Source organism: Oncorhynchus nerka, linkage group LG7, assembly GCF_034236695.1.
Source record: "Oncorhynchus nerka isolate Pitt River linkage group LG7, Oner_Uvic_2.0, whole genome shotgun sequence".
In the NCBI taxonomy this organism is placed as follows: Eukaryota; Metazoa; Chordata; class Actinopteri; order Salmoniformes; family Salmonidae; genus Oncorhynchus; species Oncorhynchus nerka.
In genome coordinates this window covers 50822057-50894145 of record NC_088402.1, presented here as the reverse complement: position 1 = coordinate 50894145, position 72089 = coordinate 50822057, and the positions used below count along the sequence as shown (strand labels likewise).

At 42.5% G+C, this 72089-nt stretch overlaps 1 protein-coding gene across 1 annotated transcript; it reads left to right on the top strand.

Annotated features, from left to right (window-relative positions):
* The first annotated feature begins 20977 nt into the window (after positions 1 to 20977).
* Positions 20978 to 67500, top strand: LOC115131874 (fibulin-2-like). The gene is given in 17 exon segments (XM_029663936.2): positions 20978 to 21083; positions 23806 to 25326; positions 51170 to 51284; positions 51979 to 52108; positions 54236 to 54455; positions 54807 to 55031; positions 56114 to 56218; positions 56929 to 57030; positions 59106 to 59240; positions 62074 to 62211; positions 63412 to 63555; positions 63666 to 63794; positions 64604 to 64729; positions 64980 to 65225; positions 65309 to 65432; positions 66012 to 66139; positions 66142 to 67500. Coding segments are annotated over 16 exon segments (3690 nt in total). The 5' UTR covers positions 20978 to 21083; positions 23806 to 23930; the 3' UTR covers positions 66369 to 67500.
* The last annotated feature ends 4589 nt before the right edge of the window (positions 67501 to 72089 follow it).

Here is a 72089-nt window from a genome sequence, read left to right as displayed (position 1 = left end):
TCGAATATAAGACATTGGAGGAGATGGTGGTACAGTTATATGCAAGGCAGGACATGCTAGATAAACTAGTAATATCATCAACCATGTGTAGTTAACTAGTGATTATGTTAAGATTGATTGTTTTTTACAAGATACGTTTAATGCTAGCTAGCACCTTACCTTGGCTCCTTGCTACACTCGCATAGCAGGTAGTCAGCCTGCCACGCAGGCTCCTCGTGGAGTGCAATGTAATCGGCCATGAATGGTGTCCAAAAATGCTGATTACCGATTGTTATGAAAACTTGAAATCGGCCCTAATTAATCGGCCATTCCAATTAATCGGTCGACCTCTAATCTCAACCCTATTTGAGCTGTTGTGGGAGCAGCTTGACCCAAGCTTGACGTAAGAATTGCCCATCGAGCCAATCCAACTTGTGGGATGTGCTTCAGGAAGCATGGGGTGAAATCAGCTTCTATCTCAAGGCCATCAGACTGTTAAACAGCCATCACGAACACAGAGAGGCTGCTGCCTACATACACAAATCAACCCTCAAGCATGGCAGAGAAGATGAAAACAGGACAGAGCTGGTTTAGAAAAATGACATGTTAGGAAATGTCTTGAATTAGGGAATAAACAATAACCAGATAGATCGACAAGTGATTTATCCTTCAGCTTTTTGTGTATGTGAAATGATTTGTTGGCATTGCAGCTTATGAGCTCATGCAGGTTCATGAGTTAACACTCATGGACTGATTTCCAATTTGAATTCCCACAGTCTGAATTCATCTCTCTATGTCTTCTCTGATTCCAAAGCGTATCCCCTTTCCCTTTGATCCTGTTTCCACCACGTTCAGCCTAGATTGTGTTGCTGGTTTCCTGGACACTGGGAGATGCACAGCGTGATTCACAGAAACATTTGTTTTTAATGTGTTTTAGATCATGTCTTGCCATATTAGTCAGAGCATTACCAGTGAGATCTGCATTCAGAATGGTTGGTGAGATGGTAATCTCTAAGTTCAAAACATGCTTAAGTGTTAAGTCTATAAGGGGAGAACTGTACCGATCAAGCACAGCTGGGGTACGGTACCCTCTGGAACTTGACCAGACTTGAGTTCTAAATCTTTGTTCAACTGAAGAAAAAAATACTGGTCTTGGTATGGCTTGGAATGGTCTCCAGACAGTATAGCAAGAGTTGATAGAGGTATGGTGACACCTGAGAATGGTAAAACATATTTCTTTGTTTGCACTTAGAATCTTTCGGGGTATGTGTCGGCAGTGTAGGTACAGAAGTCTGGTACAGTGCAGCTGATGTAATGGCGTAGCAAGAGGAAAACAATACCTAAAAGTCATGCATGCAGTATGTCTGTAAGCAAGGGACTGCTTCTCACATCTAGACAACAAAAGGGCTGAGTACCAGAATGACCTCATGCAAAAAGGCCTGTAATGTGGGGCTGGTTCTTTGCCTTGGAGAGATCAGCCTATGATCTCCTCAGTCCCAGTCTGGTTGGCAGTGGTCACAACTAAACTGCCATGAACTATATTGAACAAAAATATAAATGCAAAATGTAAAGTGTTGGTCCCATTTTTTCATGAGCTGAAATAAAATATCCCAGAAATGTTCCATACACACAAAAGGTCTATTTATCTCAAATGTTGTGCACAAATTTGTTCGCATCCCTGTTAGTGAGCATGTATCCTTTGCAAAGATAATCCATCCTCCTGGACAGGTGTGGCATATCAAGAAGCTGATTAAACAGCATGATCATTACACAGGCGCAACACTCTAAAATGTGCAGTTTTTTCACAACACAATGCCGCAGTTTTGAGGGAGAGTACAATTGAAATGCTGACTGCAGGAAAGTCCAACAGAGCTGTTGCCAGAGAATTGAATGTTGTTTTTTTTCTACCATAAGCCGCCTTCTACCATAAGGGGGAGGTCTCAAATGTTTAAAAAAAAAACACTAAAACCTTTTTAGCACTGAGTTCCCTGTTTTGTGAAATGTTTTCTGTGAAATTTTTATTTTACCTTTTTATGTAACCAGGCAAGTCAGTTAAGAACAAATTCTTATTTTCAATGACAGCCTAGGAACAGTGGGTTAACTGCCTGTTCAGGGGCAGAACGACAGATTTGTACCTTGTCAGCTCGGGGGTTTGAACTTGCAGCCTTCCGGTTTCTAGTCCAACGCTCTAACCACTAGGCTACCCTGCCGCCCCAGGCTGGTCTTGTACACTCTGAGAGGTTGTCTCTCACAGAGGCAAAGGAGAGTGGGTTGGGAGCACTGTGATTATATATTTTATATTTTATTTGTTTAAATAACATGCACCGTAGAAATTCTCAAATACAGCCTCAGGGCCACCCACCCTGATATTAGACATATTGATGCTGTAAGTATATAGATTATTTTGCTCTTTCTGGTATTTGTAGCTGGAGGGCCTATAGGACTTTGGCAGCCCATGAGAGAAAACACCAACAGGGCACTGTGGAGAGTCTTAATCAAATCCAATTGTTTCCCATATCCCACTATCACAACAGCTGCCCTGCACTTCTGTGTCATTAAATCCTCAGGAATGGAAAAGGCTATGAGGATACTTCTGATTTGCAAACCGATGTTTAATTAGCCGAATTGATTCAAATTAGGTTTAGGTTAGGGTTAAGGTAAAGCCAGTTTCAGATTAGTAATTTTGCAGGTCAGCATTGTCCTTAGTCACTCCCCTCTGGAATGCCTAACTGGCCACTTCATGGTGTTAACAGGGAAATGTCATTGCTTGTCTTGCTTTGTTTACTTTGAGAAGGCATTCCCAAGACAGGAGGTTATAAGAGAGGAAAAACTGACACTTAAGGGTCGTACACAATGATAGTTTGAGATTCAACTGGAGGGCCGAGGGACATTCCTTAGTGGGTCAAAGGAAAATGGTAAAGGCTTTAGATGGGTCGCAAAACCAAATTGTTTTGGAGTGTCCTCTAGCTGTGAGACGCAGTAAAGAGTGTGCTGTAGGTAGACATCATAAAAGGTGTCCTTTGAAAGCAGGCCTTGCCTCAGAGGCATTCTGTGTGTTCCAGGAAAAACTAAAAGAGGGGAAAGGGGTGACTACAGTAGCAGGGGTTATCACCAACAAACCAATGGAAGAGTTCCAAAATATGCCAGAAGTTTGGTCAGTATTTTTTTTCCATCACATCCTTCAAACCGCTAGTAGTAAGAAAAATGCAGAACCATATATTTCTCTGTTTACATCTTGATTGGCTCAAAACCCCTGAACATGCTGTTATGTGGAGCTGGATTCTGGGTCAAATCAAATCAAATTGTTTTGGTCACAGACACATGGTTAGCAGATGTCATTGCGAGTGTAGTGAAATGCTTGTGCTTCTAGTTCCGACAGTGCAGCAATATCTAACAATTCAACAACTAGCAAACACACACAAATCTAAGTAAAGGAATATATATAGATGAGCAATGACGGAGAGGCATAGGCAAGATGCAATAGATGGTATAAATACAGTATATACATATGAGATGAGTAATGCAAGACATGTAAACATTATTAAAGTGGCATTATTAAAGTGACAAGTGACCCATTTATTAAAGTGCCCATTTTAAAATTCTGTATGTAGGCAGCAGCCTCTGTGTGTTCGTGATGGCTGTTTAACAGTCTGATGGCCTTCGGATAGAAGCTGTTTTTCAGTCTCTCGGTCCCAGCTTTGATGTACCTGTACTGACCTCGCCTTCTGGATAGTAGCGGGGTGAACAGTTAGTGGCTCGGGTCCTTGATTATCTTTTTGGCCTTCCTGTGACATCGGGTGCTGTAGGTGTCCTGGAGGGCAGGTAGTTTGCCCCCGGTGATGTGTTCTGCAGACCTCATCACCCTCTGGAGAGCCTTGCAGTTGCCGTACCAGGCAGTAAGACAGCCCGACAGGATGCTCTCAATTGTGCATCTGTAAAGGTTTGAGGGTTTTAGGTGAAAATACATTTCTTCAGCCTCCTGAGGTTGAAGAGGCGCTTTGCAGAAAGGTGGCTTTAGAGACCTGCATTCAAGGTGTTAACTAGGCTTTGGAGACCTGGATTCAAGGTGTTAAATAGATTTTGAGAGCTGCATGCAAGGTGTTAAAACCCTTTACATGTACTTAGTTCCATGCTTTAAATTCCCCTCGCTATTTCCAGGAATTAAGTGGAAAGAGCTGAAAAGCTTTGCGTTTTGCAGCTCCATGCACTCCTAATCATGGACAATGGCAGATAATCTCACTAAAACATTTCCATGTGTTCCCAGTCTAATGCATGACTTTTGTTCATTTAACATATTTAAAACCCAGGAGATGCATTTCTTCATCTGCATCAATAAGTAGTTCACATATGGGTATCAGATGTAAACACTTGACTGAAAAAGTATTGTGATTCATATTATATTCAATGTAGAATACAGGCCTACATTTACATGTCTCTATGTATTTTACCCTTGTCACGTTCGTCATAACGAGGAGACCAAGGCGCCACGTGACTGGAATACATTCTTCTTTTAATAAACGAAGACCACGTAAACAAACTATCACCAACTAGTGCTGACATGCAACTACACATCAACAATAACCCACAAAACCAAAATGGAAAATGGCAACCAAATAGGATCCCCAATCAGAGACAATGTTAAACAGCTGTCTCTGATTGGGAACCAATTCAGGCCACCATAGACCTACATTTACCTAGACAATACCAAAACCCCATAGATATACAAAAAAAACCTAGACAAGACAAAAACACACATACCACCCTCGTTACACCCTGACCTAACCAAAATAATAAAGAAATCAAAGATAACTAAGGTCAGGGCGTGACAACCCTATATGTTTTCATTCTGTTCATGACATACAGTCACATATATTCATTGTTACTTTTATGACTGGATGAAATACCACACTTTATATTTCCTTCACTTTCGAAAGAAATAGACTGACTAATAAGGACTAAGTTCAAAGATTTTAACTTTGGTAAAACCAGTGGTGTAACGTACTTAGGTAAAAATACTTTAAAGTACTACTTAAGTAGTTTTTTGGGGTATCTGTATTTTTACTTTACTATTTATATTTTTGACAACTTTTACTTTTACTTCACTACATTCCTAAAGAAAATAATGTACTTTGTACTCCATACATTTTCCCTGACACCCAAAAGTACTCTTTACATGATAAATGTCCTTAGCAGGATAGGAAAATGGTCCAATTCATGCACTTATCAAGAGAACACGTGGTCATCCCTACTGCTTCTGATCTAGCAGACTCACTAAATACATTGTTTGTATGTCTGAGTGTTGGAGTGTACCCCTGGCTATCCATACCTTTTAAAACAAGACAATGGTGCCGTCTGCTTTGCTTAATATATGGATTTTGAAATGATTTATACTTTTACTTTTAATACTTACATTTCAGCAAATACATTTACTTTTGATACTTGACTTTTACTCAACTAGTATTTTACTGGGTGACTCACTTTTACTTGAGTAACTTTCTATTACTCAAGTATGACAATTGGGTACTTTTTTCACCACTGGTTAAAACTATAACACCCCGTAGGGCCTGGAAACTCTTTACAAGACGCAGGTGTGCTCTCACTTTCATTATATTCACCCTTAATTCCCATTGTGTACCCCCCTGCAGTGCCACAATGCTCTGTCTTTACTGGGCTGTATTAAAGACTTCCTTCCCTCACTTCATCATTGACCTCTCTTTGATAGGAAACACATTGGGCTGCAGCCAGGGAGGAGGGCTGGCTTTTAGAACAGAGGGACTCAAACTTTTTATTGACCAATAGCCTACAGCTAAAGCCACATGTTGTGGCAGGTGGCCTAGCGGTTAGAGCATTAGGCCATTAACTGAAAGGTTGCCAGTTTGAATCCCTGAGCTGATAAGGTGAAAAATCTGTTGTTCTGCCCTTAAGCAACATCTCCCCAGGTGCTCAATATGATAGCCCTCTGTACCTCTCTGATTCAGGTGGGTTGGGATAAAAGTGGAAGTGATGTTTCAGTTGGACCTTGAATGGGATTATACACACCAAACATTAGGAACACCTCCTAATATTGAGTTGCCCTCAGAACAGCCTCAATTCGTTGGAGCATGAGCTGGGTATGCTGGCTCATGTTGACTCCAATGCTTCCCAGTTGTGGTAAGTTAGCAGGATGCCCTTTGGGTGGTGGACCATTCTTGATACACACGTGAAACTGTTGCATGGGAAACACCCAGCAGTGTTGCAGTTCTTGACACAAACCGGTGTGCTTGGCACCTACTACCATACCCCGTTCAAAAGGATCTTTTGTCTTGCCCAGTCACCCTCTGAATGGCACACACACACAAGGCTTACAAATACTTTAACTTGTCTCCTCCCCTTCATCTACACTGATTTGAAGTGGCTTTAACAAGTGACATCAATAAGGGATCATAGCTTTCACCTGGATTCACCTGGTCAGACGATGTTATGGAAAGAGCAGGTGCTCTTAATGTTTCGTACACTCAGTGTAAGTTGCCCATCAGTATTATGATTTATGCTTCTATATCATTTACTTCTGTTAATGTTCATGATTTGTAATGTTTCATGGATGCTTTTCCAAAATAGCACAATGTAAACCGTTTCTATGCATTTCTGCACACTCAATAGTGCCTACCCAGTAAGCAAATGACATTGAAAAGACGAAGTTAGGTTCATTATAGGTACTGAATGGGAGGTGAAAATACATATTTTCCGGACGTTGAAAATACATATTTTCCAGACTTTGAGAATATGTATTTTCTTGACATTGAAATCAGGTTCATTTTCTGTTCTGAATTAAAGTTAAAAATACATAACTCAAAGAAAATGTGTATTTTTGGTCATTGTTATTATTATTTAATCCATTTAATATAGGAAAGAGGAGCCAACGGACGATTGCAACGGAATATTAGTTATTGTTCGCGTCTGTCACATGCACTTATGTTAGCTTTTTCAAAAGCTTTAAAACTGTCAGCAGTGATGTTCAAAGTAGTCTAACGTACAGAGTAAACCAACAGAACAGTTAAAACTACAACAACATTCTCAATAACGGTTACAGAAATAACAATCTTGCTATGACTGTGAAACTGTTGATGTTTATCTACTTTAGTTGAATGCGCTGACTGTAAAATTGCTCTGGACTAGAACGTCTGCTGAATGACCAAAATGTAAATGTAAAACAAACACTTGCAAGGATTACTGGTATTATTCTAATGAACTTCGCCCCCAAACAAGTACAAATTTGGTCAGTCCGGACCAGACCAAATCTGAATGAATCATGGACGTCTGGGCTATGTTTCACAAGTTTCAACAGCACAATACAGTACAGCACAGTGCAGTACAGTAGTGCAAGGTTGAGCACGGTAGAGTGCAGTTCAGTATGGCACAGTACATTTACATCATTTACATTTAAGTAATTTAGCAGACGCTCTTATCCAGAGCGACTTACAAATTGGTGCATTCACCTTATGACATCCAGGAGAGTAGAGTTTTATTCAGTAGAGTACAGTAGAGTTTATTTCAGTAGAGTACAGTAGAGTAGAATACCTGTCCTATACTCTACTGTGCTGTACTGTACTTTACTGTACTGAACTATACTTTCATTTTCCGGACCGGACCAAATATGAACCAATCGTAGACGCCTATGTTCATGCCAAATCAAGGCTGGTCCAAACTGGATCAAAAATCGGACCAATAATCAACGTCAGTGGATTTTGAAATCAAGGCCGGTCCCGACCAAAAAAAAAGAAAATGAAAAGACTACCGGTCAAAAAGTACAAAAGACGTCGATGTCGGTTCAGGCCCTGGTGGTAGTGGCAATCGACACACAATGAGGTAATAATGGACAACACTAAGGATGAGGCAATAGATGACATCTTACAACCCTACACTATGTGACTATTGTAGACTTGCAGCTTGGGAATCTCTCCCCACCTGTTCAAACAGATGGGAGGTCAGCACACTGTGTCACGCAACAGGAAGATAACATTAATAAACACCTGCTGCACTCAAGGGGTCCCTAGTAGTACTAGACAATGATGTCTACTTCAATGAGAAGAATGTGGATGTACAGATATCTACAACCCGGCTCTGCCCTGTACGCGGTGAGAATGAACCAACTCTGGTCAGAAGAAAGAGATGTTATAAACTGGTAATAAACCACTTACAAGGTTCTTTGAGAAATGTGTAATGGTGGAAAGTGCTGGAGAGTTTCTGGAGGGACCCCTCAGTAAGTGGGCCCCATTAGGTGGATTATTAAGAGGCAGGACTGCGGGCGGTAGGGTGGGTGAATTAGTATTGGCAGAAGTCACCATTCAGACATGCATGACTGGGAAATAACAACAGAGTGGGGTGCAATTACCTTTCCCGGATCAGCTCTGAGTCATATCAGGTTACCTTGCGCTGAGAGGCATTACCACAGTCAGGTCACCCACTAGGAGCCTCAGACAAGCACTCACAGGCCAACTAATTTGGAGCAGCCTGCCTCTCTGGCCACTGCCTGTTACACGATGACGTCTTTCACAAGTCATGTAGGCACTAAGACAGAGCTCAACGAGCTGCATAGGGCCATAAGCAAATAGGAAAATGCTCATCCAGAGGAGCTGTTCCTAGTGGCCGGGGACTTTAATGCAGGGAAACTTAAATACGTTTTGCCTCATTTCTACCAGCATGTTAAATGTGCAACCAGAAGAAAATAAACACTTGACTCTACTCCACACACAGAGATGCGTACACAGCTCTCCCTCGCCGTCCATTTGGCAAATCTGACCATAACTCTATCCTCCTGATTCCTGCTTACAAGCAAAAATTAAAGCAGAAGTAACAGTGACTCGCTCAATAAGGAAGTGGTCAGAGGACTCAGATGCTAAACTACAGAACTGTTTTGCTAGCACAGATTGGAAAATGTTCTGGGATTCTTCCGATGGCATTGAGGAGTACACCACATCAGTCACTGGCTTCATCAATAAGTGCATCGATGACATCATCCCCACAGTGACCGTACATACGTACCCAACCAGAAGCCATGGATTACAGGCAACATCCGCACTGAGCTAAAGGGCAGAGTTTCCGCTTTCAAAGAGTGGGACTCTAACCTGGACGCTTAAGAAATCACGCTATGCCCTCCGGCGAACCATCAAACAAGCAAAGCGTCAGTAAAGAACTAAGATTGAATTGTACTACACCGGCTCCGATGCTCGTCGGATGTGGCAGGGCTTTCAAACTATAACGGACCACAAAGGGAAGCTCAGCCGAGAGCTGCCCAGTGACACAGCCTACCAGAAGAGCTAAATAACTTCCATACTCGCTTCGAGGAAAGCAACACTGAAGCATACATGAGAGCATTAGCTGTTCCGGACAACTGTGTGATCACGCTCTCCATAGCCGATGTGAGTAAAACTGGCAAGTGTCTTCACTGACATTTTCAACCTGTCCCTGATGTTTCAAGCAGACCACCATAGTCCCTGTGCCCAAGAACGTCTGTAGCCATGAAGTGCTTTGAAAGGCAGGTCATGGCTCACATCAACACCATTATCCCAGAAACCCTAGACCCACTCCAATTTGCATACCGCACCAACAGATCCACAGATTATCTCTATTGCACTCCACACTGCCCTTTCCCACCTGGACAAAAGGAACACCTATGTGAGAATGTTATTCATTGACTACAACTAAGCGTTCAACACCATAGTGTCCTCAAAGCTCATCACTAAGCTAAGGACCCTGGGACTAAACAGCTCCCTCTGCAACTGGATCCTGGACTTCCTGACGGGCCGCCCCCAGGTGGTAAGGGTAGGTAAGAACACATCCGCCACGCTGATCCTCAACACATGGGCCCCTCAGGGGTGCGTGCTAGGGATGGGCATTCTGGCTCTTTTGGCTCCCAAACGATTCTTTAAAAACAATATGTTTGCGATAGCAATTCAAATTAAATTATGAAATGAAATCATACTCTACCTTAACCACAATGTATTTAAAAATGCATTGGTTTGTTATGAAAAAGAATGCTATTAAACATTTGGATTTAAAGTAAAGTAACTTTTTAATGTATATAAACAAAGTGCATATAAATCTAACCATTCAAAACAAATACAATCTGAAGAGCATAATAGAATATTGCACCATATCTGTCACGCCCTGACCTTAGTTTTATGTTTTATTTTGGTCAGGTCAGGTTGTGACGAGGGAGGGTATGTGTGTTTATCACTGTCAAGGGTTTTTGTATATCTATGTTTAATTTGTATGTCTAGGTAATGTAGGTCTATAGTGGCCTGAATTGGTTCCCAATCAGAGGCAGCTGTTTATCGTTGTCTCTGATTGGGGATCCTATTTAGGTTGCCATTTTTCCATTTTGGTTTTGTGGGTTATTGTTTATGTGTAGTTGCATGTCAGTACTCGGTCTATATAGCGTCACGGTTGTTTTGTTAATTTGTTTAGTGTTCTTTCTTTATTAAAGAATAATGTATTCATATCACGCTGCGCCTTAGTCTCCTCTATACGATGAACGTGACAGAATAATCCACCATAAAAGGACTAAGCAGCTTGTTAAGGAGGAATGGACCTGGGAGGAAATTTTGGACGGAGCAGGACCCTGGACGCAGGCTGAGGAGTCGCCTAGGAGCAAGAGAGGACAGCAATGATGTCGGAGGTAGGCCACAGAAATCCCAAGATGATTTGGGGGGGGGATTTGAGGGGTGAGTCTCTGAGATTGTCGAGGAGTTATTGGACACATTGGAGGGGAGATTATGAGACCTTTGAGGAGTTGTTGATTAAATTGGAGGTGAGTGAAGAGAGAGCTGTTGGTTTGGTGTAGTTTGGTGTAGTATGCACGGCATTCGCCCTGTCCGATGCCACCTGTGTCAGTTCCTCATACTCATCCTGAAACGTGTTAAAGTTTCGGGAACAATTGATGCCGGCTATACACACCAGGTCTCCAGTGTACTTTCACAACCCGGTATGTCCTGTTTCTACCCCTCGCAGGGCCATCAAGTGCGCCTCCAGAGTCCAGTACGTCCTGTTTCTCATCCCCGCACTGGCCCTGAGGTGCGTGTCTCTAGCCCGGTACTACCAGTGCCGGCACCACGCACCAGGCCTACAGTGCGCCTCGGCAGTCCAGTATGCTCTGTTCCTGGTCCTCGCACTCACCCTGAGGTGCGTGTCCCCAGCCCGGTACCACCAGTGCTGGAACCACGCACCAGGCCTATAGTGCGCCTCGGCAGTCCAGAGCGTCCGGCGACAGTACCCAGTCCGGAACCTCCAACGGCGGGTCCCAAGTCCGGAACCTCCAGCGATGGTCCCCAGTCCAGAACATCCAGCGAGGATCCACAGTCCAGAGCCTCCGGCGATGAGCCACGGTTCAACTCAACGAAGGCGGAGAGACAAGTGTTAAGATGGGGGGTCCAGAACCAGAGCCGCCACCGAGGTTAGATGCCCACCTGGCCCCTCCCCTACAAGTTCAGGTTTGTGGTCGAGAGTCCGCACCTCTGGGTGGTACTGTCACGCCCTGACCTTAGTTATCTATGTTTTATGTATTATTTTGGCCAGGGTGTGACGAGGGTGGGTATGTGTGTTTTTGTGCTGTCTAGGGATTTTGTATATCTATGGGTTTTTTGTATGTCTAGGTAATGTAGGTCTATGGTGGCCTGCATTGGTTCTCATTCAGAGGCAGCTGTTTATCGTTGTCTCTGATTGGGGATCCTATTTAGGTTGCCATTTTTCAATTTGGTTTTGTGGAGTTGCATGTCAGCTTCACGTTAGTTTTGTTTCTTTGTTAGTTTGTTTAGTGTTTCCTTCATTAAAAGAATGTATGCTTACCACGCTGCGCCTTGGTCTCATCAATATGACGAATTTGACAATATCAAAGAAATAACTATTTGCAAAACTGCAGCATCCCACAAATTGAAATGAATGTGAAAAAAGGATGCTATTAAACATGTGCATTTAAAGTAAAACATTTAATGTTTATAAACAAAGTGCAAAGAAATGTAACAATTCAAAATGAATACAAACTCAACAACATAATAGAATATTGCACCATATTAAATAAATAAATAACTGTGCAAAATGCAGCATCCCACTTAACATTAAACTGGTCCCTCGTTTCTCTTTCTTTATTGCCATGTTATAAACAGCAGCACATAGCAATGCTGACCATATTTTGCTTTTATGAGATTTGCATTCAGAAATGCAAGCTGCCTCACCTTTTTAGGGGCTGATGCGGATTCTTCTCTCAATTATTTGTTCTGCTTTTGAGAATACCTGCCACTATGCAGAGTCTCCCCGTCATGACTTTAGTAAGCCGTGGGGAGACAGAGGCATTTTCTTCCACCAGTTCAGAGGATCTGCAGGTCTGTATTTGGAAGGGCTTCTCCAAATAAGATCGGACCTCCATTATGGCATCTGCTGAGAGATTCCTTCGTGCTGCATCCCCAGTTGCTCTCTCGTCAAACAGCATCCAAACCCCAGACATTTGTGGCACTACTGCTGGTGCTTCTGCTCCATCTGATCACTCTTCTTCCTGGTGCCTGAGCCAGCTGACTGCTGGGGCTGTTCTTTCCTGCTGCTGAGGTTATTCTTTGAAGAGCCTCATCAATCGCTCTGGCATCATTGAAGGTTAACTTCTAAAACCTGGGGTCAAGTGCAGCGGTTTCTGATAGCACGTGATTATATTCCATTCTGTGGAACTTTCTGTCCATTGATTAACATGGGGTGTCCATCAACTCGGTCACATGTCCTGTGGTTACATTTGCTTCTCTCTGGTGGCTGGCTGTGATTCCCTATAGACCCTTACACAGGAGTATCATTTTTGAGGCTGTCACATAGCTGAAAAGAGAGAACAGTAACTTATTAGTTCAGGTTCATGTTTTGTCTGATACTACATTCTCATCTACTGCTCATATAATATAATACTGGATTAAATGATGTAGTAATAATTGCTTACTGTACCGATCTCCACAGTGACCTGCTCAAAGGATTCTAGGGACTCTGCACACCTCCACCACCATTCCTCTTGGGTCAGCGCATGAACAGGTGCATTGACAATGGCCAGGGTAGAGTTGATGACATCCTTTGACTCAAGAAACCGCTTCAACATATAAAATGTTGAATTCCACCTTGTAATGCAGTCTTGTTTAGGCCTCAGCTCAGGCATCCCCATCTGTCGTTGTGTAGACTAGGTTTTCAGCGCTCCTGTGGAAGTATTCCACAGCTGCTTTCACTTTGTCCACAGTGGGCTTCATCACCTTCAGAGCGTCTCTTACAATCAGGTTGATTGTGTGGGCAAGACATGGATGATAGGTCCATTTAAAAAGGTTCATGGTAAAAATATTTGGGTTGTGTTAGCTGCATTGTCGCTAACACAACAGACCACTTTTCCATCTACTTGCTATTCTCAACAGTTCCTCTGCCAAGTTCTCTGAGGTGTGTCTGTTGCTGAACTCAAAGCAGTCCAGAAGACAGCCAGACATCGAAGAATCTTCAATGAAGTGACATGTAACCAACATGTAAGAAGTGGTTACCCTTGATGTCCAGCAGTCAGTGGTAAGGCCAACTGCAGTAGCTTTGTGAACTCTTTCCCGCACTGAAGCCTGTGTGCTCTCGTACAGTTGTAGAATATGTGATTTTGAAAGGGTTTTCCTGCTTGGAATTGTGTACATTGGATTTGGGCTATTGCTATAATTTCTAAAACCTCTGTCCTCCATGATCGAAAATGTCTGGAAATCTGTGGCAATACTTTTAGCCAATGAAATATCAATTTGGCCTTGTTTTGCTACAGACATAGACTTTGGCATAAACTGTTCCATAGAAGACTGCATTGCTGTGGGTTGCGGAGTAGGCCTACTTGACTGAGTGGATACATCTCCACGTGTGGAGGTGCTGGCTCCACCACTGTCACTAGCAGGCCCGCTAGTTTCTCAAAGCTCTGCTACAGCTAGCTTCACATTTGGGTGAACAGTTCCCATATGCCGGTGTAGGTTGTGCCTATAACTGGCTTTATATGAGATTTTGATTTGGCAAATTCTACACTGTACTCTAACATTGTCTACATTATTAAAATGCATCCAAATGCTACTTTGTTTCCGACTCATTTTCCAGCTGTTTTCATAGCTGTCCTTCCTCTCTCTCCTCGGCTGCTAAGTGTGTGACTGTAAGAGAGTTGGCTCGGCCCTCCCTCACGCATCTTTGGTTCATTGGTTGACACTGCGTGTCTGATTGACAGGAACAACAGGTGAGGCTGTTAGTCTGAGCAGAAAGTCAGAACGAATGTGTTTGCAGACAACACAATAGTGGTAGGCCTAATCACTGACAACGATGAGACAGCCTATAGGGAGGAGGTCAGATACCTGGTAGTGTGGTGCCGGGATAACAACCTCTTCTTCAATGTGTTAAAGACAAGGAGATGATTGTGGACTACAGAAGAATATGTACTGAGCATGCCCCAATTCTCATCAACAGGTCTGTAGTGGAGCAGGTTGAGAGCTTCAAGTTCCTTGGTGTCCACATCACCAAAAAACTATCATGGTCCAAATACACCAAGACAGTCGTGAAGAGGACACGACAACACTTATTCCCCCTCAGGATACTGAAAAGATTTGGCACCAATCCTTCTACAGCTGCACCATCGAGAGCATCACCGTCTGGTATGGCAACTACTCGGCCTCCGACCGCAAGGCACTACAGAGGGTAGTGTGTCCGGCCCAGTATATCACTGTGGCCAAGCTTCCTGCCATCCAGGACCTCTATACCAGGCGGCGTCAGAGGAAATCACAAAAAATTGCCAAGGACACCAGCCACCCTAGTCATAGACTGTCCTCTCTGCTACCGCACGCCAAGCGGTACCAGAGTACCAAGTCTAGGTCAAAAAGGCTTCGTAACAGCTTCTACCCCCAAGCCATAAGACTCTTGAACAGTTAATCAACTGGCTACCCAGACTGTTTGCATTGTCCCCACCCCCTATTTTTACACTGCTGCTACTCTCTGTTTATCATCTATGCATAGTCACTTTACCTCTACCTACATGTACATATTACCTCAAGTAACTGACTTTTTTTCCCTAAATGTTAACTTTTTGAAAATACTAATATTAATGGACCAAAATACCAACAAATCTTCAAATTGATAGATAGATGCAGAAATGTCATATCAGCCTTTGGTGCCTGGCCTTAAAGACATCCTCCAGCTATTTTTTTACTTTAACTTTTGAAAAGCGATATGCAATGTGTAAATACAGTATAGTCCACACACTAAATGGTAAGAAAATGTGTTTTAAGCCCAACTGCAAACTTCATGGAGTAGGGCATTCAAGGAGTTGGTCTGATGGGAATCTGTGATGCCATCGGCCTTCCCCTTAATTGAGGAAAAATAGATGAGCAATAAAGAACAAGAGAGGAAAGCCCCCCCCTCCCCAACTTATACTATGTCATGTGCCTTTTAAGTCAATCACGTGTTAAATGAGATGAAACTGCACTGCCACTTTAAAACAGCTCCTTCTTCTCAAGTCACTCCCTTTGTGTCTCAAGTCACAACTGACTCTATTCTCCATACAGTAGTGTACTGATTTTGACCAGAACTTAATTTAGGGCCCTGGTCAAAGTAATGGACTGTATTGGGAAATGCAAGGTATTTGAGAGGCAGTCTGGAGCAAGGAGCAGAGGTACACCATGCAGGTTCCTCTGGGCATTAGTGAGCTGAATGGACCTTCACAGCCAGTTAGCTCATGGGCTCAGGTCATTAAAGAACCAGAGACGGCCTGTCTGCCAGGCACAGCACAGCCCAGGCTGAGATCACAGTCCTGCTCTGGACAAGAGGAAAATCAATGTGTTTGTCTCCGATGTGGTCACTATTATAGTATGTAGTCAGTCACGATACACATGAACAAACTGTGGGTGGATAGACTTGACCTGCACTGGACAATATCCATGGATGCTGGCAAGCGTACAGTGGGGGCAAATGTTTTATCCAGTTACAGAATAGCACTGAACAACACATGGATTAGACTTGTATAGATTTGTACAGATGTGTCTATCACACAGTTTCTTAATCCAGTGAAGCCTGACTAAGGGGATTTCTGAAAATGAAAAATCTTGCCATATTAATTTTGTCTCTATAACCTTACAGAAAAAAACAGGCTTCTGCCAAAAGTTGTGGCAAATCCTTTGCCAATTTGCTGCAATAAATTATGCAGAGATTTTGCATACTACAACAGATCAATAGTATAGAGGAAGTTTTCAACAATGTGCACACAAAAACAAATGCTGGAGCCATCCATGTCATCGATTTGTCGTGGGAGTGTCCCTAAAACAAAGCCACGAATGGCACCATATCCCCTTGTGTCTGTCATTTAACCACGGCAAGGTGACTGGGAATATGGTTGAATACAAACAGTCCAGTTATTCCCTCTGTAAGGCAATCAAACAGGCAAAATGTCAGTACAGAGACAAAGTGGAGTCGCAATTCAACGGCTCAGACACAAAACGTTTATGGCAGGGACTCCAGACAATCACAGATTATAAAGGGAAAACTAGCTACTTCGTGGACAGCCTAAACACTTTCTTCGCCCGCTTCGAGGAAAACACAGCGCCGCCAATGCGGGCCACCATCGCTTCCCAGGACTGTGAGCTCTCGTTCTCTTTGGCCGAAGTAAGTAAGACATTTAAGCGTGTTAAGCAAGGGGCCCTGGGTTTGTACCTCGCCCTGTGCAACTGGGTCCTAGACTTCCTGACAGGCCGCCCCTAGGTGGGGAATGTAGGCAACAACATCTCCACTATGCTGATCCACAACCCCACATGGGTGCGTGCTCAGTCCCTTCATGTACTCCCTGTTCACCCATGACTGCGTGGCCACGCACATCTCCAAATCAATCATCAAGTTAGCAGACAACACAACAGTGATAGGCGAGTCAGCCTACAGGGAGGAGGTGAGGGCCCTAGCGGAATGGTGCCAGGAAAATAACCTCTCCCTCAATGTCAATAAAATGAAGGGGCTGATCGTGTACTTTAGGAGAAAGCAGAGGGAGCATGCCCCCATCAACATTGACGGGGCTGCAGTGGAGAAGGTGAAAAGTTCCTTGGCGTCCACATCCCTGCAATATGAAATGGTCCACCCACACAGACAGTGTGGTGAAGAAGGCGCAAGAAGGCTTCAGGAGGCCAAATAGTTTTTGCTTGACCCCTAAGACCCTCAAAAGCTTTTACAGATGCACCATTGAGAGCATCCTGTCGGGCTGTGTCACCGCCTGGTATGGCAACTGCACCGTCTGTAACCGCAGGGCTCTCTGGATGGTGGTGCCGTCTCAATGCCTGCCCTCCAGGACATTTACAGCACCCGGTGTCACAGGAAGGCCAAAAGGATCATTGGGGACCTCAGCCACCCGGGCCATGGCCTGTTCACCCCGTTTACCATCCAGAAGGTGAGGTCAGCTTCTTTCTCAAGGCCATCAGACTGTTACATAGTCACCACTAGCTGGCCGCCGCACCCTGCCCTGAACTTTAGTAACTGTTACTAGTCGACTACCACCCGGTTACTCAAACCTTTACCTTAGACATACATACCTTTAGACGTACATAGACATTGGACACTAGTCACTTTAATAATGGAACACTGGTCACTTTAATAATGTTGACATACTGTTTGACCCACTTCAAATGTGTATACTGTATTCTAGTCAAGGCCTATCCTATTTAACTATTGCTGTACATATTCAATTCTATCCTAAGTATTCTTCAGATATACTACATATTCTATCCATATACTGTCCATAATGTCTATACATCACATTATATATATATATATATACAGTGCCTTGCGAAAGTATTCGGCCCCCTTGAACTTTGCGACCTTAGGCCACATTTCAGGCTTCAAACATAAAGATATTAAAACTGTATTTTTTTGTGAAGAATCAACAACAAGTGGGACACAATCATGAAGTGGAACGACATTTATTGGATATTTCAAACTTTTTTAACAAATCAAAAACTGAAAAATTGGGCGTGCAAAATTATGCAGCCCCCTTAAGTTAATACTTTGTAGCGCCACCTTTTGCTGCGATTACAGCTGTAAGTCGCTTGGGGTATGTCTATCAGTTTTGCACATCGAGAGACTGACATTTTTTTCCCATTCCTCCTTGCAAAACAGCTCGAGCTCAGTGAGGTTGGATGGAGAGCATTTGTGAACAGCAGTTTTCAGTTCTTTCCACAGATTCTCGATTGGATTCAGGTCTGGACTTTGACTTGGCCATTCTAACACCTGGATATGTTTATTTTTGAACCATTCCATTGTAGATTTTGCTTTATGTTTTGGATCATTGTCTTGTTGGAAGACAAATCTCCGTCCCAGTCTCAGGTCTTTTGCAGACTCCATCAGGTTTTCTTCCAGAATGGTCCTGTATTTGGCTCCATCCATCTTCCCATCAATTTTAACCATCTTCCCTGTCCCTGCTGAAGAAAAGCAGGCCCAAACCATGATGCTGCCACCACCATGTTTGACAGTGGGGATGGTGTGTTCAGGGTGATGAGCTGTGTTGCTTTTACGCCAAACATAATGTTTTGCATTGTTGCCAAAAATTTGTAAGTCGCTCTGGATAAGAGCGTCTGCTAAATGACTTAAATGTAAATGTAAATGTAAAAAGTTCAATTTTGGTTTCATCTGACCAGAGCACCTTCTTCCACATGTTTGGTGTGTCTCCCAGGTGGCTTGTGGCAAACTTTAAACGACACTTTTTATGGATATCTTTAAGAACTGGCTTTCTTCTTGCCACTCTTCCATAAAGGCCAGATTTGTGCAATATACGACTGATTGTTGTCCTATGGACAGAGTCTCCCACCTCAGCTGTAGATCTCTGCAGTTCATCCAGAGTGATCATGGGCCTCTTGGCTGCATCTGTGATCAGTCTTCTCCTTGTATGAGCTGAAAGTTTAGAGGGACGGCCAGGTCTTGGTAGATTTGCAGTGGTCTGATACTCCTTCCATTTCAATATTATCGCTTGCACAGTGCTCCTTGGGATGTTTAAAGCTTGGGAAATCTTTTTGTATCCAAATCCGGCTTTAAACTTCTTCACAACAGTATCTCGGACCTGCCTGGTGTGTTCCTTGTTCTTCATGATGCTCTCTGCGCTTTTAACGGACCTCTGAGACTATCACAGTGCAGGTGCATTTATACGGAGACTTGATTACACACAGGTGGATTGTATTTATCATCATTAGTCATTTAGGTCAACATTGGATCATTCAGAGATCCTCACTGAACTTCTGGAGAGAGTTTGCTGCACTGAAAGTAAAGGGGCTGAATAATTTTGCACGCCCAATTTTTCAGTTTTTGATTTGTTAAAAAAGTTTGAAATATCCAATAAATGTCGTTCCACTTCATGATTGTGTCCCACTTGTTGTTGATTCTTCACAAAAAAATACAGTTTTATATCTTTATGTTTGAAGCCTGAAATGTGGCAAAAGGTCGCAAAGTTCAAGGGGGCCGAATACTTTCGCAAGGCACTGTATATACAGTGCACCAGGCCTATAGTGCGCCTCGGGAGTCCAGTACGCCTTGTTCCTCCTCCCCGCACTCACCCTGAGGTGCGTGTCCCCAGCCCGGTACCACTAGTGCCAGCACCACGCACCAGACCTCCAGTGCGCCTCCAGGGTCCAGTACTCCCTGTTCCTGCTCCTCGCACTCGCCCTGAGGTGCGTGTACCCAGCCCGGTACCACCAGTGCCGGCACCACGCACCAGGCCTATAGTGCGCCTCACCAGTCCAGAGCGTCCGGTGACAGTTTACAGACCGGAACCTCTAACGACGGGCCACAGACCGGAACCTCTAACGACGGGCCACAGTCCGGTACCTACCACGACGGGCCACAGTCCGGTACCTACCACGACGGGCCACAGTCCGGAACCTACCACGACGGGCCACAGTCCGGAACCTACCACGACGGGCCACAGTCCGGAACCTACCACGACGGTCCCCAGCCAGAGGTCTCCATCGAGGGTCCCCAGCCCTAAGTATAAAGAAGTGGGGCGGCGTCCAGAACCTAAGACGCCACCAAGGTTAGATGCCCACCCAGACCCTCCCATATAGCTTTAGGTTTGCGGCCGGGAGTCCGCACCTTTGGGGGGGGGGGGGTACTGTCACACCCTGACCTTAGTATTCTTTGTTTTATTTATTATTTTGGTTAGGTCAGGGTGTGACGAGGGTGATATGTGTTTTGACCTGTCTAGGGTTTTTGTATGTTTATGGGGTTGTGACTTGTCTAGGTGTTTTTATGTCTATGGTTGCCTAGATTGGTTCTCAATCAGAGGCAGCTGTTTATCGTTGTCTCTGATTTGGAACCATATTTAGGCAGCCATATTCCTTGGGTAATTTGTGGGTTATTGTCTATGTGTAGTTTCCTGTGTCTGCACTCATTATATTTATAGCATCACGTTCGTTTTGTAAGTTTGTTTAGTGTTTCTTCGTTGTTATTAAAGAAGATGTATTCACATCACGCTGCGCCTTGGTCTCATCGTTATAACGAACTTGACAAAGAGCCGCAGAGATCATGTGATATTTTCTTATTGAGTGAGAAGATTTGCAGGAGAGTTTGATTATTGTGTGTAGGCTTTTTAGCCTTTATCCTTTTCAAGTTATGGACATTAGATGTGCATAACATGGGTCTAATAGTTAGTTATTCACCAGCACAACCTACTTTTGGGTGAATCATCTGGAATTACAATATACAACGTCACAATAATGACAATGTAAATGGGGGAAATGACTGCATTCGTCAAATGCAAAATGCAAAGTGCAAAGTGCAAAGACTAATATTGGAATGTGACAGCAAGCAGCCTATTTCAATAAAGTAAAACAGCAGCTAGATACACAGATTGAAGCGATTTGGAATTCGTTCAAACGTGAATCAGCAGCTTCATGAAATAGAGGCTCAAAAGTATTCCTGACCTCATAAGTCATTTGCTGAAGTATTCGGAGGGCAAAGTTTTTGTTCCGCCCCTATCCTCTCTCAGTTTTCAGAGAGCGCTTGCACATCCCCCTTCTCTTCAGAATGCGCTCAGCTAACTTTGGGCCAGCATACAAGATACCGGTCGCACACTGACAGAACTGAGACGTAAGGTAAAGAAACTTTTCAATCACTGCCTCACTGCCTTTGCACGCTTGTTTGTGAGAATGTGTTTATGTGCTAACCTTTTACATGTAACATGTAAAAAATTATGGTTTTCCTTTCCAACATTTCTACCCATCAGTTATGTGCATGGCAGGTTATATTGACATTTAATTCTCCACATAACTAAGAACATTTCAGGATTTTATTTATCCTCTATTAAATTATGCCTATTTCACTTTCACACTTAACGTTTATTGTTAAAACACAGAGAGAAAAATGTATTTAAGTCCGGTTTCCAATATCAAATTATGGAGTATTCTCAGCCCTGAAGTCTATTGCTTATGTCCATTTGTATGTAATGACAAAACGTAAACAGTAATATTTGTTAAAAGTGATTTGGCTCTATGTGAGTTTGTGCACCTTATCAAACCTCAGGCTACTGACTTTATTACATTCAAGTCATTATTCACAGCCTAGCAGATATCATACAAGATAATGTCAGTCTATCTTTAAATCTTTACACCAGTTGGAAAATATAGTATTTAAATACGCGAAGACAAACATTACTGTTGAGAACTTTTCCTGTTAAATCACACGACAACAATGTTTTCTGTATCCTGGCTCAACTCCTTGGTACTAGGAGAGGTACATGAGCAAACCATGTACACAAACATTGTCTGGAAAACTTTGGACATTTTTTTTAGCTGAAAGAAAAAAAACTCATTTGTTTCATTTAAATTAATCTTACATAGGTCAGCAAAGATACAGCGGCTAGATGTGTCTCCCATTCACTTTATCTTCTTATCACAGATTCTGATAGTGGTTGTGAGTGAGTGACACATGTTTATACAATTAGTTTGATTTACCCAGCCCCAACTTTCTTTTTCTTTTTTGAATCTCACTGTCAGCTGTGGCAGACATAGGAACTCTGAGCCTCAGCCTTTGATGCAGTACATCATGCCATGTCGTTGCATGCCATGTGCTGAATTCAACATCATTAAAACACCAAACCAGTGGGGCACATGCCAGTCAAGACTGTGAGACCTGTTAAAATGATTCTTTACCCGCTGCATACAAAGCCATCATTGACTGTCTAAGTGGTGCATTCGTCTGTGCTTGCAGTCCTTCTCATTCTGTGGTCTGGGTATGATGAAGTGAGAGAGACGTAGCCCCAGATGTGCGAGAAGTAGCCAGAACCAATGTTTTACTTCCAGTTGGATGTCTAATGGCTCTCAAAAAACGTATCATTTGAAGAAACGTTGAATTTGGAAGGGGCTGATTGTAATATTTCATTTAGAAAACCTCTGCAGTTGGCTGTGACTGCCATAACCTGTGGTTGGTTGACTTTGACACAGAGGGGTTGTGTTAGTGATAGAATCCTCACTGAAAGGAAGTGCACGGTCCCCTACATAATCAGCACTGAAGGGCAAATTTGCGCCAAGATAATAGGATTCCTCAACACAGAGCAGCACACCATAACTCTATATATACAGGTTAATAAACTCAACATTCTCATTAAAATATAGTCATGGAACCAGGACATCATATGGCAGGATTATAGCATTTTGAATATGTTGATATAGAAAACAGAGGGACTGTATGTAGAGTTATGAGTTGCTGCTGGGAGTTTAAAGACGTGTCAGTGCAGGCTTCTCCATACAACCAACGTACACATGAGCGTGAAGGGTGTCTATTGAGGTAAATATACCATGTCAACACTGGGTGACTTTTGCCCTCCCAAACTACTCCACCATATGTTGGAATCCATGCACCAGCAAGCTGTTTCTAAGCATTATGGGGGCAATGAGTCTGGGCTGTTGTGCTATGTGTGTGTCTTTTGAGTCTAACACTGTTCATATTCCTCAACTGGGTTAAGCTCAGTGTTAAAGATTAGTCAAATGTTAGGAATGGATCTAATATTTGTTTTATACACATCATGTTTCACTTAGAACTGGAATGCATTTTGAAAATAACTTGTAGAATCATACCAACAGATTTCTTTGATTGAAACGTTAGTGTTTCATAGGACTGGATCAAGCACACGAACAGTTGGGGGAAAACAGGAAAAGTGAAATAGAAAACACCTGGTTTTCAATATATTCTCTGATTTGTAGTCCCATCACTGACTTGGATCACACACACGAGTTTAGAATTGGCTGGATATGGATCACTGGAAAGATTGTTCAGTCTCCGTACAGTAGTGTAAGAAATGCATCTTATTAAAAGTTACAGAACGTACTTCTTAGAAAGGACAAATTTTGAATTCCAGATATGGAAAATATCTGACACTAGCAACCACATTAAGCCTACTGTAGTGCATGAGCTTCGTCCTCTCTTATCTGTGTTATTCTGTGTGTAGGAGCTGTCAGGTACAGTGCCTTTTCTTTTCTAACTTTGGACGGTTTGTCTAGGGTTGTCCATATTTCCCCCTATCCCTATCCGGCGTTACCTGTAGCTAAATTTCCATACCAATGTAATGCAAACCACAGTATGCATCACCAGCTGTCCTGTGACCATAGAATGGGCATGGAAAAACATACATTAGCCCAATGGTCAATTTTATTATAGGCTTAATGACAGTAATGATAGCTAATTTAAACAGTGGAGACTGGTGGGACCCAGTTCAATGACAAACAACTTGGTGATGCCTTGGTGATGATCTTGTGGTTCTGTCACTACAGTAAGTTGACATAACAGTAATGTCATGTTATTTCTCTTTCATTCTCACAGGTTAAAGGAGGCCATTTGAAATCAAACATTCTCACTCCAGGTCGACTGCAGAAGACTGTGGACAATAGTTATCATCAAATTCCATTTTCAACAATTGCTCTTGGGCTCTGGGACTTTTATAAAAAATGAACCAAGAAAAACTGATGCTGTTTCAATGTGTGCTCCTGTTGTGCCTGGGTACCTGTCTAAGCCAAAGGGACTGTACAGGCGTGGATTGTCCAGTGTTGGACAACTGTATTGAGGAGGTTTTGGAGAAGGACGCTTGCTGTGCCACCTGCGTTAAAATAGGATGCTCATGTGAAGGTTATCAGTACTATGACTGCATCCACGCAGGCTTCCGGAATGGGAAAGTTCCAGAGGGAGAATCTTACTTTGTGGATTTCGGAAGCACAGAATGTTCTTGTCCACGGGGAGGCGGGAGGATCGGGTGCCATTTCATCCCATGTCCCCAGATCCCTCCCAACTGCATCACTGTCGTGGAACCTGCGGATGGGTGTCCGCAGTGTGAGAGCATCGGTTGTGTCCGAGGCAACCTGAAGTATGAAGCGGGTCACTCCTTCCAGATGGACCCGTGTCAGGTGTGTCACTGTCCTAACGATGGCGGGAGCCTGATGTGTTCTCCTATCCCTGACTGCGACCCTCGTGACATTAAGAAGCCCATGTTAGCAACAACCAGACAGAAAAACATCTCTCTGAGAGACCTCAGCAAACCGCATGACAATAAACAGACAAGCCCATTAGACCCACTCGCCCCCGGTAACACCCTACCTCTTTACAAAGAGGACCCACCTGTCCTGGATGAAGATAAGGATTATGACTACACACTGCCTGACTCCTCATCTACTATACCACAAGACCTGGTCCAGCCAACAGAATCGACCACAGTGTCACCATCCTATGCTGAGACAAGCTTTCCTACTTATGAGATCTTTAATGACCTGAAGCAGGAGCTGAGAGAGAGACTGGGAACATATGATCAGGAGACAAGAGAGGAGGTGACTGTTACCGCGGATCCACATCACATGGACCAGACCACCTCAAAGGCCCAGGGGGAGTCAACAACCTCAACAACAACAACTAAACAGGAAGTTACCTCAGAGAGCCACAGGCATCAACAGGAAGTTGTTGACCAGGACAGCAGACATCACAGAGATGGTGACTTAGTGATGAAGAGTGACACTTCGAAGGACATCACACAAACTGTCAATAGTGACAAGGGAGTGAGACACACTGGCCGCCACAAACACAGAGACAACCAAAACAGTCACCACCATGATGGCAGTCGTTCATCCCAAAGCTACGGGTGGCACCATGAGAAGCACCTTGAGGAGCATCTTGAGGAGCAGCGTGAGGAGCCCACAAAGCCCCAGAGTAAACTTGACCAGGACTTTCTCGCAGTGAAGTTCAGCCCGACCAGCAGAGCTCCTGTCATGAGGGAGGAAGGAGACCAGGCAGCCAGGAGACAGTCCCAGGTCCTCTTCAACTACCAGGGTCCAAACGAACAGTCTCGAAACACTGAGGGTAAGTCAGCAATATATGGCCACTCTACCAGTCCACAGTCTAAATTAATAGTGTGCTGCTGATATTTTTGTATTCATTTTTTATAATTACTGTACTTGTATTTAGGGTAAATCTCCTACAATTCTATTTTAAGTAAATCTCCTACAATGTCCTCTGAGACCTAGTTAAAGGCCATACATAAAAGCATATGCATTTTTTTTTGTTCATTAAAAGATAGGAACCACATTCATCCAATGTAATGGTTTATAAATGTGTGCCTGTGAAGACAGTAGCCCAGTGTAAGAACTAGAACCTCAGATGATGTACTGCCCTCCTTCGCTTACATCCTATGACATTCTTAATCAGTCTATAGTAGCTGCGAGCTGACACTGGTCCAGTAAAAACTAGGCTTCACGGAAAGCATACGGTCTCTAGACAGTGAGCCTTCCACTTTTCTAGAAAGTTCAAGTTCATTTTATCAAATAGAAATTCCTTAGGATAACCCCGCAATAAAGGACTACAATCGAGTCATCTGGAGAATTCAGGGATTGTTTCCATGTTTGCGTTAATTCAAACCCAAAGTGACAGATAGAATACAGTAATGTGACATCTTCCTTGTGGCGTCTTCATCAGGTCTTCCCTCTTCCCAGTAGCCTCCTGAACACCAAATGTTTTCATATTTTTAAAGTGTATATCAGATAGCTGCAGTGAAATGTGTTGTTTTACAGGGTCAGCCGTAGCAGTACAGTGCCCCTGGAGAAAATTAGGTTAAGGGCTTAAGGGCACATCAGCAAATTTTTGCATAGTCACCTCAGGTATTTAAACCAGCGTCCTTCGGTTACTGGCCCAACGCTCTAACAGATAGGCTACCTGCCACCCACTCAGCTTCTGTAGATTCTGTAGCAGTGTCCCTCGCGTACAATCATCAGTAGGCTCAGAATTAGCAGCCCTCCCCAAGGCATAAATACTGTACATCGAGAGGAGCTTCTGAGATGGAGAACAGATCATGAAGAGACTAGCTAACTGTCTGGAGGATGGGTTAAGAGAGTACAGTATTCATAGAGCAGGGATCATCAACAAGATTGAGGCCAGCGGGCCACCAGTTGGGTTCTCTATAATAGAGACCCCATCTCTGCTTTGAGATTGGGGTGGTTTGTAACACATATTCATAGGTAATACCTGTGATTGTGTATGACCTCCAAATGACCACTGTAAGGGGCCTCCAATATGTTGCATCATCTTCTCATGAAATCTAGGTTTCTCACTGGAAGAAAAAATCCTCAATCAGTTCTTGAGATTCCAATAGGGTTTACGGGTTTACCTTTCATAATATCTACAGTACTACTATGGATTACACATAATAGGATTTCAGTGTACTGCACTAAAACTGCACTAACATGTAATAATCTCCTCCTGATTTTAGCACTGCCACAGCTACTGAATTACAGTACAAACTAGGTCAGAGCTATAGGAATTCAGACTCTTGCACTCTCCTGTAAGTAGGTAGTGTGTGACAGTCAACTGTGGGTTTTCCCAGCTTTGACTAGCCACCCTTCTTTACTATACTATAACTGTTGAGACCTGTTGGGATTTTTTTCTGCTTTCAGCACTTGGCCTCCATAGGAATGTATAGTGTATGTATTAGCTGTATGGGGTGTTTCTTTGGGAGTTAGCATGCTATCACGTACATTCCATGCAGCAAGGATTCACGAGAGCGAGAAGATTGAAATATGCCAGGTCATTATTGGCATTGGTGTTTACCATTCACACAATTTGTTTCTAAAGGCAAGGCCAAAGTCAACTTCTCCAGTATGTCTTGTAAGTGCCTATGAGTTAATATCCCCCAGCTTGCCTTGGATGCAGTGCGACACATATTTGTTGTGACAGATGCCCTCAGCTGTTTTCTACGCTGCATATCTGAATATTAGGGTATGATCCAAGAATGAAAGGGTAGATTACTGTTGCTTCAGAGTAGGTTGACAGAGAGTCTAAGTTCATTCACGTAAATGTCTGTCCAGCAGACTCTGAGTATCTCTGTCCCATTTGGAGCAGCTCATTCCCAGGGGCAGTGGAGACAAAGATGACTAGCCTGGCTACTGTCCAGCCCCCTGGGTCAAGCTGTCATTGTTAAGGGTCAGAAGTCATGGTAACTGGGTGAAGGGAAAGAGGGTCCAGCATGGTGACATCCTTAAGGACAGGAAGAGACTCAATCGATAAGGTCCCTGAGTTATGCCTGTTATCAACCCCCATTAGGGCAGCATGCCAGAGTCATTCGGAGAGGAAAGGAGAAAGCATGCACTGCAAAAACACAAAATATGTTCACTACACATAAACAGGCCTGGTTTCTATTGGAAAGCGGTCCAAGGTAAATCATTTTTCTTTCTGTTAGAGTCGATAACTACCCTGTTCCATCTAGAGTCTGGGCTACGTCCCTCCCTCTACCAACTACACGGTATGGGGATTTCTAGGCACTCCGTGGTGGTCATGGTCGTGGTGGTGTAGGATGTCTTGGGGGGTTGTACTTGAAAAGGGCATAATATGGAAGTGATGAATGCGACCTCTGTTGTGGCCTGATTGCCAGACGATACTCATTGCTCCCTCGTGACCCGCTTTGATTACTCTTCTCCCACAAGGCACTGGGCCTCCCAATCCAACCAGTAATCAATGGAGCTCAGCTAGACTACACCTTCACACTCACTCCTCCTGCTCATTAGGGAACCCACTTACCCTACTCAACCAAGCTGAAGCCATTTTGGGATTGATCTGTTAAACAGGCATGGGAAAATGTTAGATGTGTACAAAAGTTCAAGTCCATTTTGGACTTTTGTGCAAAACTATCATTTTCAGTGGCCACTTTGCTGTAATTGTCACCCTCAGTATTTGTGTCAGGCAACACTGGCTCAGTATTCAGGTAGGCCTACAGGCTACAATTAAGTATTGTGAGATGTAGATTATAGACTGCGTTTAATCCACATACCCTATTTCTTTTTGTACATTGTATAGAGCACTTAAATGCTTAATACATATTGAGGGTCAGGTTATGTTTAAGGTAATTTAAGTCATTTTACTAATAATAATGAGGATAATGGATCAATAACTATTGCTCCTACAACCTTTCTATTTGACATTTCTTCAAATATGGTGGTCAGGCTTGCATATCTGTTATATTTAGCCTACTTTTTAAGATTATATTTGATATTTTTCTTCATTATTCACGCTAACACATCACATCTACTAACTAAACTGTAATGGTCTGAAAATGGTTACTAAAAACATATACTGCTTAAAAGGTTCTGCTTTTAGTTACACATCCATGAGCTAAAGATAACAATGATATCATTGATATAACATTCTCTCTTGGAATTTGAAAGGCCTAAATCATCCTATCAAGTGTTCCAGCTGTCTTGATATTCTAGCAAGAAACCATATTGACATAACAATTCTCCAAGAAACACACTTGCTCCGTAAGGACGCACGTAGAATGAAGAACCATTTTGTACAAGCTGTCTGCTTTTCCATCAGCCCCAAATACAACTAAAGGTATAATCATAATGATGCATAAGATACTCAAAGTTAGTATGTTACTTAGACTGACGCATATGAAAAAAATTATGCAAATACATTTGAATCTGAGTTGAATTAATCACAGTTAAAGAAGATATCCAAATAGGAAATGTTCTTAACTGCGTTAGAGCGTTCTCAACACTTTTTTCAGATCAGGTAGCTATTGCTCTTTTCAAAGTCAAGAGAGAACATTGGTAAGACAGAGAGCAGAATTTGCCATCCATCAAGTTATAGACTCAACCATTACTTCCATGGTAATCGTCCCAATCTTTAACTGGCCAACAAGCTGTGCAGAAACTACTATCAGAACCCAAATTAATCAATCAAAGATTCTCCCGCTACTATAAATAACTATACACCTATGATTGTTAATCCACACCAAGCCAGACAAAGAATTACGAACTCCTCTTCTCTCAACCAGTCCACTATTGCTCAAAATGATTAACACAACTGCTTTTTACCCTTTTTTGTGGTATCCAATTGGTAGTTACAGTCTTGTCCCATTGCTGCAATGGTCAAGAATCTGTGCATCCTCCGAAACACGACCCAGCCAAGTTGCACTGCTTCTTGACACGGAAGTCAGCCGCACCAATGTGTCGGAGGACAGACCAAACTCTACCCTAACCCAGACGACGCTGGGCCAATTGTGCGCTGCCCCACGGGTCTCCCGGTCGCCTGCAACAGAGCCTGGACTTAGACCTCTGTGCCACATGGGAGGCCCCCGTAGGTTCATTTTTGAGAGATGTGAATACAGCACTAATTCCGCTTTCATTAAAAAAAGGTAAAGATGCCGCCCAGTGTTCTCACTTTTTTGTGATAAACACAGATATTCATCTCTTTTACAAAATGTTGTCACGTCTCGAGACTTAGTTACCCAAATTGTTCCACACGGATTAAATAGGCTTTGTTCAAAAACTTTTATCCTCGGATAACCATTGACTATTACATATCTTACATGCTTCATCAGAAACAACAGCTCCTTGGGCTGTTTTAGCTCTCGATGCAGAAAAAGCTTTTGATAGACTAGAATGGTCATATCATTGGTCTGTCTTGGAACTGTGGCTCCAATGTTAGTGGCTCCAATGTTATTTATATGATTAAAATACTACAGTCAGGTCCATAAGTATTTGGACAGTAACACAATTTGCATAATTTTGCCTCTGTACGCCACCACAATGGATTTGAAAGGAAACAATCAAGATGTGCTTTAAGTGTAGACTTTAATTTAAGATCTTTGTCAAAAGTATTGTATGAACCATGTAGGAATTGCAACCATTTTCTCTCCAATTTTACGGGCTCAAAAGTAATTGGACAAACTAACGTCATCATAAATTAAATTGTGAGTTTTAATATTTGGTTGCAAATTCTTTGCCTGAAGTCTGGAACCCATAGACATCACCAGCTGCTGGGTTTCTTCCCTGGTGATGCTCTGCCAGACCTTTACTGCAGCTGTCTTAAGTTCCTGCTTGTTCTTGGGGCATTTTGCCTTCAGATTTGCTTTCAGCAAGTAAAATGCATGCTCAATTGGATTCATGTCAGGTGATGGACTTGGCCATTGCAGAACATTCCACTTCTTTGCCATGAAAAATATTGGTTTGCTTTCGCACTATGCTTCAGGTCATCGCCCACATTTCTGTGAGCACAATCCAATGAGTTTTGAAGCATTTGGCTGAATCTGAGCAGATAATATAGCCCTAAACACAGAATTCATCTTGCTCCTTTGGTCAGCAGTCACATTATCAATAAATACAAGGGAACCAGTTCCATTGGCAGCCATACATGCCCACGCCATAACACCACCTCCACCAAGCTTCACAGATGAGGTGGTATGCTTTGGATGGTGAGCAGTTCCTTCCATTCTCCATACTCTTCTCTTCCCATCATTCTGGTACAAGTTGATCTTTGTCTCATCTATCCATAGGATGTTGTTCCAGAACTGTACAGGCTTTTTTAGATGTGGTCTTCCTGTTTACATCTTGTGGTAAACCCTCTGTATTTACTCTGGTGAAGTCTTCTCTTTACTTTGACATAGCTACGCCAACCTTCTGGAGGGAGTTCTTGATCTGGACAACTGTTGTGAAAAGGGGTTTTCTTCACCAGGGAAATAATTATTCTGTCATCCACCACAGTTGTTTTCTGTGGTCTTCAGGGCCGTTTGGTGTTCCTGAGCTCACCAGTGTGTTCTTTCTTGTTAATAATGTACCAAAAAGTTGATTTGCCAACACCTAATGTTTTTGCCATCTCTCTGAAGGGTTTGTTTTGATTTTTCAGCCTAATGATGGCCTGCTTCACTGGCAGTGACAGCTCTTTGGACTTCACATTGAGGGTTAACATCAACCGATTCTAAATGCAAATGCCACACTTGAAATCAACTCTAGACCTTTTATCTGCTTACTTGTAAATTAACTATTGAGGTAATAAAACACACCTGATCATGGAACAGCTGAGCAGACAATTGTCCAATTACTTTTTGTCCCTTTAAATGACTTAAATGTACATGTTTAAAAGGGGGGGGGGGCACGTATATAAAGTGCTGTAATTCCTACACCGTTCACCTGATTTGGATGTAAATACGTTCAAATCATATTCATTGTTTAATTTCAACTCCAATATGCTGTGGTAGACAACTAAAATAATAATAACTTGGTCAATGTCCAAATATTTATGGACTTGACTGTATATGCCAAATCCCTCAGACATTGTTATAACAGGCAGTATCTGCTCTGTTCAGAATCACAAGAAGTAGTAGATATGGTGAGCCGATATTCTCCTTTGCTATTTGTATTATCCATGAAACCCCTGGCCCAGGCAATTCGTCAATCGAACGAAATAACAACAATTTCCCTAATCTCATTATACCCAGACAATATTTGACTACATCTAGACAATGTATCTCAATTGCTCCCAAACGCATTGAAGATCATAGATAAATTCAACTCTGCTCCACTGCCTCTCAAGACCCTGAACGAGGACTCCATCTCTACTTATGGAATCCCAATTGTTTCCCATATTAAATATTTAGGAGTATATATATTTTCTTCCTTAGATAAAACCATTGCAAGAAACGTTTTACATAAAAAATGGCTATTATTTGGTTATTTTGTTATATACAGTGCCTTCAGAAAGTATTCAGACCCCTTGACTTTTTCCACATTTTCTTAAGTTACAGCCTTATTCTAAATGGATTAAATAAATACAATAATAATATAGAAGCAAACTACAGAGATATCCTTGATGAAAACCTGTTCCAGAGCACTCAGGACCTCAGACTGGGGTGAAGGTTCACCTTCCAACAGGACAAAGACCCTAAGCACACAGCGAAGACAACGCAGGACTGGCTCGGGACAAGTCTCTGAATGTCCTTGAGTGGCCCAGCTAGAGCCCAGACTTGAACCCGATCGAACATCTCTGGAGAGACATGAAAATAGCTGTGCGGCAACGCTCCGCATCCAACCTGACAGAGCTTGAGAGGATCTGCAGAGAGGAATGGAAGAAACTCCCTAAATGCAGGTGTGCCAAGCTTTTAGCGTCATACCCAAGAAGACTCAATGCTGGATTTGCCGACAAAGATGCTTCAACAAAGTACCGAGTAAAGAGTCTGATGCAAATGTAATATTATGTAATATACTTTTTTTTATACATTTGCAAACATTTCTAAAAACCTGTTTTTGCTTTGTCATTATAGGGTATTGTGTGTAGATTGATGAGGGAAAAACAACTATTTAATACATTTTCTAATAAGGCTGTAACCTAACAAAATATGACAAAAGTCAACGGTCTGAATACTTTCCAAAGGCACTGTAAATATTTATTTTTACCCATTTGCTATTATACAGTCTTGTCCAATCTCTGCAACTCCCGTACTGACTCGGGAGAGGCAAAGGTCGAGGGCCATGTGTCCTCCGAAACACGACCCTGCCAAGCCGCACTGCTTGCTTAACCCGGAAGCCAGCCGCACCAAAGTGTCGGCGGTAACACCATCCAACTGGCGACCGAAGTCAGTGTGCATGCACCCAGCCCGCCACAAGGAGCTGCTAGAGCACGATGGGACAAGGAAATCCCGGCCGGCCAAACCTGGACAATTGTGCGCTGCCTCATGGGTCTCCCAATTGCGACCGCCTGCAACACAGCCTGGGATCGAATCCACGTCTGTAGTGACGCCTCAAGCACTGCGAAGCAGTGTCTTAGACCGCTGTGCCACTCGGGAGGCTCCATTGCTAGAAACTTTAACAGAATGGTCAAATCAATTCAATTTGACCTCAGTAGATGGACTACCATCCCAGTTGCTTTAACCAGCAGAATATATTTTGTCAAAATGAATATATTGCAACGGCTAAATTTCGGTAGTTCAATGCTTCCCATATCTCCCCCTTCTGGCTGTTGGGATAAAATGAATAGTGTGGTTTACATTTGTATATGGCAAGGTAATCGATCCCGCATAACATTAACAAACTTACTAAGAGGGAAAGACGTAGGAGGACTATGCGTACCAATTGTATTTCCAGGAACTAGCATTTTGCACCATCTTAAATTGGTTTAGACATGATTATTCTGCCCCCTGGCCTATACAGAGAAATATGGTGTATCCTATTGCCCTGGAAGAGGTCGTCTTCACTGATATATGCCTTAAACAATGTCAACTACGCCTTGGTTGTATTATTGTTCACACAATTTCTATTTCGCGCATAATTGAAAAACGATGTAACTGGAAATCAAAATGACTCATACTCCATTACTTCACAATAATGCCTTGCGATCTGGAGGGTTGCAATAATGCCTTTTGCATCCCCCCCAATGGTCCAAATGAGGAATCCGTACCCATGCCTATATCATGGACAGTAATGGTTTAAGAACATTCCAAGATTTGAAGGACACATACACATTACCAGGCAACTCCTTTTTTCTTATATTTACAACTTCGGTCACCTATGCTGGCCTATGGAGTCCCTTGGGAAACCCAACTACTGAACCCTACAGCGAGAAAATTATCTGGGCTCCCGAAAGGACTGATCTCTATAATATATAAACAACTTTTGGAAAGCTCATATTATGAGCTAGCCATTAAAAAAGTATGGTCCACAGACCTTAGTGAATCTGAACAACCCTTTCACTGGAACATAATATGGAGAAATATGAACTTTGCATCTCATAATTACAAGCCATTAAACTATACATTTTAAGTTTGTTCACAGACTGTATTTAACACCAAGGAAAAGTTTTACAATGAAATTGGCCTCAACTCCCAACTGTTCACTGTGTCGCCTAAATCAGGTAGGCACATTCCTTCATAGGATGTGGTAGTTCCCTGCAGTTAAATGCTTAGATGCAGGCGGTTGGACTAAGATATGTGGGGTTGGGGGGAATGGGATGGGGAGTTGGGGGTGTTGGCCCACCTCCTTTTTGTTTCTTTTTCTTTATATACCAATTTTACTATTACAAAATCCGGTTTGATCAATATGATAATTTCTCTATGTATTTCTTACTTTTGTTTTTGTTTTGCGTGGCAGCCCACGGGTACATGTTATATAAACCGAATACATGAATCGAAATTGATATTGTACCTGTAAACCCCCCAACAACCAAAAATGTGGTTAAAAAAAGAGAATTTTAAAAAAGCAACATGTACTGTCCCAAAACACATACTGTAGCATCTGGGAGTGAACTAGGCAGATATGTAATTTTGGTGAGGATAAAAGGAGTGGGAATTCCAGACCTGGCCACATCAGGGTTAATCTCTACCACTACTGTCAGGATGGGCTTGCAGGTGGTTGACTCTCTATCCAATCTAGGGGGATTTCCAGGTCATTTCCAGGAATTAAGGCATATCTCATTATTGCAACATATCCTTGCCATAAACCGGCAAACGGATCTGCAAAACCACTCATAATTAAAAATACTAAGACGACAAGGCCAAATGCAGAAACCAGATCGTCAACAAGATCTATAAAAAGCATGAGATTGGTTATACATTACGACTGAATAACAGCTGCAGTCAAGACCAATGACCAGCTATTTCCAACCAACCATAAATCTGTTCTCATGGCTAAAGATTAGGTGATATGCTTTATTATTCTTCATCGATGTGTTATGATTTGGCAGTAAAACATTTACAATGGGCCTAATAAGATTAGAGGTTTACCTGCGTGACCACAGATGGACAGCTCCCCGAAATGCAACCCTCTTGAGTGTGTGTGTGCGCACACGCTTTATATTTAATAAAGTTATTGCAGTATAACTAATTGGGTATGTAAGCGTATTATGAAATATACATGTAATCTTCAGTATTGCAATAAAAAGGGGGCACTGTTAGCATAAAGGCAATAATGAAAAGGAAACACTAATACTGTACCTTTTGGAAATAAAACATTTTTCTTTCTATATAGTAACATTAGTCTGTTTTAACTGCAGCTTGCAAATCCAACCATGAGCAATTGGACAATTTTTGTCCCATGGTATTTGGTGTTATGTTGCCCACAAAATGCAAAATCTGGATTTGGATGGGTTTGTAATGGCATGGTAGTAGATAATTTCCTGCCTGTTGACTTGTGATGGCCGGCTGTGAGATATTACCCAAAGAACACCAACAAGAAATGGCTCCTCGATTTAGAGTAAATTATAGGTCTGGTGAGGGTGTGCTGCATATCTTACCAGTACTCTACATGTAGGGAAATAATCACATTCAACAGCTCTATCTATTTTAGTCTGTTTCAACATAAATCAAATTAGTTGTATTTATTTACATTTTTCACATAAATATTTTACATAATTGTGAGTAAAGCGTCCCCAACCAGACCCTAAACCAGACTCCTTATATACAGTGGGGAGAACAAGTATTTGATACACTGCCGATTTTGCAGGTTTTCCTACTTACAAAGCATGTAGATGTCTGTCATTTTTTATCACAGGTACACTTCAACTGTGAGAGACGGAATCTAAAACAAAAATCCAGAAAATCACATTGTATGATTTATAAGTAATTAATTTGCACTTTATTGCATGACATAAGTATTTGATCACCTACCAACCAGTAAGAATTTCGGCTCTCACAGACCTGTTAGTTTTTCTTTAAGAAGCCCTCCTGTTCTCCACTCATTACCTGTATTAACTGCACCTGTTTGAACTCGTTACCTGTATAAAAGACACCTGTCCACACACTCAATCAAACAGACTCTAACCTCTCCACAATGGCCAAGACCAAAGAGCTGTGTAAGGACATCAGGGATAAAATTGTAGACCTGCACAAGGCTGGGATGGGCTACAGGACAATAGGTAAGCAGCTTGGTGAGAAGGCAACAACTGTTGGCGCAATTATTAGAAAATGGAAGAAGTTCAAGATGACGGTCAATAACCCTCGGTCTGGGGCTCCATGCAAGATCTCACCTCGTGGGGCATCAATGATCATGAGGAAGGTGAGGGATCAGCCCAGAACTACACGGCAGGACCTGGTCAATGACCTGAAGAGAGCTGGGACCACAGTCTCAAAGAGAACCATTAGTTACACACTACGCCGTCATGGATTAAAATCCTGCAGCGCACGCAAGGTCCCCCTGCTCAAGCCAACGCATGTCCAGGCCCGTCTGAAGTTTGCCAATGACCATCTGGATGATCCAGAGGAGGAATGGGAGAAGGTCATGTGGTGTAATGAGACAAAAATAGAGCTTTTTGGTCTAAACTCCACTCGCCGTGTTTGGAGGATGAGTACAACCCCAAGAACACCATCCCAACTGTGAAGCATGGAGGTGGAAACATCATTCTTTGGGGAAGCTTTTCTGCAAAGGGGACAGGACGACTGCACCGTATTGAGGGGAGAATGGATGGGGCCATGTATTGCGAGATCTTGGCCAACAACCTCCTTCCCTCAGTACGAGTATTGAAGATGGGTCGTGGCTGGGTCTTCCAGCATGACAACGACCCGAAACACACAGCCAGGGCAACTAAGGAGTGGCTCCGTAAGAAGCATCTCAAGGTCCTGGAGTGGCCTAGCCAGTCTCCAGACCTGAGCTGAATAGAAAATCTTTGGAGGGAGCTGAAAGTCCGTATTGCCCAGCGACAGCACCGAAACCTGAAGGATCTGGAGAAGGTCTGTATGGAGGAGTGGGCCAAAATCCCTGCTGCAGTATGTGCAAACCTGGTCAAGAACTACAGGAAATGTATGATCTCTGTAATTGCAAACAAAGGTTTCTGTACCAAATATTAAGTTCTGCTTTTCTGATGTATCAAATACTTATGACATGCAATAAAATGCAAATTAATTACTTAAAATCATACAATTTATGATAAAAATTACAGACCTCTACATGCTTTGTAAGTAGGAAAACCTGCAAAATTGGCAGTGTATCAAATACTTGTTCTCCCGACTGTAACATTTGTTGCAAACCTGTCAATTCGAACCTTATGGGGCTCCTTCAGATCACCAGAGCCAATCGGGCACACTTCGGTGTGTGTCTGTGCCGCATACTGGTCTGGTCATCCATCCAACCACATGGAACTGCAATGGGATTGGAGGTTAGAGAGGGAAACCATCAAAGACAGTGTAGTCTGGATGGCCCTCAGGTCTCCTGTCCACAAACCACAGCCCAGTCAAGAGTTCAGACTTCAGAGAGATGGATGGATCACACATGTCCTGCTATCTGTTCTACTATCAGTCTCACAGTCAGTGAGATTAGGATAAATAGCTGTCGATTCACTGTCTTCTTCAACATGCTGTCATTGGAAATGGAGTCATATGGGGGGGAAACCCCTCTTCCCTGTTATGTCATGGACAGCTTTTGATGGACAGGCCAAGCAGTGCAACTTGGACAGGGTGATGTATTTTATTTACAAGATGGAGTCATCTCTGACTGTGATGTCAAAGGTGTAAACAGCATGGCTCCAATGTATCTGCTTCGCTTATGTAACATGTTGGCTTATTCGCTCACACATGTGCATACGATCATCCCAATATAGCTTACCTGGATGGAGCATGTTCAAGTCTACCAACCATTTCTGAGTGAGAAAGAGAGCATCCATTCATTCGTTTTGTGTGACTGTGGACACCCCACCTGTACTGTAAATCAGTGGCATTCCTGGAAAGGGAAAGATGGAATGATCCATTAGTTTTCATTAACACCAAGGTGAACTGTATGGCAGCGACAGCCACCAATTTATGGCACGAGGATGGGAGCTGCTCTCCCCTTGTTTTTTGCTCCTCTCAGAGGATGATGTCGGATGTGGGGGCGATAGTGGCGTGTGTGGTTGATGTCACCGTAACAATTGCTTACAAATGATTTCTGAAACTATGGCTCCTTTTCTCTAGACTCTGCACAGAAAACCCCAAAACACACGCACAACATGCAAGACGTCACATCTCTTGAAAAACCAAACACTTTGTTCCAAACTATTTAAACTCTTCTCAAAATTGTGTTTTTGCATATAACCTCTATACACAAACCATCAAATGATGTGACAAAGGTAGAACACTACTATCTTGTGTCTTTTGCATGTTCAGTGTGCAGTGGAGTCCACGGCAGTTTGTCATAGCACTCACTCGTACAAGTACACTACCGTTCAAAAGTTCACTTAGAAAGGGTCACTTAGAAATGTCCTTGTTTTTGAAAGAGAATCAAAGAAACCAAGAAAGCCAACCTGAAGCTTATTTACAGTGCTCAAAATCTGATTTCTCAGTGAATAAATGAGCTATAAGTGTTTTCACGCGTGAGCACTGGGTGTAGGTAATCGGTAAAGGTGTGGCATTTTGAATGGCAGCGTTTTCCAAACGAAACACGAGACCTGTTACTTTTGAGTGATGTGTCTAATGTAAAGATCTGTGTTTAGTGTTTTGCAAAAAGTGTGTTTTAAAAATTTGCAAACTGAGTGTAAAGCAGATAATGTCCTTGCAGTTTTGCAGACTTGGTCTGAAGATTAGGTACATGAGTTAATGGTTTCACTGAGTGTGCCTCAAGTACCACTTTCAGTGTATAAGAGATTGTAAAAAAAACTGTAAAGGCTAACAGACAGATGTAATGACAGGTCAAGAAAAGAGAGATGTACCTCGAACCACCTATCAAGCCCACCTCCACAACTCTCCTCCTAACATGATGAATCCGCCATGGGGGTGATTACACACCTGAATGGAACACATTTGCTTTTTTATTTCCTTGATTAGAAGGCTTGTCAGAGGGATGCGGGATATTCACAGGCTGAGCTTAGACATATTTTCAGTTACTCCGGGTATTTGTTTCAAAACCATCACTGTAAAGTGGCTGTTTCAGTATTAATGTTTGACCTTTATCTGCACAGTACCGTTTCAGAGCCTTTTTGAAGTTACTCCAAGGGCTCAATTCAATCAAACCCGCACTGTGGTATTTTCACAGTAGCTCTTTTTACCATGGTCAAATAAAAATGTAGAATGGTCTTGGGTTCTGTAAAGACTCGCTATTATTACCAGGTATACTCTCCACACTGGTAGATGCTTCCAGATTTCCGAATAAGAAGTATGTGTTTGTAAATAAAGACAGTGCACAAACATTGTTTTGGCAGGTTTAACTGAATTCAAGTCAAACTGCTGTTAATATCTTACCTTATGGATGAGCACATGGGACAATTCTGTACTGTGTTTCATGATGACTGCAAGTGATCCCACCTGGAGAGAAAATGAATAGGATGCAAATGAAATGGATGACTGATGAAGTACTCTGTCTTCTAATAATAACAAATTCATGCAGGTTCAAAGAAGCTTGTCATATGGTGTGACTGGGGACAGATATGTATGAATCAAAGATGCTTTTGCATCCTCTAAAGTTTTCACATCTTTTCATTTCTAAACCTATAAATTATGCACTGCTGTGCAGCGCATTCTCCACTGGAAATGAACGGCTTAGTGCTCACATGAAAAGGCATGTCAAGGAGAGAGGACCATTAGGACTAAAACAAAGGAAAGTAAATCACGAAGGAAAGGTATGGTGAATAAAAAGAGAGAATTAATGACGAGTTAATGTAAGCTCCCTCAACAGATGAATATTTTTGTTGGTAAATGTTCGTTTTTTTTCTTGCTTACGTGTTATACTATGTAAACTTGTCATTATTTCTCCTTTCTGCCTGTTTCTTTAATTAGACTCGTGTTTTAGTTGATTGTGTAGACTTGTGAAGTTTTCACGTCTGTGTGGAGTTTAATCATGTGGAAATGGATCAAAAATCTCCACTTGGCACCTTTTCCCCTCCCTCCTCCAGCTGCTCATTCTGTTAAATCAAATGCTAAATTTGAATCAGCCTACATGATAATTCACAAATTAGTTTAAAAGATGTAGAAATGTGTTTTTTCCAGTCTGCTGGTTTAGAAACAGGGCAGCTGTAAGGCCCACAAACATAAAACAGTTTTGGAACAATGACCCAATTTTGTGTTTCACAAGGGTAAACCACTTCATGCCAATTGCCTTCAATGATGTTGTGACAGTCTTAACAGTTTTCCACAACTGTTTACACACGTTTGCTGAATCTTTGGGCCATTATCCCAAAACTTGAAACACAAAAACATCAAATGCAAAACTCTACAAATCTCTAGCAAAAGCAAACACTGCATTCAAAACTGTTTTATCTCTTTCCAAAATGTTATTTTTTTGCATCAAAATGACACGCGTCATATGAATAGATCTGTCTACTAACCAACAACACACTGATGTGCTCGACACAAAACACTCTATGAATATCCCATCAGTAGGTTTATGCCTTTTGCCTTTTCAGTGTTAACACTGTAGCCGGTTGTAAAAGATTGTTACAGTAATGTATACCTACTCAAATATACATAAATAAACACACACAAATGCGTGTGCATGCATGCCGGGCCATGGTGGAAGACACCGGCTGTTTCACACCAGAACAGGAGACCACTATTGTGAACATGGTGGTGGCAAACAACACCATTAGACTACGAGAAATCCAGAACCACAAAAACGCAGACAACACAATATTCAATAACATTCACCAGGTGGGCTTGTCTACATTGGACCGTGTATTACAGCGCAACCGAATCCGGATGAAACAGGTCTACAGGGTGCCATTTGAGCGAAGCTCATAGTGGGTTAAAGAACAGCGCTGTGAATATGTGCAAGTAAGTACTACACTGTGAATTTACTATCATATCAGCACCGTATGTACAGTACTGTAATCCAGTGTAAAGTGCCTCACCATATTGACTGCTCTAGGTCTATGTCACATATTGTCTTGCTGTCTGTTTCAGAGAGTCTTGGAGCTGGATACCGCTGCAATTCAGCACGTTTATATTTACATTTATGAGGCTGGCTTCAACCTAGCCAAAAGAAGGGGAAGGGGACGGAACATTTTTGGCCACCGTGAATGTCCATGGACAGCGTGGAGGGAATATCACCGTGTGAGCAGCCGTTAACCAGTAAGGCGTCCTCCATCACCATGTCAACCTTGGTCCCTACAACACCACCCTTCTCTTCACATTCCTGGACACACAACATGGCATCCTCATTCCAACCGAGCAGAGGGGTGGACCAGAGCAGTTAACCAGCAAGGCGTCCTCCATCACCATGCCAATCCATGGTTGAGCACATGGTCAACCAATGTGGCCCTGATCTCATCTGAGACAACTGTCCTTCCTCATCCTCTTCCTCCTCTTGCTCTCTAATTCTGCCCACCCAACCCCCTGCGTCCTTGGGCAAGTACTGTCTCAAATTCCTGCTGCATCTTCTTGATGAAATGGCATCACTGCTAAAAGGTCAGCTTCTCACTGTCAAGTTCCAAGGAAAGCGTTCCCAACAGTCCTTTTTTGATTGTGAAAATATGGGCCTATTACACTCAGCCACCAAGCAGATTGTGGCCAGTAAAAGAGGAAATGGTGATTTGAGTGTCTTACCCTTACTTCTTAGGAAGTGAACAGGGTGGAGCTGTGTTGACTAATGGAAAATGTTATTTTGACACAACGATCCTGATGAAATGTGGTATGATTCAGTTCTCAGTAAGTGGGGGTCTGACGTTTTTGGTTAAAAACACGTTTTTTTGTGGAAATCAACGAGACAAAAAATGTGACCTTTTTGGAGATTTCAAACAGATTGCAACAGAAGGGGAAAACTTTCATTCCCATTGAAAGGTGACTTCCAAGATGTGTGGCTCAGCAAATCTTTCAAAGATGTTCAAAAATAGTCAATATTTGTGCGTTTTTAGGCAAACACTTGCAGCCCACATTTTGATATTAGAGGAAGTAGGCCTAATCCAAAATATAATCAGTTGTTTTTAAGAATGTAAAACCATTTTTTTTTAAGTAATCCAGTCAGATTACAGTCACTTCATTTCTGTAACCTGATTACATAATCCCAGTTAAATGTAATCCATTAATTCCCAACCCTGGTCCCATAATAATATAAAATATTTCAACAGAAAGACATGGTCCAAGATGGCTGCAGTTGGCAGCAGAGGAGCCTAGTTGGTCTGGAGCAGCAACAGAACACGCAGCTGCCCTAATCTGTTATAAAATAACACCTAGAACAGGTGCAGTTGAAGTTTACATACACTTAGGTTAGAGTCATTAAAACTCGTTTTTCAACCACTCCACAAATGTCTTGTTAACAAACTATAGTTTTGGCAAGTCGGCTGGGACATCTTTGTGCATGACACAAGTAATTTTTCCAACAATTGTTTACAGACAGATTATTTCACTTATAATTCACTGTATTACAATTCCAGTGGGTCAGAAGTTTCCATACACTAAATTGACTGTCTATAAACAGCTTGGAAAATTCCAGAAAATGATGTCATGGCTTTAGAAGCTTCCTTTAGAAGCTTCCAATTGGAGGTGTACCTGTGGATGTATTTCAAGGCCTACCTTCAAACTCAGTGCCTCTTTGTTTGACATCATGGGAAAATCAAAAGAAATCAGCCAAGACCTCAGAAAACAAATTGTAGACCTCCACAAGTCTGGTTCATTCTTGGGAGCAATTTCCAAATGCCTGAAGGTACCACTGTACAAACAATAGTACGCAAGTTTAAACACCATGGGACCACGCAGCCATCATACCACTCAGGAAGGAGACGCGTTCTGTCTCCTAGAGATTAACATATCTTGGTGTGAAAAGTGCAAATCCATCCCAGATCAACAGCAAAGGACCTTGTGAAGATGCTGGAGGAAACAGGTACAAAAGTATCTACATCCACAGTAAAACACGCCCTATATCGAAATAACCTGAAAGGCCGCTCAGCAAGGAAGAAGCCACCGCTCCAAAACCGCCATAAAAAAGCCAGACTACGGTTTGCAACTGTACATGGGGACAAATATTGTACTTTTTGTAGACTGGTACACTTCACAAAATAGATTGCATCATGAGGCAGGAAAATGATGTCAAGGTATTGGAGTGGCCATCACAAAGCCCTGACCTCAATCCCATAGAAAATTTGTGGGCAGAACTGAAAAAGCGTGTGCGAGCAAGGAGGCCTACAAACCTGACTCAGTTACACCAGCTCTGTTAGGAGGAATGGGCCACAATTCACCAAACTTATTGTGGGAAGCTTGTGGAAGGCTACCCAAACTTTTGACCCAAATTAAACAATTTAAAGGCAATGCTACCAAATACTAATTGAGTGTATGTAAACTTCTGACCCACTGGGAATGTGATGAAAGAAATAAAAGCTGAAATAAATCATTCGCTCTACTATTATTCTGACATTTCACATTCTTAAAATAAAAGTAATGATCCTAACTGACCTAACACAGGGAATTTTTACTAGGATTAAATGTCAAGAATTGTGAAAAACTGAGTTTAAATGTATTTGGCCAAGGTGTATGTAAACTTCCGACTTCAACTGTATAATACCAATAGGCAGCAGTCATAATACATACAATAATATTGCACACTACACATACTGAAGGACAATACTTAATGCTGAAACAATAAAAACATAAATATGAAAGTTTACGAGAAACATTAAAAAACATACATGAAACAGGATAAACCAAAGAAGGAGAGGTGCAACCTGTGGCCAGAAGGTGAATTTGACCAGTGTGTGCGCCTCACAAAGACAATTCACAGAGGAGGTGAGTAGATTAGAAAAGGTTGGCAGAGGAACAAAATAAATAATAAAGCTCATGGATGGATAGAAATTGACAGAATGGTTACCTGGAGGAAAATGGGGGAGGGCCATGCTTTTTCAATTTCAGTGAATGGGAGGATATCATATTTTTTATTTCTATATTTCTCTGTGTTTTCATCTAGTCCAGGGGGGTAATGCAATTTGTAATTGATTACATTTCAATATTTCTCAAGTGTTTCAGAATTAGTTGCTTATTAGGCTATATATCCATGTGTGCCAGATGCTGCCCCTCACCTGTGATTCATCACTAGGCGCACAATATCTAGTGTGTCTATAGGCTATTTAGTGTGGTCTCAATCAAATTATGCATAGGCTATAGACTATGAAATGCTCAGAGAAGCACACAGCTGCTGGGATGGTGTAAATATAACTAGGCTCCATTACACACTGCAATGGATATCCCAACCCTCATTTCAGCCTGCTCTTCTCTTGCTGATCAAAAAGTTTTGTGTGCTGCCTAACCAATGGCTGTGCTGTGTAGACCTGCGGTGGTAGTTCGGGAGAGTCAAAGGCTTCTTCAGATTTTTTTTATTTTTATTAGGCCTAGTCAAGATTTTTTGGGGGGGATTAGGCGTAGTCAAAAAACATATTGCGCGCCGACTAGCCTATGTTCTGTTCAGTTTGACAAGGAGAGCACGAAGAAGGATGACCGGCGGTTAACTTTGATAGCTTACTACTAATATAGTTTATTTGATTAAAAACAATCTGTTTCCTCCCAAGTGGTACTGTCACATCCTGACCTTAGTTCCTTTTTTATGTCTCTATTTTAGTTTGGTCAGGGCGTGAGTTGGGGTGGGCATTCTATGATTTTGTTCTATGTTTTGTATTTCTGCTTTTGGCCTGGTATGGTTCCCAATCAGAGGTCAATCGTTGTCTCTGATTGAGAACCATACTGTGTTCCCACTACGATTTGTGGGTAGTTGTTTTCTGTTTCGTATCTGTACCAGACAGAACTGTTTTGTTCTCGTTATTCCTCGTTGTTATTTTGTTTAGTTTTCAGTTTTGATTACGACGACTGTTACAATACAGATCCGGGTTCTATCCAGGACTGTGTTTCAGCCAGCCGCAACCGGGAAACCCATGAGGCGAAGCACATGGGGTTGGGTTTGGCCGGTTGGGGTGTCCTTGTCCTTGCCCCATCGCGCTCTAGTGACGACTCCTTGTGATGGCCGGGCGCATGCGCGCTGACTTCGGTCGCCAGCTGTAATGGTGTTTCCTCCGACACATTGAGCAGTGTGTCACGAAGCAGTGCGGCTTGGCGGGGTCGTGTTTCGGGAGACGCATGGCTCTCGACCTTCGCCTCTCCCGAGTCAGTATGGGAGTTGCAGCGATGGGACAAGACTGCAACTACCAATTGGACACCCCCCCCCCCAAAAAAAATATATACATACATTATATGTTTCTTGCCCATAATGTATTTATCGGAGTCATTGACCTCACAATAAGCCAGATTCAAGTAATATACGCTTGAGTTGCTGAAACAGGTACAGCAGGCACTGCAGAATCAGAAATGACAGCTCATGGTGTTGAAAGTAGGCAAATTCGAGTAGGCATAATTCATTTACAGTGGGGCAAAAAAGTATTTAGTCAGCCACCAATTGTGCAAGTTCTCCCACTTAAAAAGATGAGGCCTGTAATTTTCATCATAGGTACACTTCAACTATGACAGACAAAATTTGAAAAATAAAATCCAGAAAATCACATTGTAGGATTTTAAATTAATTTATTTGCAAATTATGGTGGAAAATAAGTATTTGGTCACTTACAAACAAGCAAGATTTCTGGCTCTCACAGACCTGTAACTTCTTCTTTAAGATGCTCCTCTGTCTTCCACTCGTTACCTGTATTAATGGCACCTGTTTGAACTTGTTATCAGTATAAAAGACACCTGTCCACAACCTCAAACAGTCACACTCCAAACTCCACTATGGCCAAGACCAAAGAGCTGTCAAAGGACACCAGAAACAAAATTGTAGACCTGCACCAGGCTGGGAAGACTGAATCTGCAATAGGTAAGCAGCTTGGTTAGAAAAAATCAACTGTGGGAGCAATTATTAGGAAATGGAAGACATACAAGACCACTGATAATCTCCCTCGATCTGGGGCTCCATGCAAGATCTCACCCGTGGGGTCAAAATGATCACAAGAACGGTGAGCAAAAATCCTAGAACCACACGGGTGGACCTAGTGAATGACCTGCAGAGAGCTGGGACCAAAGTAACAAAGCCTACCATCAGTAACACACTACGCCGCCAGGGACACAAATCCTGCAGTGAAGTGAAGTGAAGTTGGCTAGAAAGCATTTGGATGATCCAGAAGAAGATTGGGAGAATGTCATATGGTCAGATGAAACCAAAATATAACTTTTTTGTAAAAACTCAACTCGTCTTGTTTGGAGGACAAAGAATGCTAAGTTGCATCCAAAGAACACCATACCTACTGTGAAGCATGGGGGTGGAAACATCATGCTTTGGGGCTGTTTTTCTGCAAAGGGACCAGGACGACTGATCCATGTAAAGGAAAGAATGAATGGGGCCATGTATCGTGAGATTTTGAGTGAAAACCTCCTTCCATCAGCAAGGGTATTGAAGATGAAACAGTCTTTCAGCATGACAATGATCCCAAACACACCGCCCGGGCAACGAAGGAGTGGCTTCGTAAGAAGCATTTCAAGGTCCTGGAGTGGCCTAGCTAGTCTCCAGATCTCAACCCCATAGAAAATCTTTGGAGGGAGTTGAAAGTCCGTGTTGCCCAGCAACAGCCCCAAAACATCACTGCTCTAGAGGAGTTCTGCATGGAGGAATGGGCCAAAATACCAGCAACAGTGTGTGAAAACCTTGTGAAGACTTACAGAAAACGTTTTACCTCTGTCATTGCCAACAAAGGGTATATAACAAAGTATTGAGAAACTTTTGTTATTGACCAAATACTTATTTGCAAATAAATTCATTAAAAATCCTACAAATTGATTTTCTGGATTTTTTTCTTCTCATTTTGTCTGTCATAGTTGAAGTGTACCTATGATGAAAATGACAGGCATCTCTCATCTTTTTAAGTGGGAGAACTTGGTGGCTGACTAAATACTTTTTTTTTGCCCCACTGTACATCGTCTTCATTATTTTAAGATTTTGAAGAAAATAAAACGGATCTGATTATATAAAGTGATCTGGTCCACGGGAAAGACGTGACTCCGATGTATATGGGAATATCATTGTTTAGTTTCTTTGACATTCAGAGGCTGAGCTATACAACCTTCTATAGCCTGGGAGACAAAACATTGTCTTTTCTTGAGAAGTAATCTGATTCTGTCACTATCAACTTATTAAGCTGTTCCCTTTCTGTACAATAGAAGATGTTTACACCCAGACAGATTTTAGGGAAGCACTTGTGACTTTCTCGCTTTAGGTTAAACCACGGAAGAAGAGTAGAAAGTAGTTCAAGCTTAAATCTTTCTGCGTCGGTAGGCCTACTCTGTCTGGGGTGGAAAGGTAGGCCTAACTTTTGAAAGTACAATGCTCAGATGTCTAATGGCATCAAGATGTAATTATTTGCAAACAGGGACAGTTTCGTTGCAAACAAGACACTGATTTGGCCTGTAATGTCGGTCATTTGTGTGGTATTAAAAAATATTCTGCTAATATGTAACATTTTCTCAGACATGCAAATACGATGTGAGATTCATGCAATGATTTTACTTTAAAGGAGATCTTTCCATCCCTACTCTTGTCAACGGTGGTCTGCGAACCGACAACCTTCTGGCTCGCAGCCCTGTGCACAATCAAAGTTCCCGTGTTGCCATTTAATGCTTACAGGACGAATAACAGTTTTTAAAACTCTGATATCCACTTTGTTTTAATTATTATTTTGGGTATATTTTGGGTATTTTGTTTTTCAAGCGTTCAGGGAGGGTTTAGGTAAATATATATTTAGCTGAAAGGAGGGCCATCCCTTTTCATTTCAGAGAGGTCGATTTTCTTTGTGTAACCCTTATTAAAAATAATGTATACTCCCTAATGAGTGTGTTCCTGCTTGACTATATTGTTGACGCAAGCCAGATCTGGATAGGTATTTTACATATCAGCTAAGCATATGATATGTTATAGCAATATGGGGCCTGAAGACACAGCCCACTGGGCACAAACTGGTTGTATGAACGTTGTTTCAACGTAATTTGTGTGGCTCAGAAAATGAAATGATCTCCAAAATATCGCTATTTTTAAAACAAGCCATAGAAAGTTGGTTGCAATTTCAGTTTAATCCGCCAGAAAAGACAGAACAAATATTATGGTTAAACTTGAATATACTAATTGATAAAAAACTATATATTTTTAATAAAAAGCAATTGTTTAATATTTGTGAATTATATCATACATAGGACTGATGGAGTTATGTCACACATGCAACTAACAAAAATATATGGAAATGTCTGCTCTACTCAAAAGTGAAAGTAAGGAACTTGTCTGTCGGCCCTGCATTAAAGACCAACATTGGTTAAAGAAAATTGTGATAAATAAAAAAGTATTGCAAAAATATTTAGGAAGATATTTTTTCGATGTACCGATTCCATGGCACATGGTTTATAAACATTTCATTAAAATACGATGCATAATTCTTTCAACTAAAATAACGTTAAATATATGTGGAATATCCCAGCTCTGAAGATTTTGCTGCGAAAAGACAGAATCATTAGATCATTTGTTTTGGTACTGTCCGTTAGGTACTTTGTTTTTGGTCACAGGTTCAGGAATGTCTGAAGAATTGCAACATTTACCTGGAGCTAACTCTGCAAATAGCACTGCTGGGTGATTTTATAAAGTCATAGTCAATCGATCAATAATACTCTTAGCAAAAATGTGTATCTGTAATATACAATATGTAGAAACTATGAGAATAGAAAGGATCAGAACTTCTGTGAAACATCACAGCACAGTTTAAAAAAAATATGGCAAATAGAAATCAAAATGGATGGTCTTCAGAGACAGATGAGGATAGCTGCAGGATGGGACTTAAAACAAACAAAAGATAACTATTGTAGAATATACTGTGTCCATAAAATGTATATAGTATGTATAAGATGGAAGTAGAAGCCTAAGTGATGTTGTCCATTAGTTTACTTCAATTAGGACAGGGGTTGTACGGTGAAAGAAATACAAAGTATAAAATTGAGATCTCTATCTCAACCAAAAGTACAAGTTAAAGAATAGGAATCAATCAAACATTAAATTCACTTTAAATAAAGTTTGAGTTGATTTAGGTCTACTCTTTAACTTCGATTTTTGGTTGAGATGGAGATGTGAATCCAACATATCAGTTATTCATTTGTAGACAAACTGGAATTAAAGTCAGAATAAATCAGTGGCACTGATGGAACAATCCAAGGAGAAGATACATCTCCTTCAAATGTTGATATTTGGTTGCGTTGACAACTAAACACAATTCAATATCCCTTTTGCAATGCAGTCAATAAAATAACCTATGAACTTGTCGACAAGTTAACAAACGATATGTTGGATTCACGGCTCCAACTAAAACAAAAGTTAAAGAATAGGATGAAGAAACGATCCAAGCATTGGATACATCTCCTTTAAGTTTGAATATCTGGTTGCATTGCCAATTCGATAGGACTTTTTGCAATACAGGTAATAGCCTAAAGGTAAGGCTATCTTACAAACGAATGTACCGTAACAGTTTTTATTCAACATTAAAATTAGTAACAGATCCACGGCCACATTTTGAGCTTACTGTAAAAGTAGTATTATGTAATGATGGAAAGTGTGTATGTTCAAGATAGCATGCAAAGGTCGCCGGTCTGTGGGTTCTGCACAATATAAATATCTGTGCAGAAGCTCAAACAACATTGATCACTTGCACTATGTACTTGTAATGTAATCTCGACTGCAAACAAGGTCACTTGGTTATGATATTGGATGAAGCACATGACGTTTTTTTAATTTAACCTTTATTTAACTAGGCAAGTCGGTTAAGAACAAATTCTTATTTACAATGACGGCCTAGGAACAGTGGGTTAACTGCTTTGTTCAGGGGCAGAACCAGTTCTTATATAAATTCAAAATATCTAACATTGTATTCCCATTCGCTCTTTGTTGTGCTTTTAAATGGTTTAATGTGCACTGAAAACACATTTAGATGACAACTAAGCCAACAATCAGACATTGTTACTCCATTGAAATTTGGTTGTGCTTTCAGATGATTGAAAGCATATTGATGCCACATTGGGAATTCAACAAACTTCAGGCTGTCTTTTTGAGTGGGTGAATAAAGGTTGAAATCGCATTGATCAATGTCTCAAAGATTACCCACGTTGAAATGACAGTGTGCCCAGTGGGACACCTTGGTTAGAAAACATGTTACGTTAGCAACACAATTTGTAGCAAACAATGAGTTTGTGTGGGAGAAATGTCCTGAAAGAGGCACATCATAGATTCACCTAATTATACCAACCAGAGAGATACAGTATTGTAGGCTACGGGCCTACCTTTTCAGCAGGCATGGCTACACTCAGAAACATATCTTTATCCTGGAGGGTTAGGTTCAGTCTGTCCAAATGAACTACAATACAGCACAGGAGGCACCAATGAAAGTTGGAATCGATGATCTGGAGTCATCATAGTCATGACCACTGAGGAGGCCAAGCATATTTTAACTCTAAATGAGATGCTATGTTTTTTCCTCTGTCTGTTCCTAGTGATGTATGTGGGTGATAACGTGTTGCCTGAGCACTGATTAGCCTTCAAGCTAAAATGTAGGATGTATTGCCTCTGAAATGTACTTTATAGTGTCTAAGGTTTCACAGTGCTCCCTGCCAGGGAAACACACAGGTGGAAAAGAATAACAATTTGTTCCTCATTCTGTTGAATGTGTATTCAATCTATTCACCAAAAACACATTCAGACAAGGTCAACAACTTTTAAAATACATTGTGGAACAGTAAAAGTCAAGCTGGGATGCAGACTCACTCTCAATAAACTTTATAGGATCTATTTTGATATTGCATAGACTACAATCGTACACATTAAAAGCTGCCTTCCATGAAGGACTGAGTGAGATCTATAGCGTGAATGATACAGTCTGAGATTGCGCTGTCCAATGGCGATCTCTTCATTATCTTCTATTACTTTTATATATATATTTTTTCGTTTCATGTGTTCCCTCTGAAACACTGACTACAACCATGTCTGTCTGTCTGTTTCTGTAGTTTCTTCCAAGGAGTTGGTGGAGATCTGTTGTGAGACTGGGGAGAAGTGGGCCTCAGCCAACGGCCACTGCAGAAACATGGAGCTCCCCAGAGAGGACAGACACTCCATCTGTCGGTAAGCCCATGGAGACACACTGGACACAAGTACTAGGATGCCCGATTTTTGTGTAGTAAATCCTTAATTCCTCAACTCAAAACCGGAGTTTTTCCTGGTCATGCTCAGGGTCCTACTTAGCTACAGAATGTCTTAGAAATGTCAGCTTTACTGCTTTCACCATGCCAATGAGGGATGGCCTGTCTGCTTCTGCTTCAGCCAACTTGTCGTGGATGGCAAGGCCACTATGCATTAGTTTAGTTCATTCTCATTTGTGTACTTTTTTAGCCTACTTAAAACATGATCATCTTAGAAATGTATTCTTACAGTATGTGATTTCGCTTTCTGGGCCCCATGTCATTATTTTATGGCATGATTCAATGAAAGTTGTCTTTGATGTTTTGTATATGAAGGGAATGATATGACTTTCTATCTACAATTGGATTACAAGTGACAATAACAAAACCAAACATTTTACAGGCCCTCTCATAATCTTTTGAAAATTATATTATATTGCACAGCATAATACTGTTAATGTTTGCCTTAATAGACTTCCAATTTGGTTCTATAACAATTCCAGACGATGCTGGTTTTGGCTAGAGCTAGGCAAAGATAGCCAACCTACTACTAGTCTAAGACCAGTTAGGCATAGGCACAGTCAAAACACTGCCTCACATTCTAACATCCCTCCTGTGTTTCTTTCTTTCTCTGCCAGGACGGCTCAGAGACAGTGCTGTCTGGGCTCTCTGAAGGAGAGTCACTGCTTCTCTGGTATGAATGCAGCCAGAAAAGGAACTGTGTGTGAGGTGGACAACAATGACCAGTGTGGAGCTGACTCCTACAAGGTAGATTCTTCCCATGGTTCTGTTGGTTGGTTGGTGTACACCAGAGTTGTGGGTTTGATTCCCACATAGGCCACATTACATATAGTGAGTAAAGTTCTGTTGTTCTTGCCACAACCAACTCCTACTTCTGTTTTAACACTGAATATATGTGCTTGGATTTGGATTAAATAATTTGTTAAATGTCCATATATTCTTATCTGACCCTGTTTCCTGAACTGTTAAGAGAGCTGACCGAATTTGCAGGGTCAGTCCCCAGAATGATTTAAGGTCAAACATAGCTTACCTGGAATGAATTTAAATCAAACCAACTATCTCTACAAGACATTAATAGCCACAGTTTCATCGATTAAAATGTACAGTACAGAGACAACTTTAAAAGTAGTTTAAAGAAAACCTCCCTGCAGATTTCGACTGGCCCTAGTTATTGCCATTGAAGACCACACCAATCAGGAGGACCGTTTAGAATCGCTCTGTGATTCAATTACCTCTTATTCAATTAAGACAAATAACAGAGGGAGGACCATGTTTGTGGTCAAGGTTCCCACAACTTTATGGTTTACAGTCATGAATGCGGTTGCAGTACTGCAGGAGATGTCTCATGCCATTTTCAGCATCCTCTCTAGATCAATAACTTGGACTCGCTGGTATTTTGAAAACAGTAACCATATTTAATATTTCTGGGAAAATGTAGCTATGTAGCTCAAGGTCTGTTATGGCCATCAGTGAGAGTCCAGGCATTGTTATGTAGTGTGGACTTGAAGTGTATTAGCCCATACAGAACCATTTATCTGCCATCATACCGGTGTTCCAGGAAGTACCTAAAGCGCCCGGAACAGTGGGGAGCCATTATATATACAGTAGTGGCCAAAGGTTGAGAATGACACAAATTTGAATTTCCACAAAGTGTGCTGCTTCAGTGTCTTTAGATATTTTTGTCAGATGTTACTATGGAATACTGAAGCATAATTACAAGCATTTCATAAGTGTCAAGGGCTTTTATTGAGAATTACATGAAGTTGATGCAAAGAGTCAATATTTGCAGTGTTGACCGTTCTTTTTCAAGACCTCTGCAATCCGCCCTGGCATGCTGTCAATTAACTTCTGGGCCACATCCTGACTGATGGCAGCCCATTCTTGCATAATCAATGCTTGGAGTTTGTCAGAATTTGTGGGTTTTTGTTTGTCCACCCGCCTCATGAGGATTGACCACAAGTTCTCAATGGAATTAAGGTCTGGGGAGTTTCTTGGCCATGGACCCAAAATATCGATGTTTTGTTCCCCAAGCCACTTAGTTATCACTTTTGCCTTATGGCAAGGTGCTCCATCATGCTGGAAAAGGCATTGTTTGTCACCAAACTGTTCCTGGATGGTTGGGAGAGGATGTGTTGGTACCATTCTTTATTCATGGCTGTGTTCTTAGGTAAAATTGTGAGTGAGCCCACTCCCTTGGCTGAGAAGCAACCCCACACATGAATGGTCTCAGGATGCTTTACCGTTGGCATGACACAGGACTGATGGTAGCGCCTCACCTTGTCTTCTGCGGAAAAGCTTTTTTCCGGATGCCCCAAACAATCGGAAAGGGGATTAATCATAGAAAATGACTTTACCCCAGTCCTCAGCAGTCCAGACCTTTGGCAGAATATGAGTCTGTCACTGATGTTATTCCTGGAGAGAAGTGGCTTCTTTGCTACCCTTCTTGACACCAGGCCTTCCTCCAAAAGTATTCACCTCACTGTGCATGCAGATGCACTCACACCTACCTGCTGCCATTCCTGAGCAAGCTCTGTACTGGTGGTGCTGAATCAACTTTAGGAGACGGTCCAAGTCGTATAACACTTCTGCACAGCCACACTATATCTCAATGGTCACTATTTCAGTTTTATGTTTCACTCTCCCCCTTGTAGCCTGAACGATATCCTGCTGAGACGGAAGATAGAGGGTTGAAATAATTGAGAGAGGTGGGGATAGATGTGAAAGGGGAACTTTGAGCTCCGCGTTTTATATGAAACCCCTTAAACATAGCGTACAGTATATTGTTTGACCGTGCAGCCTTCTTCCAATAAGGCACAATGGATATGGTACATGTAGATGTTAAATCTGTCGATGTTGAATCTGTCCACCCTATAGGAGTGTTGTAGCTGCTGCTCTCTGGGGCTGAGGTTCCGTAGCGAGAGCTACCGCTGTGAGGCTCACCAGTACCTGGGTTACCCCTGCAGCCACGTCTTCCTCACCTGCTGTGAGGGAGAGAAGGGGGAGGCAGGGGAAGAGGGAAAGGGAGGAGAGGGAGATGGCTGGGACAACCTCAAAGAAAGGCCCGCACTGGACCCCACTGCAGTGCCAAAAAGAGGTAGAGTCGTGCAGACACGCACGCACACACTACACACACACCACTGCACTGTCAAGGGGTAGTGTAGCACACCAGTGTACTGCCAGAGAAAGGCATAAACGAGAGAATCTTTACCTCTCCTTACTAAAGAGAGGCTTTGTAGTGAACTCTTCCCACTTTGTGCACCACACTACCCTGCCTGAGTGAGGGCAGGTTATTACTATACTGTACACTCTTTTATAAGGGATAGAGTTCCTGTTCTGTATTCTCTTGTATCCAACTTCCTTGGTTCATCTGCTCTACTTGACTCTATTATACTGTACAACACAGAGGTAAGGCTATTAGTGACAGTCCTCTCTCCTTGTCCTGTAGTGTCAGACACCCCGTTCCCTAAAGAGGCCTTCTCCATCGGGGAAGAGGAGGAGCAAGAGAGGGAGAACACGGTGGAGGGCCCTCCAGAGATGGAGGATGTAGATGAGTGTCAGGTGAACCAGAGCACACTGTGCCACCACAGGTGTATCAACACCTCCGGGTCCTTCAGGTGTGCCTGCTACCCTGGCTATGTGCTGCAGCAGGACGCGACCAGCTGTGTACCAGGTAAAGGAAAACTTCTCGTAGGTTATTAGAGTATGTCAGACCATGCACCTTACAGTACTCCACAATACTGTATGTGCAAGATCACTTCACAAATAGCCTGGGTGTCTGGCTGTTTCGCCATTGAATAATGGCACACAGTTGCCTTAATTGGCAAGAGGATGGCAAGTTGGATAAAGTGGAAACAGATTGGCAACCCTAAAGTATAGAACAGTTATGTAAATCTAAGTCCATAAAACCACTGAAAGAGGACTGATTCCGGAGTGTAGTACCTTTGTGCCAGGTAGTACATTGTGCCAAAGCAAACAGTATGATTGACGGCATTCCGTGTTTTCAGATACCTGCTAGTCTCTATCTATCTGTCTATATTTATCCACACTTTGACAGTATATGATTTTCCTGCTCTAACTGGAAAGAGTTCCTGTCTACGGTCTGATTGAATGGTCATTGTTATCGATATAGGAACATTCAGAATCACTTCCTGATCTCGTAGAGGTGCTCACCTAATGGCTGGTAGGCTTAATGCTCACCATCAACTGAACACGTTTAGATTGTAGAGACTGATCTTGGAGATGAAGCTTTTTTTACTGGAATAGATAGATGTTGTACCTGTATATTATTAACGTCTCATACTGTTTCGATAAAGCCTCTTGTCACAGTTATTACAACAGTTAGCCTACATACATTTAGATGAGTAAAGAAAGTATTTCCAGGTATTTCCAACCTACTGTAAGTGTATTAGACCTTTAATGGGGCTTTCACCATTACAAGCCTGTCTTAACAGGAATCTGATGTGTGAGACCTACTTTACAGAAAATTACAGTGAGTCTGCAGGTTGAGTCCCACTAATAAAAACACAGGTTTGTCTGCAGGCCATGCCTTTTCCTATTGTACCCCAACTCTCTCTCTCTCTCGCTGAGGGAACTTTTATCTGTGCTCCGTGGCTGTCTAGCCTCATATCTGTGGACGAATTGAAGGCATTTCACAGATTTCTCCTTATCCACAAAGATTGGATGACTTGGCGGTTTGTTGGTTATGCTGTTGAATTAGTCTTTTCCGTGATGAGTTTATTCCTGTTTTCACAGAGACGGTGGATGAAGAGAACAGACTGAGAGAGGATGACAGGCCAGAGGTTGGGTCTACCTCCACTGCACCCCCCACCACTACAACCCCTGTCAACCCCTGTGAGGGTGAGTACAACCTCACTGTAGGCCAATGTCTACTGTGTTTTCATATCTTAAAATCAGTTATTAGTCTTGATAGGAGAAACCAAACGCAGGTCTGGAATCAGTGTGTGAAAGTAGTCCCATTAGGGAACAGCCTATTAGGTAGGAAACAGAAATGTAAATAATTAGACACCCATCCGGTCCCTTAAGAGACCCCAATGCCCAGGTTTTCAGTTATACACCCTTCTAGTGTGATTCATGTCACATTCCTTCACATGACAGTTTGTTCCTCGATACCATTGTAATACCATTCCATTAGTTCCGTTCCAGCTATTACCATGAGCCATTCCCAATTAAGGTTCCACCAACCTCCTGTGGTTTAAATGTCACATAAAAGTATTCCGATTGCATCAAAGGCCATGAAGCTCCTGTGTGTATTGAGAAGTCTCCAGCCATCCCTGTGTAGTCCAGCATATGATATCTAGTGTGGGTCTCCTCAGGGTGTGTGTTTGCCTCCATAACTCCAGGGTGGGGTCCGGTCCCAGCGGCCGCAGGAGGAAATACAATACAAACAGGTCAGGGGTCAAAGTGGAAACAGGAAATGAGTGAACAGGGATACAGTAAATCACACAGAGGTTATCTAACACACACATGCAAGGCCAGGGACCTGCCCACTGACTTATGTCACCCTGATTAGAGTGTGTTTTGGTGTGATGTTGTGCCCCTCTGAGCAGGAAATAGCCACTGTATGCAACAGTGCTCCTCGGTGGCCGGAAGGCCTCACTGCTCCTGTTTCCCAGGGTTCTCTCTGATGGCTGACGGGCAATCCTGTGAAGGTAAGGGACTCGCACGCACACACACAGAGCACTAATCCCCTTTTCTCATCATGACACTAGAGGAGATGCTCAGCTGCAGACAAACAGAACCTCATATTCAGAAGCAGGCTCCACTATGGGATTAAATTAGTTTCTATCTATGTGATCTCACACTGTTCTTTCACTACTACACGTCACACACGTCTACCGGTTGAGATCTCCCTGACCAAATCAAATCAACACACAATATGGGATTGTATGGTTCAGTGGCGGTCGGTGACATTTAAGATGAGGGAGGACGATTTTTCTTTTCACGAGCATGGCCTTATTTCTATTACAGCATATTGGATGACTGTCATTCATTTTCCATTCACCCAGTTCAATGTAACAGCGATAGGTCAAATTTCCCTATACCCACCATGAGGTTGCTACAACCTAGCCTGTGAAAGTTTACAATGTTGATGCACACAGGTCGAGAGAAGCATTTGAGGTGACAGACAGTGACACATTCAATACCGCCTTGCACACTCTTGCCTGCATCTAGCTGATCTAGGGTGTAATCATTAGTCCAACAGTTGCAAATGAGATTTCTATTGGACAAATTTGTTTATCCCCGTTTCGTTCCGTTTAAGAAATGTTTTTCAACAGAATCGGCGGAATGGATACACCCCTGATCACGCGTAAACACAGTTCACTTTCATAGTAGCCACGTTATATTCCTTCTCGCATCTATGCGCTCTACTCCTCTCACCCTTTCCCTTCTCTTGTGGACTTCAATGTACAATACATCAGCTGTATGTGACCAGGCAAAAAAAACTTTCCAAGCCAAACCATATCATAATCGCTACACACAGCCCACATCGTTGTCACCATATTAGCTAAAGTAACATCATAGTCAACATAGCTAATATAACTAATGCCTTAGTATACCTGCAGAAATCATGCATTAACGTTAGTGTACAGTCAGTAAGCAGTTTAGCACATACCCCGGTGGCAATAAATTAGTAAAACCAAAGCTTACCTTGACTTGGAATAGTTCCAGTGTTGTGTTGGATAGTCATAGTCAGGTAGCTAACATAGCATCCCTCTGTTTGAGCAGGCTAAACTAGCGAGCTGCATTTTCAAGTTAAGTGAAACTGAAAAACAATGACAGTCTCTCTCTCGCTTCTCCTTCATTTTGGAAGAGATGTATTTGTTCAAAACTGTTCAGCTATTGTCTTACTCTCTCTTTGAGTCAACTACTCACCACTTTTTATGCACTGCAGTGCTAGCTAGCTGTAGCTTATGCTTTCAGGACTAAATTAATTTTCTGATCCTTTGATTGGGTGGACAACAGTTCATGCTGCAAGAGCTTTGATAGGTTGGAGGACGTCCTCCAGACGTTGTCATAATTACTGTGGAAGTCTATGGAAGGGAAGAACCATGGGCTTCCTAGGTTTTGTATTGAAGTCTAAGTACGCAGAGGAGGACAGAAGCTAGCTGTCCTCCAGATACATCATGGTACTACTGTAGACCTTCATTGCAAGACAGTTTGTTTTGATCAATTATTTGGTGATGTATATTTATTGACTATAGTTTTATGTTTTATGAAATTCATTGAGGAATATGGTCCTCCCCTTACACACCTCTGAGGAGCCCTCACTGGTGTGGTTGTATGGCTGTATGGTTGTATGGCTCTTACGATGAAGCCATCTCTTCTTGCAGACCTAGACTTCCTGCTTGGTGGCGGTGGACTGTTCTGTTGTGACGTGGTGAATGGTGGTGCAGTGTGTTGACAGATCTCTCATTGTGTGAGATTTATACCCAGTGGCCGTGCCCCCAATCCCTCCTCTCTGTGGAGGCCAAGGCCAGGGCCATGCAGACTGCTTAATCTATCTGGGACTGGCACTGTGTTGCACTGAGAATTACACATGACTAGAGGTGACTATAGGGGTTATTCTAATGTGCTTACTTTCTCTCTGTTCTCTCTCTCACACACTCTCTCTCTCTCCTGCCCCTATTCTGTCTTTCCACCGTTATATCCCCCTCTCCCATTTGCACTCATCTCTCTCTCTCTGTCTCTTCCTCTTTCCCCCCCTCACTCTCTTTCCACACAGATATCAATGAGTGTTTGATGTCCACCCATACCTGTCAGATGAATGAGCATTGTGTGAACACGGCTGGGAGTTTTGTGTGTCGGCGTCAGATCACCTGTCCTCTGGGTTATCAGATCAGCAACGATGTCTGTGAAGGTACTGTAGCTGCAATCTGTAGCAGCGCCCAAAGCATTCACTCTCCAGTAGGCACATGCATAGGTGTAACTTGTAGCAACACAACAACTGTGCATTAACTTGACCTTTCACAATGTGAGGAAAGCACATTGCTTAGCTTTACAATCACAGTTGCCACCCTTGGGAGAGTGACTACGAGTCAAAGGTTGGAAGCTGCCTATCAGATCTGTAACCATTCGTCATGTCCGCTATAGTGCAGTTATAACACAATTTCGCGACTGACCACACAAGCAAGTGTTTTTGATACTGAATATGATTACAAACTAGATAATAGCAGTGTGCTGTAGTTTCGGTTTTGTTCTGTCTCTGTACGAAGAACTCATTTGACTTGTGTTTATGTTGGTTGTGCCCACGGCTCCAATGTCAGAGGAAACCTCAGAGCGTTCTTCATTATTTCCATAACCCATACTTGGCAGAGTATGCTAACGCCGGGCTCTTACACACAGCCAGTGTGCTCTGAGATAGATCTGTGAGATGAGCGGGTTGTTAAAGTCCTGTTGGTGATCACTGAAGGATGAGTCTCAATGGGCTCTGTTAGAGGCTTCAATGTAAATGAAACTCACACAGCGGTGAACCAAATGAGCATTTAAACAGGGCTCATAACGGCTGACACATCAGACGGCTGGTTGGAGTGAGGTGTGTTTCTACTCCCCTTTGAATTCCCTGCCCATGACTTCCTACACATCGACCAATCTCCCTCTCATCGACTGAAGTCCACAACCCCTCCCGCATCTTACAGGAGAGCAAAATTCTCTCCTCGTTGCTTACTCCAGGAGTTGATTGCCATCCCCAATTTCTTAGCCAATAATTGCAATCCCTGCTTGGGGGGGAAGAGTGAACTCCCTGGTCTCTGTGAGCTCATCGAGCCAGTTCCCTCCTTGATTTGTTGTGAGCCAATTACCTTCCTACAGTATTGCTTTGACTGCGACTGAACACCCTGCCAATCTGTGGCCAACACCCTGCCACACGTTTATCCCTAGTCTCGCTCTGTCTCAGTGTGCCTGGTTCTGTCAGGCCTGTGCTAGCCTTACCAGGCATGTCTCAGGGCCGGGATGGTGTTAATAAGCTAGTTAAGCCCTGCCCTACCCAGGGGACATACTGGGGCTTTAGCGTGGTACATACTGTATAATTTCCCTACAGGGATCATGGAGCATCACGCACCCATACAGTACATGCGGTTTCACGCACAGACTAGGACACACACTTGGTTGCTTGCTGCATGCACTCGCACACACACAGACACACACACACACATAGTCTTGTATAACTAACCTTGTTGGACACACAATTCAGTCCCATTCAAAATCCTATTTTCCTTAACCCCTAACCTATCCCTAAGCTTAACCCTAACCCAACCTAACTCTAGCTCCTAAACCTAATTCTGACTCTAACACCAATTCTAACCTTAACCCTAAACCCCCTAGAAATAGCATTTGAGCTTGTGGCAACAACAAAAAAAAGTCCCCAGTTTGTTTAGTATTCTTGTGGGGGCTTCTGTTCCCCACAAGTATAGTTAAACACACACACACACACACACAAAAGTTCTCTCTAAGTCCTGTTTATGACAGATGTGATTTCCCTACAGTGATGAGGCTCTGTACAGCAACAGATATGTCAGTGTAGACAGCTGGGGAATCCCAGTGTAGACAGCTGGAGGAGCTACAGCACAGAGCTGGGTGGGTGGAAATGGGTGGTCCCTTTTATATTTTTAGTAGAAATTGTGCACCAATATTGCACCAATATTGCATTTGAAAAAGCCTGCTATATTAAATGAAGTAGCCTTGAATGTAGACCACATGGATAATTGACTTGCTAAAGGGACAAAATGCAGCATTTTGACATGTCAACCCTGTGTCACCTCTACGAAGACTTTGACCCACTTATAACCCCAACATCATTCACCATCCTGGTAAAGCCCTAGTTATTTTGTTGCTTTGACGGTCATTTCTGAAGACTATTATTTATTTCATGTGGTTAGTGATTCATTTACATCTGTCCCTCATTTTAAGGTGAACCCTGCTAAGTGAACTGATTTTTTTCATTTATTTTTTTACTTCAAAAGAAACATTGGAACATTTAATAGTTCAAAACATAGTGTACAAGCAAGTGAGTTAGTCCTACTCTTCTTGGCCATTCCTGGTGTTTTGTGGTGGAAAGCTGAGCAGGTCGAGTATTACACGTCAACCCTGTTCCCAATAGATAGAGACATGCTAGAAATGTTTTAACAATTTCATTTGTTTTGTGAAGCTTGCATTTAATTGCCACTCCCTGTTGCGCACAAGCTTCCATTTCCTCTGTCACAAAGGGATTGATGTCTGATTAAGATGAAATCGTCAACCCTGTTATCATCAACCCTGAGAACACTAGAGAACAGCCAGACTAATAACGCACACTATTGTCTGACGGGCTGACTCAATAGAGACAATTCATCATGTATAAATGATCATTCTACCTGCTGTAGAACTACTGCAATGAGGATGATTGATAGTGGGATCATTCCTAAGATCCTCTCTGACGTTGGAGAACAAACCATTTTATTGTTGAGGCAAAGAAGGGTGTTTGGATGGATCTATGTGAAATGATTCATCTCAAAGCCACAGTGACACCCAGTGGTTACAGTAGACATGACACTAACAGGCTCACAACGTATGAGTAGTTTTGCTTCTCTTCAACTCGATGGATTACAAATGGATCACAAGCTGACATTAGTTCACCAACCCCAAAAACATGTGTCGTGTATTAGGCTTTTATTTCTAAACTACATCCTGTTTATAATCACCGTCTCTGTCCACAGATATTGACGAGTGTGTTCAGGGGACTCATAACTGTGGGCCAGACTTTGAGTGTGTGAACAGTGAGGGTTCGTTCAGGTGTAACGCCAAACCGCACTGCTCCATGGGCTTCACACAGGACACACGTGGGAATTGCATCGGTAAGAGGGGCTGTCCACACTGACTGGGTGGGCTAGGCCTGGGCAGACCTGGGACACTGTTAACAGGTGTAATAGTATGCACAAAACAATATGAACATAACTATAGTAGTGTGTCAAAATGAACGTAATGGTTTACCCAGTCCTGATCAGGTAAAGAGGGGCTAAATGCCACACAGGTAGTGAGGTTTAAACCAACACCCAGCAGACCAGACCAGGTACAGAGGGGTTAAATGCCACACAGGTAGTGAGGTTTAAACCAACAGCCAGAAGACCAGAACAGGTACAGAGGGGTTAAATGCCACACAGGTAGTGAGGTTTAAACCAACACCCAGCAGACCAGACCAGGTACAGAGGGATTAAATACACACAAGTAATGAGGTTTAAACCAACACCCAGAAGACCAGACCAGGTACAGAGGGGTTAAATGCCACACAGGCAGTGAGGTTTAAACCAACACCCAGCAGACCAGACCAGGTACAGAGGGGTTAAATGCCACACAGGTAGTGAGGTTTAAACCAACACCCAGAAGACCAGACCAGGTACAGAGGGGTTAAATGCCACACAGGTAGTGAGGTTTAAACCAACACCCAGCAGACCAGACCAGGTACAGAGGGATTAAATACACACAAGTAATGAGGTTTAAACCAACACCCAGAAGACCAGACCAGGTACAGAGGGGTTAAATGCCACACAGGCAGTGAGGTTTAAACCAACACCCAGCAGACCAGACCAGGTACAGAGGGGCTAAATGCCACACAGGCAGGGGATTAGAGGGGAGCACAGCAGACTGCAGCCGGGCGGATGAAAGCCAAACCTCCTCCTCCAGTCAGTACATTCTGATGCTGAGGAATGAGCCCGAGGGACAGGAACTGGGGCATGTCTAGGCAGTTCTGAACCACTGTAAAACATTGTAAAATACACAGTTAGAATATTAGAAATTAGAGTTACACACACACACACCAAAATGATCCCAAGGAATGGAAGTGTATAGTGTGTCTGCCTTAGTAACACAGTTTAACTAAATGGCTGACACTCTCTCTCACTCTCTTTGTCCCCTTTTGCCCTGTCCTCTGGTTTTCCTGTTCTTCCTTTTCCATCCTCCCTTCTCAAACTGCCCCTCCACACACCTATGTTCCCTCCTCCCCCTATGTGACCGACCCTCTCTCTTCCCTCCGTGTTCATCCTCCCTCCATCTATCAGACATAGATGAATGTGGTGTAGTAGGCCGGCCCTGCAGTCATGGCTTTAACTGTATCAACACAGTGGGATCCTACAGCTGCCAGATGAAAATCATAATGTGTAACCGTGGTTACCACGCAAGCCCTGACGGAGGCAGGTGCATAGGTAAGAGGTGGAGTAGTATACAGATCTGTGGTTTTCATTTTCATGGTTACCACCAACAAGATCTCTCCTCTCTTCCCCTTGTCCCTCTCTTCCTCACTTCCTGTGTCCAGATGTGGATGAGTGTCAGAGCGCTCTGCATCGCTGTGGGGAGGGACAGATCTGCCACAACATGCCCGGATCCTACCGCTGTGACTGCCAGACGGGCTACCAGTACGACATGTTCAGGAAGATGTGTGTGGGTAGGTACTGTGTGACCTACTGACCTCAAGCAAAGAAGTTCACGCTTTTCACTTGCTTATTGAAATGAACCCTTTGTCAGAATAGTTCTGGATCATTTTGGTAGGCTGCTGCAATATGGATTAAAATGTTCAGATGCTGTTCTGTCTCTATTGCTCTCTCTTAAATTGAGAAGTAACATCTCCAAGCCCCCCCCCCACCTCATCTTCTTACCATTCCTGTACCATACCGGGGTATATGGTATTACCGGCAGTGCACACAAGGGGCACTATTTCTTTGCAAATGTATAAAATAACACAAAAACTTATTTAGGCAGCAGGGAGGGCATTGATTGTCTCTGCTGTAATCAAGAAGCTTGATCTGGCAAGCTAGCAAGTTAGCAAACCAAATGCATAACTGGAGCCCTGAGCTGGAGATACAATATTAGATAGCTAACTTGTAGCTTTTTTACGGTACCTTTGTGGTATACTGCCCAAGCCTATTTTGTTCCTCGCCTGGTCTTCTCTGTGTTGTGGCAGAGTTGCTGCAGTTGGTCTCCCAGGCAGCTAGTCAGCCAGCCAGGCAGCCTCTGCAGAGAACAGTGTGCTGATTCACTGGGTTGTGACTTTAATAATAATGGACTCCAGTGGGATGTTTAGACTATCAGCAGGCAGCTGGCCCCTCCACTTCACACCCCTATTCACACACACATACACGCACTAAGGAGGTGTACAAAAACACATACATGCGTTTTGTAAACACACTTTCTCTCTCACACCCACATTCTCTCTCGCTCTCACTCACACACACAATCTCCCTCCACTCTCGTCAGATGTGAATGAGTGTTGGCGCTACCCCGGCCGCCTGTGTGCCCAGACCTGTGAGAACACCCCGGGATCCTATCAGTGCTCCTGCACCGCTGGCTTCAGCTTATCCAGCGATGGCAAGAACTGTGAAGGTGAGTGTGTGTGTGTGTGTCCTGTTACACCCCCAGCAGGACAGAGAAGGCTTTTGTTCCCCACCGTCACACCTCTAGAGGACTGCGAGATTGGACTGATAGTCTAAAGCCAGTAGTGGCTGTTGGCGGAGAGACATAAGAGCCTTAAACATATTGCATTCTGTGACGCCATGGACATCATGACATTGTTTCATGAGTTACTTTGAAACGCTACAGCGATGGTTTAATTCCATCCTTGAATGTCTTACAGATGTGAATGAGTGTCTAACCAACCCTTGCAGTCAGGAGTGTGCCAACATCTATGGCTCCTACCAGTGTTACTGCAGACAAGGCTACTACCTGAGAGAAGATGGACACACCTGTGATGACATTGATGAGTGTGCCCAGAGCATTGGCCACCTGTGTTCCTTTAAGTGCGTGAACGTCCCAGGGAGCTACCAGTGTGCCTGCCCTGACTACGGCTACACAATGTCTCCCAATGGACGCGCCTGCAGAGGTGAGGAAACAGTGATGGACACATGCCATACACCTAATACATACACGCATGACCTCCGAGCTGACTATGGGTTTGGGTTACAGACATAGACGAGTGTACCACCGGGGCCCACAACTGCTCCTTGGCTGAGACCTGCTACAACATCCAGGGAGGCTTCCGCTGTCTGTCCTTCGACTGTCCACAGAACTACCGCAAATCCTCTGACACGTAAGTTACTGTATCTCAAGTCATCCGTTATCCCAGCAGTTGAATTGAAGAATTTTAAGCTTCTGTGTCGTTGGAAAAGTTCAAACAAAAAAAATATGGGCATTTTCAACAGTGTTTTTGTGTTGCCCTCTGGGGCTGGTCAACTGTGTTCTCTTGATTTTCTCGAAGCTCAAAGTTCTTTTGAGGTCTTTCTCCAATCTGGCGCAGTGTACGCGGGAGGGAACGATGCTTCCCTTAAGGGTAATGTGTCAGGCTGGGTAATCTGATCTAAGCTGTGAAACAGAAAGCCCACCTGGGACAGAGGCCATGACAGGACTAGGAAGATCTGTCTGGAATCACATCATTGAGTTTATGGCTTCATCTCTCTTCTATTTCTCTTTGGTCTTATTTTGAAATGACCTGGACAAACAGACATGTTTTGCATATAAGATTCTGACCACATTTTATGTTTTGATTTCATGACTCTGGCTCTCTGACTCGTGTTTTTACTATACTTTTGTAATTTTTTAATATTTTTATTAATGTTGTTTTTCATTATAGTGATTGTGTGATTCTGACTCTCATTGGCTGGTCCTCTAGTCGCTGTGAACGACTGAGCTGCCCCAACTTCCTGGACTGTCAGAACTCTCCCCTGAGGATCACCTACTACCACCTGAGCTTCCAGACCAACATAGTCATCCCCGCCCAGATCTTCCGCATTGGCCCCTCCCTGCCTACTCCGGGGACAATGTCATCATCAGCATCACCCAGGGCAATGAGGATAACTACTTTAGCACGCGGAAGCTGAATGCCTACACAGGCGCAGTGTACCTGCACAGGCAGGTCCATGAGCCCCGGGACTTCCTGATTGATGTGGAGATGAAGCTGTGGAGACAGGGCACCTTCACTACGTTCCTGGCCAGGCTCTACGTCTTCATCACAGCCAACTCACTCTAACAGACTGGCCCCCAGCCTCCCCTTGCTCCTACCCACCTCCCTAATGGACAGCCAGTTCCCCTCTGACCCCCTACCCCTCAATGGACAGTATGAATTTTGACAATAACTCAGTCAACTTCAATAATCATACCAGTTGCCCAATTTCATAACACATTGATGATTAGGGTTGCAAAATTCCTGGAACTTTCTATAAATTCCGTGGTGTTCCCGAAATCCTGAAGGGAGGATTCCCGGAATCAGGAGGGAATAAGCAGGAAATCCGGAATTCGGGAAATACAATTTCAAACCAGGATTTCTGGAAAACCAGGGAATTTATAGAAAGTTCCAGGGATTTTGGAACCCTACTGGTAGTAGCAAAGGTCGTTTTGCACTGTAAAAAGAAATATGTTTGAACTTTAAAAAACCAAGTGACCTGGCTGCCTTAGAATTGGTTATGTCCACTCAGTAGGTGAAGATGAGTTGACAAAACGGAAAATGAGTGACATTAGTTGATTTACCTTGAAATCTTAAGTCAGTGAGCTAGAGGTACCACTAGTTTTTACAGCCTAGAGCAGGTGTAGGCAACTAGATTCAGTCGCAGGCCGTTTTTTGTCAGAGCTGATGGTCGGCGGGCTGGAACATAATTATTGCAATTTGTACACTGCAAATTGACTACAACTAGACCCAAAAAGAGATTGTAGTTGAAAATAACAATAATTTCATACCTTGATTACATTGAAACATGATCACATGTCTATTTTGTTTGATTGTTGTGGAAATACTTGGGAATACATTTCCTAATTGTATTTTTTTAACTAAATCACTTGGGGATGGTTTTGGCTCACGGGCCGGATGTTGCTGACCCCTCGTCTAGAATGTCTTTAACCCACTAAGACAGGTTGTGTTGTCAGTCAAAAAGTTACAGTATCAGTGCCTCACTCCAAATGATCATTTTATCTCTTTTTTTTAATCCCTTATGCTGCTGTTCCCTTCTATCCTCTTGAAGAATTTTGTACCACTATGCTAATTTAATATCACAGTTTATTTGTACCTGTGTATTATTCAGACACATTATGCCTGGATGTATCATATTTCTGCTGGTTTTGTAAGCTGCAAATTATTGTATTTTTTAACTAAAACTACACAAACTGTTTGATGTTCCGTGTCTATATAACCTATAACAGTATCCATATATGGTGAACAGATTCAAATGAAATACCAGGCACATTTTTGGACACATAAAATCCAACTTATGAAAAGAAATCAATTCAATTTACTTAAAAGTAAACCAAGTTACTGCTACTCCTGGTTCACAAAGTGCAAGTGAATCCAGACAATAATTTTCAACTTGTGTTAGACTTGGGTGATGTGATTACGATATGTCAGAACATGTCACACTGCAAATATACATGCCTATTTACATACCTTTTCACACCTTCCTAGTGAGATCATCACCGTGAGAGGCCTTCATTTACACTATCTACCCACAATATAAAGACACACGTTTTACAATGACTAATAAAAACAAGCTAATATCATAGTGCGAAATGCTTGTAATATAAACATGTAATGATCTTATCGTATAATAATATAATGAATCACTATATGACGCAGATGTTCTTTCTCCCACTTCCTCTCTGATTTTGTAGCACTTTTTGAAAGAGTAACATCTCCATCTACAGGACACAGTGTGTTCTACACAGTCTGTAGTGTATACACCAGTGATGCATGACTGGAATTCAATCAAACTCACAATGGAAATGTTTAGTGTCTGTTGACAAACTGCTGCCCACATACACCACCTGGGACAATAGTAGGTTTTCACAGAATCCAAAATGAATTCTGTGATTTTGTTTGAACATGGCAGAGCTACTGTGTTAATACCACAATGCAGTTTTGATTCGATTGAGCCCATAGCTACTGAAATGTTTGCCAGTTGCCAGTGGAATCTTGTTTTTTTTTACATTCGGATTATTTTGGTTTTATCTGAAGGTCAGAAAGAGTACAGAATGTGGGACTATAATTAGAATCTCAGGATGGAAACTTTTTTTAAATGGAGTGTATAAAAAATATTAGATGCCCTCCCTGTTTTTTTTATGAGATTCAGTTTGCGCTAAGGTCATCTGCTCCTCTAGCCCTGGGCTCTGAGGACCTCCCTTACCATTGTAAACACGGAAAGGGTGTGAGTGGCTCCTTGGCAACTGTATAAATGTATATTGCACATCCAAAGAGAGATGTTTGCCAGTTATCTGCTCATTAGAATGAGTTATATTTCCAAAGTTCATTTCAACAAAAGAAACTAAATTTCATTTCGTTTTCCACTCTCCCTGGTCTAATTTTAGTCCAGAGGCCTTCTCTTGGCTCCGAGAGAAAATGTGATAGCAATTATGAGGCACATGCTTCATAGCTAAACTGTGTCTTCCACACAGGGGAGATACTGAGCTGTAGTGAGGTAAGATAACTACCACTGTGCCTACCTGTGTCGTTCTGTAGCCTAGTACACAGAACAAAACCTACTGACAAATATCAACATACACAAACAGTCATGTCCATATATGATGACTATGCTATCATACTGACATTCTTTCTCTTACAAAGGTGTTCAACACAAGATGGCTCCCGAGTGGCGCAGCTGTCTAAGGCACTGCGTCTCAGTGCTTGAGGCGTCACTACAGAAGGTTTGAATCCAGGCTGTATTACAACCGGCTGTGATTGGGAGTCACATAGGGCGGTGCACAATTGGCCCAGCATTGTCTGAGTTTGGCCGGTGTAGGCTGTCATTCTAAATAAGAATTTGTTCTTAATTAACTGACTTGCCTAGTTAAATAAAGGTAACAACAAAAAAAGATAAGTGGCCAGCAGTTTTAGCTATAGTGACCAACCCTACAGTACACTACATGGGTGTATTGGGCGGCTCTCCCCTCCGTGTTCACTAGAGTCAAGCCCAAGCACTTCCTGCCATTGAGGTGCCATCCGACACGTACTTATGAGTGCACTGGCCTTGATCGATGGTCCTTTTCCACAATTAGCTTTATCTGCTGCTCTAGATTGGCTTGTGTTGTGTTTCAGGGACACAGTGAATCACACATCCCAGAGAGGGGAAGTTAGGAGACATGCGGCTATAATGGTTTCAAAGGACAGTCACAGGAAGTTATGAAACGAAGGGAGAGGGACAAGAGAAAGTTCTAGGATAGATCATGTGGAGACATTAACCCAATGATAACTATACCAGGTCAGAAGACAAGTAGTGTTTTGGCATTTGTGTTTCAGGGGAAGCCTTGACAGTGTTTACATTTAAACAAGGCAGCATCAAATTAATGTTAATGAATGAGACTGTTTGAAATTCCATTTGTTTGCAGTGAACCTGACGGAATCTTTAGCCGTATATACTATAACCCCAAATGACTCATTCATGCCCCCTCCTCTCCCCTGTAACTATTCCCCAGGTGGTTGCTGTAAATGAGAATGTGTTCTCAGTCAACTCACCTGGTCAAATAAGGGTTAAATCTAAATGTAAAAACCAAACACATTCCTTATACTAATCAGACGCCACCTCAGCATCCTTGTCCTAACATGACGATAAGCAGAAATACGATGACCAAAATCGAATGTGATTCTTTCAGAAGCTTAGGCCTACCTCCCAAGTGTAGAGCTCTCTCTCTTGGGGGAATTGGATCAAGTAAATGCAGATAGTTTGTTTTCTCATACTGTACAGAAGAGTTGTGTCAAGCTGTAAGTACAAACGCAGATTTGAGGGTGTTTATTGGTTTTTACTGTACTTTACATGACTATCACTATCAATGTCACTATCTATGGTCTGTGAGGAGGGGATATGTAGGGGGAGGGGGGGGTTGTTTCAGACACGGTTGTCTTTGATAGCTCAGGTGGTCACCACCTGAGGGGGGAAAGAGTGTTAATGGGCATTCTCAGCTCCAGACAAGCACAGGCTAGTGCACCCTCTCCTCTGGCTGTCTTACACTGAGGGAAGTATGCATCATTAGAGACACTGGAGTTCCTAACTACACAGAGTTCTGGTGCTTAGGCCGACCCCGTCACTAGCACAGTTGTCTCACAGACAGAAAGACAGACAGACAGATTTGCTTGCATGATGGAAGGTATGTGAGAGTATATGTTACACCGGGGCTCCTGTGTGTGCCTTGGTTGGTTCTTGGTTGGGTTCCAGTCCGATACCTTTATCTCTACCCCTCTCTCTGATCACAAAGGACTGGACCGTATCAAATAACAAATAGGATAATAGCTCTACTTACCCTTCTGGTGGGCCAAATGCTATTCATTGTCATAGTTCTTACATCTCTATCCAAACTGGGCAGATCTGGGACAGGGTGTAGAAGTGCTGAGCGATTAGTGCTTTTAAGGACAATGACTTTTTAAAAACATACAATTAATTATTAAATAATGACTTTCAAATTATTTTAAAGCTTTTAAATGGAAATTCCAAAGCCCAAAATAGTGATCAATAAATTGCCAAAACATTGAAAACATCCCATTGTCAGGTCCAAATTAACAGAAAGCGGAAATTACTAAGAAATAATAAAATATTTTAGTTGTGTATATCATTTTTAATTCCTTAAATTCATCATCTCATCTCTGCCAGCCAGCCAGCCAGACAACCATCCAACATTATCTCTGTGCTCCCCACACGTACCGTCTTTGAGTCATCCTATTTAGCTAGGCTAGCTAGTAGCTGCCTAAGTATGCTGCAGAGCTCTCTGATAAAATAATTTTACTAGTTCTTTAAAGTACATAGGGCATACTTTCAAGACTGCTTATTACCAATTACTACAACTATCAATTGGGTAGCGCTACCTCACAAACTGTCTCTATCCCTCTGGTCAATTGGGTTGTGTACATTTCTCTCATGTGTCTGTGTATAGGCTATACTTCTTTGTCCAATCCAGGAAGAACAGGAGTAATGGGTTATGGTCATTGTAGTTAAGTAACACATTTCTGCACTAAACTAGATTGAATATTTGACTAATGACAACTACAATTCCCTTCAGCCTAGTGTTCTACAAAGATCTTGACCCATGCCACTTTCAGGTGCCAACGCAAAATCGGAACCTCCAAATTCAAATTAGGGTAAATTATTTGCGTAGAGCTTCCTATTGGTTGATTTTGGGATCCGACTCTTCTGCCAAGGTTAGCAAGTCGGAAAGTTCGGAATTTCCTAGTTACGACTAGAACATGAACGCTGCACTCATTTATTTTGTGAATTATTTGTTTTCTCTCTAGTGAAACGGCAAAAAAATCATAATTCAAGTAATTGAACCGACGTTGGTCAATTAGTTGTTAAATAACAGAAGAAGACAAAACGCTGGTTAATCGCTCAGCACTAGGAAGTAGTGGACAAGGGCAGAGGAAAGTGAACAAGAGAGCAAGGGAATGATGAGCAAGGGAGCATATTGGAGTCCACCGTAGGGCTTTAATTAGACATGCATAGGTGTGTTGATCACTGAAGAGGCCTGACCTGGAGGGATTTCAGCTCACTGCTCCCTGGGTGGGGAGAGTTACTGCAGTCCTAATCACAGGTCTACACCTCAGCAGGCCCTCTGTTCAAAGCGAGGCAAGCTGAAGATGAAGAGTTTCTTCGTTAACTGCCATTCTGACAGTGTGCAATGCCAGACATCTGTGACTTTTGACCTTTCACCATTGATACACTTCAGGCAGAGTAGATTGTTTAGTTTAATTTGTAACGACAACATTTGATTAATTGTGTTTCAT